A 72089-nucleotide genomic window follows, 5' to 3' on the forward strand; every position below is an offset into this window, starting at 1 on the left:
AATTGATTTTAATACCTTAGAATAGTCGGAGCAACAAGTGTTGGGCCTCACGCATTAAAAAAATGGCTTATTTTGCGCCTATCGTAAATGATCAACTAATTAGTACATCGGCCCCCATCCGAGTACAACCGAGCCAAGCGCTGCTTAACTTCAGTGATCGAACAAAAAGCCTCAAACAATTCCATCTATACAAGCGGAAAATTGTAGAGCACCTGAATGAAAATCCAATTAGAATTCGAAACTTATAAAAACTTATGATCAATAATTAATATAATCGATATTAAATAAAAGATAATTCATTCTTTCAAATAATAAAAAATATATTAAAGTTGTTTACTGAATAGATTGGAAATCAATCATTTTTTACTCGACGATTCGTACGAATTGAGAGAGTATTAGTTTCCTCTTTAATCCACCCCAATTTAAAGTATTTTTACCTCCTGAAAGAGCTGACAGTCTTTAGCACCAGCACTGTGTAATAAATATCAAATAAAGGATGTATTTAGATAAAGGAAATAATTTCTATTCCCTGAGGATCTTTAGCTTTAGCTGACAGAGGTTGTGTTTATATCTTCGCGTGTATCGAAATGTTGCCTCTTCTTGAAAAGGGATCCGCTATTTTATTAGGCGTACCTCCCACTGATTGTGATTTGTGAGCTGAACAGGCGAGTAACTAAGCACTCGGGAAATCTAACTCCAGGCTATTTCAGATTCTGTATCTCTTCTATTGAGATCTTAAACTCAGGGGAAGAGGCTAAGTCTGGACTCTGGATGGTACAGTAAAAGTGAGCATTTAAGCTAAACATATCATTTTTAAAGCTCTAGTTCTTTTCCTATAATTTTTACCCAGTACTAAGAGCAATAATGATAATCATTTAGAGGCAAAAATAATTTAGGTTTGATTTATCTCAGTGATAAATTGATCTGAAATAAATCGATGTAGGTGTTATATATTTCGAAAGGATAACAGATGAACGAATATAACATTCTTTAAAAAAGGGTGAAGTTTACAAAAACATCTATTCAGAACAACTTTTTTCTAAAAAATTTTATAGACGGAATGACCCTTTTAAACCTAGGCGTTTCATGACTGATAAGCAATGATAAGATATCAGTGATATCTATCCGTCCAGTTTTCAAGTGCATTTCCATGGACGTTGACACTTTAGTTTAAAAAAATGACAATTCAGATTATTTACCATTGATGATCTTCTATTGTTTGTAATTACATATTCTGATAGTATATAGAAAACAGGTCAATTCCGTAATAAATAATGAAGGAACGAAAAATGATTACATTTTTGTGGATTTAAGTGTAAGAAGACGTTCTGGCAGAGATGCTGGAATGTCTGCTTGAGGTAACATTCCAGTCCGATGTTTCAGCGTATCTCAAGCCACTAGCCTTTTAGTTACTGAATTTTCGTTCATGAATGAAGAAACTATCCTTTCTTTTATTATTTCTTCCTAGGACACAATTTGGGTACGAAAGTCAATAGAAACCCAAAAAAGTAAAAATAAAAATATTATGTACTTAATAAAGAAGTTTTTACTACTTGGAAAAAGCGAAAGGATTATTTATTTTAAGGCAGTGTCCAGTCGTCCCGAAAAAATTGGCTGAGTTGGAAATGGGGATGGACTACTCATGTTGGAATTTCGGGACAAATTTATGTCATCCCGAATTTAAGATTTCAATTATTAAAGATTTTATTGTGATATTTTATATCAAATTTAAGACTTGAATTTTATATAGAAAAAAGCGATAAAAGGGAAGTTATCGCAGAAAGAAGCAAGGCGAAGCGTATAAGGAAGCAAATTTTTGTACAATGGTATTAATAAAGAAAAATTCTCATAACTTAAAAATTTATAAACATCTCATATCGCTATAAACAATTTATTATCAGAAAACTTAATAATGTTTAGATGAGAAAAAATCAATGAAAAGAATTTTTCGATTGCTAATTGTTTATTTATACTACATAAGAAATAAAATTTTGTCAAAGAAAACTGATCTTTTAATCAAATAGTTTCATCCCAACATAAACTTATAGTATATCAAATGGTATGCCCATGAAACTTAATAGGCGAAGAAATTGTTTGGAACTTTACGAGTTGTTCATAAATTTGTAAGTTCCGACAATTTTTCGTTATTAAGATCATTCTAAAAGTAAATTACAAAAATTTGGGATGAAATAACTTTTTTCTAGAACAAACTGATACAGTGTAGAATATGTTTAAAAATTCGTTTATAATAATTAAATACAATTTATAATAGAACTTTTGTGATTTCTAAGCCTGTTTTGATTATTGCTGACTAACAATTACATAAAACGTGAAACTTTAATGTCTTATATATTTTTTTATGCAAAAACCAAGAAATACCTAATTTAATTTAGGCGCATTTATGAAAATAATCTTTGGCCACTTTTCACCCCGTCCTATAAATTATTTCTTTTTGTGATATCGTATCTGGTACTTTTTCTCCCTGGAACTTTTAACCCCATTCTACCTATTTATGAAAAACGAAACCTTACATTGTTTAAGAAATGTATCCTTAAGACGAATTTGTTCCCAAATATCCATTTCTGGACCACTGTGCGGCGGGTGTGAGTGAAACCGGATTACCCACAACTTAATTTTTTTAAGACCTATGATTATACCTTTCGCTGAATAATAAAATTTAAAGGTTATTTTCTTTTTCACAAATAATAAACTTCATTTTAAATCTGTTTGGTGCCGTGCAAGATTCTCAGTTTCGGAAATTTGGTTAGCTTCTTTAAAAAACCCGTGAAAAAACTTGACTTACAAAAGTTTGTGGTGGCAATTGGTTTAATAGGTCATATTTTCTAGCCCTCGAACAAGATTAAAGAAATCTTTCACACGAATACAATATATTTTTTGTCGTGCAGAATAATTTTGGTCAGAATTTCCATTTTTGTTGGGGAAAGGGTCCCGTAGTATTTTATTATAAACCAAACGAAAACTTGTTTGATTAGTTTTAGTAACTTCACTTACTTTATAAAAGTTGAAAAACTTATAAATAATTATCATTTCTATAACGTTTTCCGTCCAAGCATTTTATTTATTTATTTTTTTATGAGCGAGGGACTGCCCCACATTGCAAGGTGGGCAGAGCCCTCAAAATGTGACCAAAGGCCCCAAACTAAATCGTAACGAAAAGGTAGTTATAATCTATGCTGCTCAGGTCGTTGATTCCGAAATCCGTATAAAAACAATTAAAATGCAAAATTCAAAGTGGCGGATAGGTTTATTTTACAAATAAGGGATTAGCATGAAAATTTACTACCGGCGATTTTTGATATGAAAGGTCTAAGATAAATTTGTTATCAAAAAATTGTCGGCCACTGATTACAAATTTTGTAATAAAAATACCAAATTCAAAATATCGGAACCCGAAAAATCGGATAATTTTACCACAAAAAAATCGTAGAATCATCATAAAAGCCTGGTATGAGAAGTTTTCTCTAATACGCTGCAAATATTCATGATCAGCACTGATCAAATACTATTTATAATTGATAATAAATAAAATTCTAAATTTAACGGCAGTAGGCTAAACCTTAAATAAAGCCGTATGATTCATTGCATTATTCTTTACATTAATTAAGTATTTAGGATACTTAAAAATACCCTGGTGGAAAAATTTCCACAAAAATTACCAAAAACTAAAACTATTCTTACAGGAACCTAAAAAAAATGTAATACATTAAAACAATACAGGAAAGTACAATTTTTGTCTATTATTCTGATGAGATTTGTACTTTTTTCGTTCATTGCTGTGTTTTATTGCAACTTAACTTCCTACAAGAATTTAGAAAAAACGTAAGTTCATGAATCCTCAGGAATCTACATGTTTCGTAGCCAAACAGTTAAAAGTTGTTCTTTTTCGAACTAGGATGAAAAATATTTAGAATATTGCAATAAGATAACTTTATACTAGGAAGTGTAAATGATCATTACTACACAAAAGCGTCTATCTTTAAACTTTACAAGAAACTGTAAAATAGTCAAAGATAATAATCATTATTAAACAATAACTTAAATATATATTTTTCTCGAAAGCTACAGACGTAAGATTTTTAATTACTTAATAATGATTATTGACTTTTAATATTCTACAATTCCTTTAAATTATAAACATAGAAGCTTTTTTTATAATAGGGATAATTTCCACATCTTAATTTAGAATGATCTACTTGCAATATTCTAAAAATTTGTCATCCTAGGTCGAAAAAGAACAACTTTTTGGCTGCAAAACCTGTAGATTCTGTTAGGTGTTAATTCTTGTAATTTTACATTTTGTAGGAAATAAAAACCACAGTAAAATTCAGCACCATATAAATTGTACAAAAATGCTTAATTTTTTTTGTTATTGATTATATTTATTTTTCTCTTTGCTTTAAAATGCCGTTTGATTGATAGTAGATATCAAGGCAACATGTTCATGTAAAAAATGTTACATAACTACGTTTTCTGCTTTATCTGTAATTTATTACAATAGCAAAATTTATTGGCAAACATGTAATATTTTGTTTTAATGCATAAATTTCATCAATAAAGTACAAAAAATTATTTGTCACGGTAATTTACGTAAAATTCTATAGTAGTCTTTTGAAAATATTCTTATTTCACTAATTCTGCATGTAAGTTTAGAAAGTTGAATTTATCTTACAGATATATTTCGGATTTTACTAAGCCTGCAAGATTTATTCAATTTCTTCATGTTAATATTGAGTGGGAAGCTGCTAGAGCTGGAAATAGAAAATCGGAAAATACAAAACTATATTATAGGGTCCTCTTTCTTTAGCTAAAAAAAAAAGTGTTAAAATTTGACGCTAATTGCAAATATTGTACTACTGATGGACTGCTAATATTAGAACTTCATTTTAAAAGTTTTAACTTTATTATGGTAAACTTAAGAAATAGGACTTCCTTCTCCCCACTTCATGGGATGATAAATAGTTATTTATGGATTAAATGTATGGTTGTGCTTTATAGTACAAGAAGAGCAGGATAAAGATTATATACTTGAAGCATCAATACCTAATTTACATTCCTTCTTGGACTTAATTGTAAAAAAACGAAAAAATGGGCCGTATTTGTATTAGCAATAAATGTGTTAAGTAAACTGAAAGGGGGGGAAATGAATCAAATTGACACAAAACTCTTTCAAAGCAATTGTACATCCAATCATGAATGTAAAAAAAAACACCAACAATGTAAACAACTGAAAAAGGCAAAAAAGTTGCTCTAAAATTTCAAAAATCAGGAAAACGAAACAAAACTACACCACCTAAAGTGCAAAAAGAGCAGTCTAAACCTAACCTAGAAAACGTCAAAATTGCAACTTGCAGCCTTTCGTACTAAAAATAAATAATAAATTCCAGGCTACCACGCGAGTAGTCACCACGTGCCTAGGTTTCCGGCCCCCAGGCTATAATTTCTGCTTGACCGCGACTCGATTTCGCGTAACCGAGCGGCAGAGAGTGACAAAGAGCTACAAACTATATGTATACATCGAATACAAATGAAAATAATGATGCATTCTACTCACCAAAGAAGTCTTCCCAACTGACACTTCCATCCGAATCTGCACCATTCGCCGAGGCTGCTTCGACGTCTCCTTCGTTTTCCATTTAGATTTTCGATAATAAAAAATCCCAAACAAAATCCTCTTCCTCTTAACAACAAATATCCGATTGGCACTCTAGGAGGGGTTCGCTATACACAACACACATCACGATTGTCACAATTTGATTTTAATTCGCAATGATCGCGGACACTTGGCGAATTTTCATATTTGGAGCGATAATTGACGCGTTCTCCGAAGAGATGATGCGCGATCGGGTAAAGAACCGAGATCCCATACGTCAGACGGACTGAGTGGGACTGAACTCTAAAGAACAGAACAGAAGAACCGATGCGGGGAACTCGGTTTGGCACAGGAGAGCAGGGAGTATATTCGAACACTGGTGCACACATCGCTGCGTCTCGCGCAATGCACCAACTGTTCCGCTTCGATCTTTGCAACGTGGATCATTTCTTGTTTACACTTCAATATTTACTAGTTTACTCATTGTGTACACTTTTCTGACAATTGGTAGATTAATTTTTACCCTTCCGATATTTTGTTTGTTCAGTTGATTATTCTTATTGAAAAACGGATAATAAATAGAAATGCAAAACCGATAATGTCAAAAGAGACAACAATCAACAACAATGGCGGGTGTATTTTTCTTCAGAGGCAGAAGATTCTTTGCGGGGTATCAGCAAAGGAAAATGAATGGTGGAAACATGTCAAACATAGTTACATTTGACTTTTACAGTTTTACTGAGTGGCTGTAACATGTTTGTAAAATTCTTTGACTTTTCCCGAATTTTTTCCAGGCTAATTTCTCATTTCTCCTCAAAATTCTGATCTTGCAACGTTTTCAATAAAAAACATGTTTGTAAATACAATGAAACAATTTGAAATTTGTTAGGCATTTTCACTTCATCGCCAGCCAACGTCACATCGTCGTGTGCTGAGGGGAAAACAATATGGTACCAGATGAATGGAATAGTGATCTGATTTTTTTCATATATTACATTTCGTTCTGTAACTTTTTCCTATGATTGTTATGGAAAAATTACATGTTTCTGGTAAATTGGCAGTGATTATTAAAGGAATTTTACCAAAAATGAATAAAATTCACAATGAACTTGTAATTTTCCCTCAACAATCATAGGACATAAAAATACCAGTGATTTTTGTAGGAATTTTACACTAAAGTGTAACTGAAATAAAAATGTAATTTCACAACGTTTATGTAAGCTTCCAATGATTAGTGTAACTTCACACGAGGGGTGTAATACGTTTACAGCAGCGATGTAAAATTCCATAATCCTTGTAATTCCGCTGTTGAACACTTGATGGCTTTTGATAACCTGCGAGTCCTGCGAGTAAATTCAGTGCAAGATTGTGCAGAATTTTAGCGGCATTCGGATATATTTTAAAAATGAAATCGTCGATTGTGCTGGGTTGAGCGCATCGCAAAGGCAAAGCGCAATGTGTTTTACTTAAATAAATTTGTTCGCATGTTTAGCATGCTTGCGAAAAAAAATAATTTTGAAGGTTACGGCTGTTTAGACAGCAGTTGATATAAATTAGGATGCGCCTATTTCGCCCACTGATCATAACCTTGTTTGATACGTATTTGCTTTATAACAGCAAACCAAACAAAAACTTTAATTTGTTCTGCCTAATAAAAACATGACTCCTTTTATTTATATATCTTATTATTCTTCCGATTCGATTTAATTAAAACATACATTAAGCGATTTAAAATACCCGGGTTGATCATTGCGCATGCGCAACATTTTGCATGCGGCGTTTTACAGCGTCACTGTAATTTCACAAGGCGAAAGTAAAATTCCATTCTTTCAAAACTGCTTTTTACCACCTGTGAGCGCTTTTACACTATCGTGTTATTTCTACCTAATTTTGGTAAATTTCCCACAGTAATCACTGGTATTTTTATGTCCTATGATCTTTGTGGTAAAATTACATGAAACTTTGTACAATGCATTTAGTATTTTCACTTCAATCGCCAGCTAAATTCACTTCGTTGATTGCTTAGGGGGAAACAATAGACCAAATGCATGAAATTCGGTCCATTTTGCTAGTACTCTTTGTAAAAACTAATTTTTTTCCATATAAGTGTACTAGAAAAATAGTTTTTATTTGTTAAGAACTATTTAATGACATAATAAAATGGTGGTAATTATTATTAATTACAAAGATGTTACAGAAAAAAAGTTTTGTGCCATGCATTTGGTCCATTTTTCCCCCTCAGCTTTCACCAAAGTAAAGTTAGCTGATGATTTAATCCGTAAACACCGAGAATGCCCCTTTGGGGACACCACTCTTTCTGCAATTATAACTCATGCAATTCAAGGTATAAAAAATTGAAAGACACACCGTTTTGAAGCTTAAGATCTCTTCTTTCCGATGGTGGGTATGAAAATGTAATAAAATGTTGTTAAATATACAAAAATATCGTTTCAAGAAAAAAACACGATTTTTTCTAATTTTTTTTTTATAAAATCGAGTTTTCCAAAGGGTTCTCAATGTCCAATCTACTTGGAACCTTAATAACCGGTGGAATAAATGCCTAAGCTTTTAGAATACATGGTTCCGAGATTAATTTTTATCTTAGTGTGTTCAAAATGGCTGGTTAATGACAAAACTTTTGCGAAGACATTCATGAATTTTTTTCTCAAAAAGTATGATCTTTTCGAGAAAGTACAAAAGGAGAAAAAACTCTTAGAATCACTAAAAGAATGCGTAAGAATTTTTCCAAAAAGTTTTAAGTTATTATTTTAATTTTGCAATTTGTCAATTTCTGAAAATTTTAAAAATTGCTCCAAAAATTCTAAACAAAATTCAGGTCAATTCTTTGTTTAATTCTAACAACTTTTTATTCTTGATCATTTTTGCTATAAGCTCATGGTACCCAAGAAAAAAATTCACAAAAGTCATCCTTGATGATGTAAATTTTCAATGATGACATTTGAGACTTTTTTTCTTGAGAATCATCATCTTATAGCAAATTTATCAAGAATAAAAAGTTTTTAGAATCGAACAAAAAATTCACCTAAATTATTTTAGAATTTTTGGAGCAATTTGTTAATTTTTCCAAAATCAACAAATTGCAAAATCAAAAGAATAATGTAAAACTTTCTGGAAAAATTTTCACGTATTTTTTGAGTGATTCTAAGAACTTCTTCCTCTTTTGCACTTTCTCGAAAAGATCATACTTTTTGAGAAAAAAATTCATGAATGTCTTCGCAAAAAATTTGTCATTAACGAGCCATTTTGAACACACTAAGATAAAAAATTGATCTCGGGACCATGTATTCTGAAAGCTTAGGCATTTATTATTCCACCAGTTATTAAGGTTCCAAGTAAATTGTACATTGAGAACCCTTTGGAAAACTCGATTTTATAAAAAAAAATTAGAAAAAATCGTGTTTTTTTTTGTTTATACGATATTTTTCCATAATTAACAACATTTTATCATATTTTCATGCCCATCATCGGAAAGAAGAGATCTTAAGCTTCAAAAATATGTATCTTTCAATTTTTTATACCTTGAATTGCACGAGTTATAATTGCAGAAAGAGTGGTGTACCCAAAGGGACATTCTCGGCGTCAACGGGTTAAGTGCAAATACCTAATTAGAACCCTAATAAAAGGATTAATCATTCGAACTCAAGATTTGACGATTTTTAAATATTTTCTCATGAATTCTGATTTTTTCATGATTTCTGCCGAGAAACGTAACGAACGTGGTCAGAAGTCCTGAGCGTGTTCCTGGTCATTCCTGACTTTTTTTTAGTAGGGGGTTTGCTTAATAGAATCTAAGGCTAATAAAAATTCACATAATAACTGAAAATAGAATCATAGATATTTTTACAAAAAGTTATTTTGTCTTATTTTTCATTCATTAGTGAAAAATTGATAAACATACATAAAAATTCATTTTTAAAACAGGAATCCATTAATGGATGGCAATCAAGGGAAAATATCTCATTAGGTATTTTCACTTAACTTTATTTTTTACGTTAAATTTAACTTAACCACTAGCTAACTTCACTTTGCTGCGTGCTGAGGAGAAACCAATGGATCAAATGTATTGGATAAAACTTTATTTTTGTAATATCTTCGTAATAAACAGTTATTGTATTTTTATTAAATAGTTATTAAAAAATAAAATATAATTTTCAAATAGTTATATAGAAAAAATTATTAGGTTTTAAGACTACCTTAAAACCTTTTTAATTGTTTGTAAAACCTTATAAATACTGAAATCTGTTAAAAATTCCTTAGAATCTTCAAAAATATCTTAAAATATTTTAAATCCCTTGAAAACTTTTTTAAGCTCCAGATTAGAAAATTCATGAGAAGTTTAAAAAATACCCTAAAATATTTCAAATCGTTTGAATTACTCTATAATCAATTAAATTAATTTAACAATCCGTAGGACTGAATCCATTTCAAATCGGGCAGGGCTCAATTTTTTTCTTTAAACCTCTATAACTTTCGGCCTAATTGAGAGGTTTTCCCGAAATTATATTTTTTGTATGTTTTAGTATCATTATGCGGGCTAAACTATTTTTGAGGCCGGGAGAATTTTCTTTCTATCATTGTTTACAAGAAAAGGTAGAAAATTCGTTTGTAACAAAAAAGAATTCTGCTGGCTACAAAAGTTATTTAGCAGGCATCAAAGTTACAAGATATCTTTATTATCAAATTACAAGTTTAAAAAAATGGATAAAAAATTTAAACGTGGGTTTTCTTAGAAAATCAATTTTTAATTTTTTCATAAAAAGAGCCGTCATTTTGTTAATTTTGAACCCTTTTTCAATTTTCTGATGGATTTTGAAAGAAGACGAGGAACCTTATTAGAATCAAACAGAAAATAATAAATATCCCAATTAGGCCGAAAGTTATAGTGGGTTTTAAAAGATCGGATTTTTTGATAAACAATGCAGAAAATGCAAATACTTTAAGATGCCCTAAAATATTTCAAATCCCTTGAAATTTATTAAAGCTTTCGAAATATGGGAAAACAGAGATGGACAAACTTAATAACGAGATAATACTGAAAGAATGTGGTGAAGAGGAGACACTAGTTAACACATGTGCAAGAAATATCCTAAAATCTTTTAAATTCCTTTAAATTACTGAAGCCTATTAACAATGTCTTGGAATCTTTAGAAATATATATTTATATTATTAATTTATTTCATAATTTTTATTATTTTTTATTGAATCAAAAGTGAAGTCATATTTTCATTTTAAAAGGCAACAAAGCAGATTCGATTATTTTTGACAGTTACTGAAATTGCTTCTTAAAAGAATTCTCTGACTTTTGCATTTTTTATTGTTAATTCCTGAATTAATAAGTTAATTAGTTTTGATGAAATATAGCTTTTTTAGAGTTCTTAACGGTAGGAATTTCGGAATATAGTTGGTAAATTAGGAATATATTGAAGTGGCAAAATTAAACGATAGAAGATGATTTACTTTATTCCTTTTTTGTGTCACTTGACAATCGTCGCTTTACGGGTTTTTTCAAATATTAAAACTAGATATTATTACAAAATATACCTAATCAAACATTAAAAATTTAAGAATTTAAATACAATTGAAAATCTTAATAATAAACAATTTAAAGTAAAAAACGTTAAAAGATAAATCCTTTGAAATTGCACACTACAAATACAATTTATAATTTGGCAATCCTTAAAAATAGACTGTGCCTAGGTTTACCGGAATTCGGCGAGGGCCGCACAAATGTTTTCTGTGAGCCTAGACACTTTGTTAAAAATAACTACAGGATAAAAGAAATTACTGGAAAACTCTGGATGAATAAAAAACATTGTGCATTAAGTATGACGTATTTATATTTGTCTAATCTAGAATATTTGAATCTAAAATAAACAATAATGTACAAAAAAACGTATATTGATAAGTATCTCATTTGTTCTCTTCGTGACATCGCACAAAAATCGAAATTTGGGCTATTTTTAAATTTTGCACGATATACAAAACTTCAAAGATTAAAGTCTTACATGGCGCAGGTACGCATAACTTAAGATAATACACAATTACACATAAATTCATAAATTATCACAAGCAGCATCCGACCAGAGTTGAAATTCATTCAATAATTCAATTGCATAATATCTACACCTACATTCGACGCTTAAAAATCTAGTGGAACAGTTCCAAAGAGTTATATAAAATATAAACGATTAATTACCGTATCCTGATTTAAGAAAAAGGGGAGGAAGAACGAATTCCTTCTCTGATCGGAAGATTTCTAATAAGCGAGTTAATTCGTCTCACAAGAATATTTACATTCTCGATAATATTTAGACATGATAAAATGTATGTTACTTTAGTTTCGCTTAAGTAGGCATAACTACCTTTACAAAAAATATGTTAGCGCGAACTGATAACGAAGAAAAGCAAAATGTACTTCACTCATATTGGTCCTTTAAACTTTTCAGAAATTAAAAAGCTCTGTTCTCGATTCGAGATTGACATATTGTATTATAAATTCACCGAAAGATGGAAGCCTATCATCAAATACCAATAGAAAATACGGAAGTTATTACCCGTGACTTATAAACTCTATACAAAAAAAAAACTTGAGACTTATCTAATTGAATTGGAGAATTCGGACCTAAATTCTCCACCGTAATTATAAGTCTAATCGAGATAAATAAAAGAGACCATTTATTAATCCAACTTGGCCTTATATATAATAGTAGTTGATAAATCGACTCTTCTCTATTTTCGGAGTTGGATATGATTGTACGGTTTATAAAGACTTGTAAAAACGCAAGTCTTTAGTTGTCAGATTTCTTGATTACAGAAAATGTGTAAAAGTCACTTATTAATTAATTTAATCACTCGAGATTTAACGCACGCATTTAATTAGGTGCAGAAGAAACAGAACCTGGTTTTCTGAAGCAAAAAAAAAATTATAATTCTTTCTATAATCTAATGATTAGCAATTATTTATATTTTACGGCACAATATCGATGTGAAAAAACCGTGATTACGAAGCAGTCTTAGAAATTGGCGAGATACAGGTCTCAGGCTTCGCTTATGCAAAGGAAGAAATGTTCATCCTTTGTTGAGGAACGTCAAATTGATTTATCCTAAGAATAAATTCCCTAATAACGTATAATACTTGATCGATATTTTCTTTATGAAACCGGATAGTATTATTGGAATACGAACCAAATTTATGCAAAGGTCTTCCTCTTTTTCGCATCCAACTTCGCCAAGGAATTGGACTCCAGTCCTGTAAAATAATCAGACGGTCAATATTTATTTATTTAGAGAAATATTGGAATAGTCGCTTATACAAATATTTGAAGCATTTTAATTTGATTGTAATTTTTTTACCAAGTCCACAAATTATGTATATTTATTTATCATAAAGTTTCTTAGTAAAGTCCCTTTTAAAATAAAATGTTCTAATCGGAATCGTTTCCCAACTTTTATAGAATTATAAAATCTTTAAAAAACCTATTTTCTTAGTATTAAAAAATGTAAATATAACAAAGAAAATAGGGTTAAGTTGGTAGGGATAAGCACGAGTAAAACTGTTTGAAAGAAATCTATTTACTTTGAATCATATAAAAAAATGTTATTCATTATTAGATCAATATTTAAACATTTTAAAAACAATGATTAGTAATTAATATATTTGAATAAGGAGCGTCCGAAATTAAAAAATATATATAAAACGATTTTGAACAATTGAATTTAACAAATTAGTTGCATTTCATAATTTACAAGGAGATGCGCTAAAAATTAAATAATTTTATCATGGATTAAAGAATCATAAAATTCAATGATTTCAGATTAGGATTTTGAAAATAGGACAATGTCAAAACGGTAAAAATGGAATATTTTAATTTTCAAAATTAAAAAATTGTATCATTCAAATTCCGAGGAATTGGGATTGTATTATTTATATTTAAACGCGTTTAAAATTAAATAATGAAAAACTTTTAAATTTGAATAATTTTAAATTCAAATCGATTAAAAGTGGACAATTTGAATTTGAAAAATAAATTGAATTTCTGAGAATTTAAAGTTGTTATTACATTACAATATTATAATTTAACATTAAAGCTGACTAAACCACCTTTTCTAATGTAAAAAATAAATGAAGTTATTCTAAAAAATTTTTTAAAGTAAATAGTAATTTAAAGTGGGAAATATTAAAAATGAAAAAGTTTCTACTCCGGAACATTGAAATTTAAACGAACGAGAACTTAATTTACAAACAACTGAAAACAATTTTAATCGCCAAAATGTGTGACATTACAACTTTGTCCTTTCTACTTCTTCCACATATCTTCTTATTATTGCAATAAATACAAATTTTCATGTTTCATACAAATAAATAATAATTTTCTCTTATCCAAGACGCGGGCACAAAATAAAATTTTTTCAAATAAATGTATCATATTAGTACCAATTCTGATTTAAAAAAAACTTTTAAAAAAACTAAGACCTTTTTAAGTAAATTCACTTTAAAGAGTTTCAGAAAAACCGCCACTATTTAGTCAGTTTTCATTTTTGTTCTGAGGGTTCTTGAAACTAAACGAAGTAATCTATCAGAAACAAGTAAGAAAAGTCAAATGTCAATATTAGGTCGGATATTCTAACATTTTAAAATAAATTTAACACACTTTTTATAAACTGTGTCACCATCTTTAAGAGTTCTGAGATGGATAAAGTAGCAAGAAACAAATTTTCCGTCAAATCGTTGAAATACCGGTAGTCTGAAATCTCTTGAAAATCAATTTATTTGGTCCCAGAATGATGCTGTGACTTCAGCATGCAAAGCCTGTTCGATTTGAAATAAATTCGGTTTAAAAAACTTCTTAATTTGATTTAATTACAATAAAAATTTTCCATTTTATTCAAATTTAAGATTATTTAAAAACAGAATTGCTTCAGCATTCAAACTTCGATATTAAACTTTGTTTTAATAAGAAAATAAGTTGCTTGTTTAAGCTTGATGTTCTCTAAATTCACAATTTAAAGTTATAAATCGTACTTAATTTTGAAAAGCCTTTAATTCGAAGTTGTCCAATATTGAGTCCTTCGCGTTTTTAATTTAAAATCGTCTAATTCAAAACGTTTTCAAATTGAAGTTATTCACATTTGAACGATTTTAATTTTAATTTATATCTATGGATTTTAAATCACATTTAGATAATTTTTTGACATTTTACTACCAATGTGTACATTTTTCAAAAGGTTTTAACCTAAATAATTATATATTTACAATTAGTAATATTAGGGAGAAAAATTACGATAAATAATTTCGTAGATGATTATAAATTTTTTACCTGAGTTTCAGGAGTTAATTAAACATGAGATTAATGTTGAAGAGTAAAAAAAATAAAAATAACGATTTCAACTGGAAATTTTCCAGTCAAAAGGTTTTTTCTAAATCATCGTTTAAAAAACAATTAAAAATTTTATTTTAAAGTCAAAGAGAATTTAACTAGTTAAGGATTACATTTTTTAAAAAGAACTTTATCCTAGGTTAGGAAGGACAAACAAAAATTGATAGGTTAAAAATACATGAAGACAGTTGACGTAATGAAAGTTGTTCAAACCCGTGAGACATAAAGAAAAAATCTATGATGTAAAATTCATAATTTAACATTAATTAATTTATTTTCAAATAATAGACGCAACAAATTATTAAAAAATCATTTTATCTAAAAAAAAAACTTTCATCTAGTAGAATCACATCATTTTTTTTAATTTGGTAAGAAGCAATAAGAAAAAATATCTTCATGAAAAATAATACTTTCGCACTTCAACAATACGATTCACGAAGTATAGCAATTCTTAAAAGTATAATTAAATACATTTTCCAGAGGCCGGCTTTCCTGTACCACTACCATAAAATTGAAAAAGTTAACAATAACGACGGAAAATGAGAACTTTTTTCATTCTTTTTTTGTTTTAAATAAAATACTGGAGAAAGGGAAAAATAGTCTAAGCAGGGAATAGATTGCAAGGTCTAATATTTAGCAAATGAATAAATATAATTACTTTTTAATGTTGCCGATCTGGATCTGGTGAGTCTTCTTGAGTTATCAGAGCCAGATTTTCTTGATTGGGCGATCAATTCGAGAGACCTTTTCCTTAGTTGAGCAATTTCTTCCATTGCTGGTGTCATCCATTTTGGCTTTAGCTCATTGCTAGTAAAAAACAAACGATTGAATTAGTTAAGAAGTAAACTTTCAATCAGAATTAAAGGAGAAGTTTGTATTAAAATTGTTCTTACTCGGATGACTTGGAAGTTGTTTTGTGTCTGCAAATTCCAGTCTGTCTTTCTTTCATCTTCTGCAGAACATTCAACATGGCGTAGGTTGGCAAAGAAGGAGTCTTTTGAATTGGAGGAGGAGACGGGGGTGGCGTAAGAGGAGAAGGCGGAGGATGAACACTAATCTTGGCAAGTTTATCGGGGTGTCGAGCGAGAACTTCTTCCCAGCTAAATTCTAAAACTTTCTTCGGGATAATCGGCTGAGCATTTCTGGTTATGCGTACCTGAAAGAAGACAATTTAATTTTTATTATTTCCAACTCAGTCAAGAACTTTAAATAAAAATTATTTACAGAAATGCTTTCAGACTTCCCAGCTACCGAATAAAAAACGATTTGTCCCTTGAAAAAAATACACTCGTTTAAAATCTATAGCACATTATAAATATAATAGTTTTACACGCATTACAGTCGTGCTCCTGAAATCCAAAACTGCCGGTTTCCATGGATGACGCCTGAAGTTTCGGTCCGACGCCTCAACAGTATTAAGTAACGCTGAAAACTTTATTTGAAACTAAAATCGCGAACCGTGAAATCAGAGTGTCTACCCTCCGTATCATTTTCAATTCCTGGTCTTGGCGTTATACTTCTCGAAAATTTTCAGTTCAAAGTCAGAACTACAATTTTCATATTCTTAAGTGACAAGAATTCTTTTAGAAACCGGAAGAAATGTACAAAAACATGATAATAGTTATAATTCAGAAATTTATTATTAAAGTGATAATAACTTACATCGCCATTTACAGGCCTGCATGGCTTCCTTTCTCGGAGATACGGACGATTGTCCAACTTGATGCAGAAAAAGTTCTCATTGGATATTCCTCCGTTGACATAAGCAAGAATATTTTCTTCAAGTTGAGACCCTTTCCAGAACAGACTCCTCAAATATGAGTAGTTTGGTTTTGACTCAAATCCTAAACGGGAGATGTACTGAAAGTACTCCGTGAGGTTATCTGTAATACAAATAAAAACTTTAAAACTAGAATCTATCAAAATGAAAGTATTTTTTTTACACTATAGTTATAGAAGCTAAACAAGATTTTAATTCTTACCAGGAGCTTTGTTTTTTCCAGAAAAACATTGTTGCATCGACAATAAAACGTCTGAAAAGAAGATTTCTTTTTGCACATGAATATCCTCCGGGTTGACTGTAGGAGACAAACCCCCCTCCTCATTTTCCCAAGGAAGTTTTCCGCACAACCATTGTAACAAATTGTAACCCAAAGTCTCCAAATCCCCTCGTCTTGAGTGAGCTGGAAACAAAAAATGAAATATTAATCTCGAATTGTACAAACGAAAAATAAGATGGAAATTTAAACTTTATACTTACTTCCGTGATGAGCATCTCGAGAAGTAAATTCCATAGTTCCTTCGTGAGCTCTTCTCTCGTCATGAAGAAAGGGTTTGTGCGCGCCAGTCCCCGTTCGGAAACGATAAGCTAATCCGTAATCAACTAAGAATGCTTTTGTTTTTTCTATCTCCAACCCTAGACTGTTATTTGCGAGCAGAATGTTGGAGCCCTTAACATCCGCGTGGGCATATCCCTGACTGTGAACGTACTCCAGTGAATCCAACTGGAATCGAAAACACATTTTCAAAGTTAAATTTATGAAGGGGTAAATCTAGGATGTAGATTAATTTGCTTAGATTTAACGATGTGATTTAGAGAAGAAAATTAAGCACCATTTGAACTGCGAGACTGTTGACTATCTTCGTCGATAGTTTCCGACCATGGGCAATAAACAATTTTCCTACATCGCCAGCGTAACGCGGTATCACTAAAAATCTGTATCGCTCGCCTTGGTATACGTGCGAACCTGAACCTTCGTAAGTTGGAACACCTACTCGTCGTTTTCCTTGAGACTTACACCAACTTTCGACTGTAAAAGAGTTTCGATTTAAAAACATTCAAATATAGAAATTTATTAACAAATTAGTTTGAAAAGTAATTTATAAATTGGAAAATTGAAGTCAGTTTTTCAGAATAGAAAATATTCTTACTCATGGGTTTGCGGAGTGCCCTTATGTAAACATTCATTTCTACGAATAACGGCCCGTTATTGTGGGGCTCGATTTTAATAACATATTTTGAGTTATATCCCACCGGTTTTGTGAGGTCATCGGAAGCTGGAATATAAAGTTGAGCATTGAAAGCAATGTTTGTAAAATAAAAATATTTTTAAACAAAATGTAAATAAAAAAACAACTTCGTTGGATATGTTTGCATTCAGCTTTGAAACATTAATCAGAAATTAAAAATCTTTTTATAAACTTATTATTCTTTTCTAGACTGAATAAAAATAGTTTGGCTAAGAAGGTATCTTACCCAGGTAAATATCGCCAAAGCCTCCACAGCCAATTGCGTCTCCAAGTCTCCACTTATTTTGCGTAATATCAGTCAATATTTCTCCTCTTGGTAGACGTGATGCTAAACGACAACCCAAAGCTGGCATTCTTTTCACAGGAATCTCTTCCATTCGTCGCGGTGCCATTGTTGTATCTTTGAATCATTCACGCTAAAATAAATGACGAATTCTATTAAAAATTAGGTTTGCGCTAACATTATTTTAGCAACTATTTTCATAATTTTACATAGGACTAGGAGCCATTAAATACATAATATATTTTCTTACAGCAAAATAGGGTGGGTTCAAAAATAATACATTCTGGAATTCTAAATCGCTAACGCGAAATAGTAGTATATTGCGATCCTATAGAAGTATAGTTAGTTCCGAATTTATAGATATGCAGCATGGATATCCATGCACGAAAAAAAGTTTAGACAAATATTTTGCTTTCACAGTTTTTAAATCTTCTTGAGTTTCAATTTTGTTTATATTCCTGGAGGTTAAAAAAGGCTTCCCATTTTTTTCGGATTTTAAGCAATAATTTTCCAAGTGATAATACATATTTAATTCATCTTTTGTCGAAAAACTTCTTAACGCCTATGTAAAAAAAGAATTTTTGCGGGTACTTGAAAACTTTTCAGTGACACAAATGCAATAGGAAAAACTAAATTGGCCATACAGCGAATTTTTTAAATTCTGATTTTTAACTTACTTGAAATTATCATAATAAATTATAGTTGAAAACATTTTCTGATCAAATGTGGGTTTTCTTTTAGAATGAAAATATACTAGAAACAAAATTCTATTCAGTACCAAATTGTAACACCAATTTCCACTCCTGGGTCTTATCGAAATTTTTTCTAGTGTATTTCTATGCTAAAAAAGCTCATACTAGCTCAAAAATTTGTTTGAAGTACAAGTTTTAAAGATAATTTCATTAAATACCAAAATCCGATTTGAAAAAATTCGCTGCATTAGGAATTACGATTTTCTGTCACTGGACAGTTTTTAAATACCTGAAAAAATACTTTTCTTATGTACATAGGTGTTAAGATTTTTTTCTGAAAACAGAAGTTAATGAAATAGCAATTATCTCTTGGCAAATTACTGATTAAAATATGAAAACAATTAGGAAGCCTTTTTTTACAACCAGAAATGTGAAACAAAAAAATGAAACTCAAGATTTAAAAACTCTGCAAGCAAAATATTTAAAAAAAATTTCAAACCTTGTAAATCAAGCTGCATATCTATCGATTTCAAATAATCTATACTTTTATATGATTACAACACACAAATTTTTATTAAAGTTTAGAATTTAAAATTAACTTACAAAATTATATTAAAAATTGTCCAAAATGTAAAGATGTGCTTTAAACGAACTACCTGCTATTATTGAATTTTCCGTAAGACTAACCACTTCTACAGCTCGTTTGGGGCTATTGTAACGGAAAATTCCGTAATACTAGCCAGTGCCCATTTGAGAAGTATGTCGCAGGAAAATTAAGTATTGAATATAAAAGAATTACATCTCCTCATTCAAATTTCCCAATTTAAAAAGAAAATCGGTTAAAAAAATAGAAATTTCGTTTTTGTAATTAAATTTGCAATAAGCATCTTTTCTGAAGTTAGAATTTACACTAAGATAAGGCAGCTTAAATTGATACATTTTTTTATCAAGATTCTTTGAGAACTATTTTTTTAAATTATCACTACATATTTTTAATAATAATGAAATTATCATTATATGTATAATGAAAATTGAATTTTAGAAGTAAAAAGGATAATTAATAATTGTATTTAAGAATCAAATGCTTTCTTAGAATGTTTATTGTTCAAATCTTCATAAAAAATGTGAAAAACTGAAAATGCCTTTAGAGAAACGTAATTTCAACGAAATATACAAATGATAAATTTTCTGAAATTATAATTCAAATTTTGTCAAAAGTAATAACTATTGCATCATTCGAGAAAAACTGTATTCTCCACTTATTATAAATTTTGTAATTCAGTGACTAATATTAATATAAGCTACTTTAACACTTTACATTACCAAATAAATTTTATTTTATTAAATTTAATATAGAAAATGCTATATATTTATTTCGTTCTTTCGAAATTATTCAGCCATGGAAAAGTAAAAAAGTACTGTACACTACATAAAATATTTCAAGCGATTTATTAGAAATATAAAAAAAAAGTGCATTTTTTACAGACTCATTTAAAAACGTTCAAGAGCCCCCACAAAGCATACCTACCTTTAAAAAAGTATAATAAATGCAAAGAAAACTTTACAACAGCTTATGTTTATTGACAAGTAGAGACAATAATAAACATGAAAAAAATGCGTTTTGACCTTACTTCTTGACATGAATCATTTTTAAGTTCTGCAAATACAGTAAACAAGCCTAGCTACGGATATTGTTGGAAATAATTCGTTTAGACGCCGAGAAATGTTGAAATCTTGAGTCAACAATAAAAAAATAAACACTACTTTCCGATCTTATTTAGGTCATTAATGACTGGTTTTATTCGCATTTCTCAAACCTGTATAATCCCCTCAGAAGCTAAGAAAAATTCCGAACGTTCAGAATTCTGGTTGAAGAAACGCTTGCAAGGGTTCTTTAAATTTCGTCTAGAGAGTGACATAATGGCTACTTCAAAATGGAGCGAGAAATGTCAACTTTCTTACATTTTAGACAGTTCCCACTTTGCAAAAGCAGAGAAATAAAAGAACAATTTATTTTTAATGCGCATTCATTATTCTAAAACCTTTTTCATCAGAAATGCAAAGCACACAGAGAAAAAAAATTGGCTTTGTTGTACCTTTATGACTGAGGTTAATTGACATTTAATTCACAAGAGAAGAGGAAGTACGGTTCTTTTAAGAGGCACTCCGAAAACTACATGTTTATAAATATCTTCAAAAACTCTTCGCGACAACACATTTTTGACATATCGTCGATGGAGGGATGCAAAATCAAAACAGTGCTGAGTTATGTTTTCAAACATCGACAAGTCGGAGAAATCACGGCAACTATTTTGAGATAAAAGAGGGTCTAGGGAATGTGAAGAAAAACCATACCTTTGTATAAATATTCAGAAAACACTCGGTATTTAAAATATTCACTTTTTTAAAGCCACACGCACGAAAAAACATAACATTAACGTCAAAGTCCAATCACAATTCACAAATTCAGCTAACAAAACTCGGCCATCCTGCCATTTTATGAAAAATGTCGTTAAGCGCCGACCGTGGCGCCGATCAGCTGAATGCAGCGGGTTCGTAAATACATGTTTTCCGGAAGCGATCTTGTTGGGCAAGCTGTCAAAATGATCAATTCTGATTGGATGAGACAGGTGATCACATGACTCGCTGAGATTCAAATGCACCGCGTAATTCAAATTGAAGAACAAAGTAGAGTCACAGAACCATTGACATATTAGACACATTGTGAAGAGTACATATTATTTTAACAATGAAATGTTTAAGATTCTACGGCATATATATATTTTTTACGAATTTTATAACTTCCCTATGTATTTTCACAATTTTTGTATAAAATTGCTATAAACTCCCGGAAGTGCTCTATTTATTCGCGCTTGCGCAATATAATGGGGTTAGGTTAGTTTGCCTACAGACGCTCAACGTTGATTGGGCAAGAAGAACTCGCTCCAGCAGAATGCGATGTAGTCTATTGGCTCGTCTTGTGTGACTTTCAACGAATGCCTTTTGCCAAATTGTTGCAAATGGCCGATTGGCCGCAAGAAGGATTAATTTCCTGAATAGCAGCAGTGAGATTAGATATTTCATTAATTCGGTTTATTAACGTAAAATATTGGTAGTTTTATTACAATGACGTAGAATCTTTATTCGCGATGACTTGTGGAGTGATTAATTCATGTTAAATTTATTTTATAAGTCGATTATACACCGTCGTTACGATTCGGGTGAGTTATTTAATGGTTAGGTTTCCTGGCCTCCATTTGGATTCGCCTGGCATCACCTTTCCTCCATCTAAAATGTAAATTTTTTCGTATCTTGTAGATAATTTCCAACAAATCAAGTGTTTTTTTTTTGATACTGAGAAATTGAGCTTTGAAGTTTGTATAGTGGTGTGAAGAGTTCGTGAGAATTTTGTTTCACAGTGCGTTAATTGCGAAAGCCGTTTTCACGGAGAATAATTCTGTAGCGTGTGTTAGTATTCGGTGCTAAAGTGTAATTATTACTCATAAATTAGAGCTTTTGTGCCGCTCAGGCATGTAAAATATGTGCCTTTAATGTTTATTGTTATTAAATTCTGAGTCGGTTCCATTCACTTCCTTCTTTCGCGTAGAATCTTGAAAAGCTGCTTTTTTTATATGGATTTATTTTTGGTAATTATTAATTTCTGTAAAATGGATAATAATGATATTTTTATTTACATTATAACTTCAGTTGGCGATACACAAGTTCATAGGAAAATAATTTTGAATTGAAAATTATATGTGCTGCGATTCCTTCGATTTTCAAAGCTCAATTTATTGATTTTTATTTATTTAGTTGAAAAAATTAACATTTCTTAAAATTAAAATTAATTAGCGCCAAGATTTTTATAAATAATTTAACTTCTGGTTTTTTTAAACACGACATCTCGCTCCTATTTTATTTTAAAATTGTAAAAGAAAGTGTAATTTAATTTTTCTAGGAAAATTGTCACCATGTTGACGGATGATTGTTGATCTTTAATTTTTTTCATTTCAATTTATTTCCATTTAAAGAAATTGAATTGAAGTTAAATTCTCTGATCTTAGAAATATTTATTATTAATGATTGCTTATAATCGAAAATTTTATTTTTCAGTAAATGTTGTGACTTATAGAGAAATCCATAGAAAAAACACAAAATGTCATATCCAGGACAACCCCCCATGGGAATTCCCGGGATGCCCCCCATGCCTTATATGGTGGGTGGCCCCCCACCTATAATGCCTATAATGCCTCATGTAAGTGTTTTTAAAGAAAATTTAACGTTTTTTTGACTGAGTATTAATTTGAGTTTGTAGTAGATTCTGAATTAAGAAGCATATGTATAATTTTCGCTTAACAAAGAGTTCTCATGTAAATAATGATACTTTTAACGGAAGGATTCTTATATATAACCAGGATGTCTACCCTGCGTAAAAAACCTGAAATTGCCAGGGAATTTTTATCCATCTGGAAAAAGCTGGAAATCCCAGGGAATTTTTTATAAGTCAGGCAATTTTTTCGAGAGTGCTTTTTTTAAATTGCAATATAAAATTGAATAAAAGTGATTCTTTATTTGTAAAAGTAGCTGTATGTTTCGTATTCAACTGTTTTGTTAAATATTCGTTTGTTATTTGTTTTGAAATTTTTTTTTTACTTCAAATTTACCTTTTTTATTTTTGGCTGACATTTGGTCGTTTTTAGTTCAAAATTCAGGATCTGGTTGAAAACTACTACATTTGTGTATAAGAATTCGTCCCTTTTCAGAGTAAAAATGGAATTACTTGGCTAACAGCTAAACTAGTTTGTTAAAAATTCCTTTTTTTTTGGTTGAAGATTCATAATTTTAATTGAAAACTTCTTTCTTGATTGAAAAATGAGCTAATTTTTTGAAAATTAATGTTTTCTTCTGCTGAAAATTAATTTTTTTACTCAAAATGTACCTATTCGAAGTGAAACTTTAACTATTTTATTAAAATATTATTGTTTCTTATACGGAAAATGTAACTATTCCAATTGTATATTCCATTATTTTATTTAAAAATTTGTTGAACATTAATAAAATAAAAAAATTAACTATTTAATTTTTCATTAAAAAATTATCTTTTTTGATTTAAATTAATCTTTCTAGTTGAAAATTCAATTATTTAATTTGGAGATTCATTGTTTTAGTTAAAAATTCATCATTTTGTTTGAAAATGTAATTATTTTTTTGAAAGATTTTTTTATATGGGTTGAAAATCATTATTTTTAGCTAAAAATTGTGCTATTACATTTTTTGTTGACTATTTATTGCCTTTTTAGTTGACAATCCATGTATTTTGTTGAAAAATTTATTTTTTGGTGAAATTAATTTTTTTGCTTGAAAATTCATTATTTTTGTTAAGAATTCAAGTATTCCAGTTAGATTTTCCAATTCAGTCATTTTTGGTTGAAAATGTATCTTTTTTTAGTTGAAAATTCAACTATTTTTTTTGAAAATCTGTTTCTAGTCGAAAATTGATGTATTTGTTAAAAAACGGTTTGTTTTTTGTAGATAATTAATATTTTTCTATCAAGAATATTAATAAAGAAAAAAATTAATTATCTACAAAAAAAGTATGCTGCTTAAATATTTATCATTTTAGTTGAAACTACGTCAGTTTCGTTGAAAATTAATTTTTTTAAAGAAAATTTAACTATATATTATACTTTTGGTAGAGAATTGATCTTTTTGGACAATTCATAGTTATTGATGAAAATTTAAGTATTCTACTTGAATATTTATCATTTAAGTGAAAAATTTATATTTTTTGGAGAATTAATTTTTTAAACTAAAAATCTAACTACCTTTTTGGTTGCCAACTGATGTTTTTTTTTTGTTGCAAATTCAACTATTTGTTTGAGAATTCATATATTTTGTTGAAAAATAGATTTTTTTGGTAGAAAATTAATATTCTGAATTAAAAAATCAACTATTTGGATATAAATTCATCTATCTTATTGAAAATTTAATGAATTTTAAGTAAAAGAAGATAAAATTATTATTTAATTAATCAATGGTGATAATGTATTTAAGAACATCTTGTAACATAATTTTTCAAAGCTTTCTAAATTAAACATATTCATTGAATTTATTATAAATTAACAAGAACATTATTTTTGTTAACTTCCTTTTCGCAGGCATCACAGTCTGTCCTCTATAACCCTATATATTCCCCCTTTTTTTGTTTCTCCCTTTTTCCCATATTTTTGAAAAATATGCCCTTTTTCTCTTTAAATATATGATATTTGAAGATACAATAAAAAATTAACATTCTTAAAAAAAATAACTGTTTAAAAAAACAGTTGTAACTAAAACATTTTGAAACATGTTGAAAATGTGCAAATCAGAAACATATGTTTTTATTCAATATAAAATTGGAACAGTTGAAAAATTTAGTAGTAATTTCGAACAGAAATATTGGAAAGTAAACAATTTTAATTGAAATCTGCCAAGTTAAGTAATAATAAAAATAAAATATTTCAAGTTAATGAATTGCAAATTCCAGCGTTCTAACTTAAGGACTTTAAAGTCAAGTGTTCAAACTTTATCCACATGCATTTTAAATCTTTATCGGGATGTTGGGCAGCCTCAAATTTTATTCTTAAATCTTGTCAATACAAAATGTGCAAATGAGGGTCTGAATTATTTCAAACTAAACTATTTATGATTTGAATAACACTTTAACGCTAAAATATTTTTTCGCTGAATCAATAGGTACAAATTCCTACTAATTAAATATTGTTGTAATTTGCAATATTTTAGGTACTCACGATTTTATTATTAATGGAGATATTCTTTAAAATCGAAAATATCATTGATCAGTGAGAACGATTTTAAACATATGAAAATTTTTATTTAACCAATTTTTCTTTTCGGACTTTTTTATTTCCCAGTAAAAATATTTCCAATCTAAGCATATCCATTTTTTTAAACTGATTCTTTCTAAATGGATAGAAATTGTTATCAAATTATTAAAAAATATAAATATTCTTATAAAAAGATTGTGTCTTTTTTTATGCATTTAAAAGTTGATGTTTAATCTTTCGGTCGGACTTTTTAAATCTCCGCGTATGAATTTCCATCGACCTGAGTATATCCAATTTTAAGAAATAAATATATAACTACTTACAAAAATATTGTTTTCTTTTTTTTACATGTAAAAATGATTGTTTACTGTTTATCATATTTTTAACTTTTTTAGTAAAAAATGACACTATTTCCTCTTCTTTGAGCTCGTTTTTCACTGTGTTCCCTGAGTATATTCTGAACTTACAAACGTATTTGAAATTTTAATTCATCTAATTTAAATCTTAATCATTTTAATAGAAAGATTCTTATACGTTCTTTTATTTATTTTCTTCTTGAATAATTTAGAAAGAAAATGTTTAGGAAATAATTGTAGCCACATAGTTAGAAATGTTTCTGGCAGGCTTGGATTAAATTTTCTATGTGTAAATTTTCTGTTATGAACTGGTATTGAATATTTCATTTATTTATTTCACTCAGTTTTTCTGTATTGTTCGCATATCGGTTTGAAAATCATGAAAATCATTTTACTCCAATGTGATCTAAAATCTAGAATAACTCCTAATATTTTACGAATGTTCCTTATTTAAAAACATAACAGAATTATAAATCTTCTTAATTTGAAGAACCTATGATAGGAGTGTTAAATAAAAGTCAGAATCTCAGCTTGTCTTTTCAATTTTTTGTTGATTTTGGATTAAAAGTGCAACACGAGAAAGGAGAAATAAATCAGATCATATTTAGAGGTGCCTTATGTAGAATTTGTCTTTTTACAGACAAAAAAGCAACCTCTCTCGAAAACGGCATATCATAAAGCAAATAAAACAAAAATAGATTAATGCTCCATTATAACCATTTTTTGTGTGCATATCACCTCACATATGCATAACAAAATTTAAAAAATACTCATTTGAACGAGCCGTATCTTTTATATTCCGTACAAGTTTGCGCTTTGGTCTGCCATATTTGAGAACAATTGACTTTTCTGTGACAATAGACAAATTCGCGATGAGCGACTCCCAAATATTATTGGATTAAATGCACCTTCCGCTTGTTTCATTTTTATTTCAACAAGAACATAAAAATCGAAAATGCAAATTGAGATTCGTGCTTCTCTCTTTGTTTCAACATCCCTTCTCTATAATCTACCTTTCATTGTATTCACGCTTTTCTACGTTTGCATGTAATTTTATCCACAAAATAATTGCAAATTCCATAATAACGTTAACTAAAAAAGGAAATCCATAATTAGAAGATTTAAAAAATTCGGGGTTGGGTGAATGGAGGGAAAGCATGCGTAAATATGTGCATTATTAAGAAAGCAACAATTTACAAAATCTAGATGATCCCAACGCCTGTATCTGCGATGCAGACTTCTGCACCAGCTGTGCGTTATCCACGAAATAATAATAATAATACTACTAATCAACAACCGCCACCACCACCACCACGTCATGAGGCTCCTCCTCGACGACGAGAGAGGGAAACTGGTCCTCCTGTGACTGTTTTCGTTGGGAATATTATGGATCGTGCTCCTGATGTGATGATTCGCCACATCCTGGGTGCCTGTGGTCATGTCCTCTCGTGGAAAAGAGTCCAGGCGTTTGGATTTTGCGAGTATGCCGGACCAGACGCGGGCCTCAGGGCTGTCAGACTTCTACATGATATGGAAATTGGGAACAAGAAGCTTGTAGTCAAGGTCGATGCTAAGACCAAAGTCGTCTTGGACCAATTCAAAGGTATTATCAGATAATTACGTTCTTATTTTGATTAAGGAGGAACGTACGCAACTTATAGATCACAATGATATCTGGTACAAAAGTTGTAAATACTTAAAATAAAATACAAAAAATAATTCATTTAGATTTATTTAAAAGCATATATTTTCTACACAATGTGCTAAAAAAATTCTTATATTTTTTAAAATAACTCGGAATTAATAAAAGTTTAAGATAATTCCAGGGCATTACAAAATCTTGGATTTTACTCATCGCATGTTCCTCATTAAATTGCTGATATCGATTTCAATCTATTAGAGGCAAATACACCAATATTTAGTCAATAGTTCGCAGATGGCGCTCAGATCGGGAGTCAATAATTGCGTAAAAGTATAAAGAATTGATCAAAAGTAATATAATTTCGAACATCGCGTTTACTCATATTTTATCAAGATTTGCAAGTGGCGCTACTTACCAATGCAATTCGGTTTTACCGATTGTAACAGTATTAATTTTCAGTAACTCAGTGTTGACGATTTTGGACATGTTTAATTCAATACATATTCAATCATTACATATAATGATCATTATTATATTGCTCACTATTGGTGTCATAACAGGGTTGCTGCAGGTGAGGGAATTTTTTATAAACTGAAGTTGAAGTTTAGGCGTCATGAAATGAAATTACGTTAATAGCAATTCTTAGAAACGTATAATATAACAAATATATATATTTTTTTTTTGGCTTAGAATTAATCTTGTTGTTGCAAATTTTATTATTTTGTGAAAATGTGGTCTTTTTGGACTGATAATTCAATTATTTTAGTACGAAAATTCAACTATTTGGTTGAAAATTAATTTTTTTAAATTGAAAATTCATGTTTTCGGATTGAAAATTCAACAGCTTTGCAAATAAATCATACTTTTGGGTTAAAAATTGTTCTTATAGAGGATTCAATTAGTTTGTTGAAAATTTGTATTTTTTTATTGAATTCAACAATATTTGAATGAAAATTAAAATATTTTTAGTGGCAATATCAACTATTACAGTATTTGTTGAGAATTCTTTTTTGTTGTTGAAAATTAATAAATTAAATTATTTTTGTGAAATTTTTTTTTTTTTAAATATATATTACTTTTGTCGCAAGTTTATTTCTTTGATTGTAAATTCAACTATTTTGTGAAAATTGTTGTTTTTTCATAAAGATTAATTTTTTAACTTAAACTGTAAGTATTCCATTTTTGCTTGATAATTGTTCTTTTAGGTTAAAAATAGTCTATTTTGTTTGAAACTGTTTTTTTGAGTTGAAAATTGAATTATTTTGGCAGAAATTTCATATCTTTGGGTTGAAAATTCAAGTTTGTTGTAGAGCAGTCCTATATTTGGCTTGAAAATTTAACATTTTGAATAAAAGTATATTTTTTTTTCGACTGAAAAATATTTGGTGGTTGGAAATTCAACTCCTTTGTTAAAAATGCCTCTTTTTGGTTCGAAAATTAAACTGATTTGGTTGAGGACTCAACTAGTTTCTTGAAAATTTGTATTTTTTGGTTGAATTCAACTGGTTTTCTTTAAAAATTACAATATCTTTTAGTGGAAATTACTATTACAATTTTTGTTGAAAATTCAAATTTTGGTTAACAATTCATCTCCTTGGCTGAAAATATAACTACGCAATTTTTTGAAAATTCCTTTTTTTATTGAAAATTTATGCTTTTAGCTGAAAGTTTAATGATTTCATTTTTTGTTCAACTCAACTATTTGGTTCAAAATTCATGTAGTTTGTTGAAAATTTGTCTTTGTTGGTATAAAATGATTCTGCTTCGTTGCAAATTTATCTCTGGTTGAAAACTCAACTGTTTTGTTGAAAAATGTCTTTTTTTTAAATTGATCTTTTTTTAGTAGTATTTTTGTGTACTTTGTTGAAAATTCGCCTATCTTGGTAGAAAATTATTCATCTTGGTTAAAAAATTAACTATTTGGGTTGAACAAAATTCTTGAGAAAGTCGCTAACACTCTTTAAAAGAAATTTAGAATCAAACATTTTGTTTTGCATCAACATTATTAATCTCGTAGGTGTAAGGTTGTTTTTTACATGAAAGAAACATGTATAGCGTTTAGGATTTTCGAAATTGAGATTTCGTAGCAACCCTGCATTATCCTGAGCTTTAAAAATCAAATAAAGAAGTTTTAACTGTTGAAAGTGCTCTTATATTTAACTTACATTCGAATTTCCGTTTTTGAATTTAGCCGAAAGGCGGAAGAAACTTCGTGGTGGCCAGTCACCACTGCAGGACGAGTCAACGGGTGAAAATGCTGACGGCGACGACGGAGATGACTATATGGATGAAGGAATGAGAGTAGTGGATTCTGATGCTCTTACTCGAATTAATCAGATTATTCAAGAACACACTAGTGATATTGAAATGGCACAATCTGCTCCAGGTAATTTAAATATTAACAAACATATTGATCTGTTTTCGACATCTTTCTTAAGTATTCGCTGTAAGAAAGTGTTAGGAGATATTTTAATTGAATAGCACTATTTAAATTTAATTTTTTTCAGAAGAACATCAAGCAAAGGTATCGACAAAACAGTTGAACCTGGACGACGCCGAAATCGAAGAAAGTAAGCGCGACTTGATCACCCGAGAGATTGGCAAGTTCAGGGAAGTCATGAAGGTAGGTTTTCAAGAATTCTTTGCCCTACTCTTCGTTCATCCCCGTTACTTTACTTCTCCCAAAAATTCAACCTTTAAATTATTTAAGAAGCGTTTAGATACTCCGAAAATAAAAAAAATTAAATGGTACTTTTTTTAAATAACAATTACAAATTTTATTTAACTTTATATCCAGTCTAGTGTCTTGGCGAAAAGGAATACAACAATTTCTTACGAGATACATATAATCAATATGGTTAATTTTAAAAGAAAATCTGAAATCGAACCAGAAAAAAATGTTCTTTCTTCTTCTATCTTCTTATCTTTCGTAGAAAAATATTGACACAGGGCTGCCACATAGTCACTTTTAGTTACTTCTTTTTAAAGTAACTTTTTAGTCACGTTTTAAAGAAAAAGTCACTAGGGTCACTTTTAAAGGACTAATGTCACTTTAGTCATTTTGGTCGATATAATTTTAGATTTTATGTTAAGAAAAAAGAAAAGCATATTCAATCAATCTATAAGTAATCTATGGTGCAAATTCAACTATTTTGTTAAAAAGTGATATTTTTGGTCGAAAATCCAACTGTTTTATTTAAAATTCATTTTTTGGAGGGAAAATTAATCTTTTTATGGAAATCATTTTTCTTCATTAAAAATTAACTTTTTGTTGCAGTTCAACATTTTTTTTCGGACTTCTTTTGTTGAAAATGTAACTATTTCTTCAAAAGTTGACCTGTCTTGGTTGAAGATGTTGTTTTGAAGGTATTGTTTCTATGTGAATACTGATTTTCCCGGATTTTTTTATTCTCCACGTTTCGAGACCCCCTGAATCTGAAAAAAACGGTTCATAGCCATACAAGACTATCATAACAACTTTTTGAATTTTCTTGAAAAATCGAAAATTAAATGTTTTATTTCACAAAAATCAGTGAAAAAATGAATATATCATCGAGCGCGAATATATATTATATTAATATATTATATAATATATATAATATATTCATCGAATTTTGGCACGAATTGGAAATTCATTTCCTTGGTTGAAAATTGAACAATTATGTTAAAAATTAATTTTTTAAATGAAAATTTAACTATTCCATTTTTATTTGAAAATACATTTTTTTTTCTAGTAGAAGCTTCAACTGTTTAGTTGAATATTTTGTGTTTTTAGGTTGAGATATTAACGATTACGTTGTTCGTCAAGAATTCATTTTGTTAAGAACCATTTTATTGGTGTAATATTCATCATTTTGGGACAAAAATTTTGTAGTTAAAAATGAATGATTTTAATTAAAAATTCAACTTCCATTTTTGGTGGAAAAGTTATCTTTTTTTTTAGTAAAAAATGCATCTATTTTGTAGAAATTGCAACATTTTTACTTGAAAGCTAAGGAATGTAAATCCTTTCACATATAATTCAATATGGTATCTTCACCAATACTCCTTAAAAGAATTTATTCTACCATTAGTCTCCCATTTTAGTAAAAACTCATCCTGTTTATACTGTTTTGAGAGCAGTTTAGACTACGAAGTCTGCAATATTAAAACTTAAATTATTTTAATTTAAAATTTTCTTGTTTTCCAATCTCTGTTGCAATACGGCAATTAAGCGTCGAATGTTGATTTAGCTTGTAACAAAATGAATTACTATTTGTCTGAATATTGCTTAAAAATTAATTCCAGTAATTGCGAACTTTTTTTTCACTCCCGAATTCAGCAATAAAATTTTGTCCGATAAATTAAATGTATAATGAAATTGAAATTTTTTAGTAGATATGTGTTTCTGTTGACATTACAGGCCTCTTTTTGTGTGAACAGTAGTCACTTTTTCCACTTTTGTCTGTGGCAGCCTTGCTATTTGATCATAATTTGGAATTATAATGAGTATCGAGAATCGTTTTCGAAAGTTTTCTCTTCCTATTGTCTATTATTTTCTTTCGAAAGCACTTTTCTATCCCACACTCGATGTAATTCGCAGTGAATTTTGTTTAAATAACGTAGTGGTATGCTTCTAAATCTAAAGTAAAGGAATGTGTTGGGTGTACGAGGAGGGACAATATTAGCGATAAACCTTAGAATTAAGTTTACTTATGATAGTGGGGTGCGTGTCTGCTAAGTTAGTCTTAAATATGTGGAGCCGTGACTCGTTGCTGTAATTATAATGACAGGCAGCGTGCGTCGCACACAGCAAAAGCACACGCCTAGGAATGCTGTGTGCGGGGACCACTCTTTCTCTCACTCATTGGCTCTGAAGGAGTCAATCACAGCACATCCCTCGTATTTTCGAAAGGCAGCTGCAGCCTAGCTGGTAAGTCAGTGCATATCAACATGACAAGAATGTGCAAAACTAACTCGAAAAAATCTAATTGTCGTCCTCACTTATGTCAAGGCGAGGGTTTCGTCATTTTTTAATCTACTCAAATATTTCTTCGACTCTATTCTGGGGCTCATTTTCTCATTTTCCATAATCAGTAAATCTCAATGGCTAGTTTTATATTGGCTTGCAAGATTGCAATTATTTCGCTTCTTGAAATGTTTTCTTTATATTTTAATTAATTTCCTTTTTCACTGCTTCCACATGTTTTGCAAGAGCAATTAATTTCCTATTTTTAAATTTCAATGTTAGCCTTAGAATTTGCTTGAATCTAGGGCGCCTTCCCGACCTGGAATTTCATTCAGTAACCGGGATTTTTCACTCTATTGAGCTAAAATAAATATTAACAGTATTTTTAAAATTATTTTAGAAGAGATATCTGTAATTTGACAATGGAATTTCAGGGTGGCCGCTGGACCAAGCATTTTTTGAAACCGATAACTGACAGTATATTTATTTTTTGACTGGGAATTAATTAGTTTCACAAGAATCTGTTCAAAATCAAACAATTTACATATTTTAACGTTAAAACCCGAACTGTTTCTGTTCGAAAGCTTTAGTAAGCAAAGAAATGTAAACTTCTGATTGAAAATTCATGAACTATTTTCATTTTTAAAATAATTTCAACCTAATAGATTCATAATTCAACGTTTTTGCTCAATTTCAAATATGAAAATATTCCTTCAGTCTATAATACTTAATTCTGGACCCATTCAATTTGAAATTTGAATATTAAAAAATAATAATTTTTTAATATTTGTCTCTTCATTACAAAAAATCAATTTTTAATATAATATATGAAATTAAACAATTTAAAAATGCATTGCTTGTAAATAGAAATCTGTTATTAGTTCAAATTTGAGAGTTTTAAAAATTGAATTTTGAACGTTACTTAAAATGAAAATAATTTAGCTTCTAACTGAAAAAGGGGTCAGTTTAAAAAATAATTTTAGTAGTTCAATTGGGTAATGTTTGAAATTTGAAATTGCTTAAAATGATATAATTTCCAAAGCGCTATACACCTGTTAAATTTATAAAAGATAAAAAAAATTATTTATCAGTCGAACAGCATTTAATTTAAAGTTGATCAATTTCAAAATGTTAATATAGTTCTTATATTGTATGTGTAAATTATTCAGCGTTTAAATTAAAAAAAATCGTATTAACAATCTTTTAAGCTTCAATTTTAAAAGTCTAAATTCCAAAAGGGTTCCACTTTCAATGCTTTCATTTTCAGTTCAGTTTTTATTGTTTCAAAAAGAAAAATTTTTAGCTTTAGCAGCTATATTTTAATTTCAATGACCATAAGAACTGTTCGAAAGCAGAGAGAAGGGCGGAAAATGATCGGGAATTTTTTCCGTGATTAAAACGGCCACCTTGGAATTTTCTAAAATAATTGTCATTATTCTTAATTTCAATAATAAATTTTTGCGAGAATAAAATTAAAGTTTTGAGTTGGTTCAGATAATTTTCCAAAAGAATTATAATTCCTAGTTTTACCCGAATTTAAAAAATAAGTTTAATGAAATATACTTCTGACTTGGAACAGTGTATTTTCGAAAAAAATTCTAATTTTGAGTTGGAACAAGACATTTTTGAAGCAACATTACATGTAATTTTGAATTGGATCATAAAATTAAAAAAAAAGTAATTCAGATCAGGAACAAAAAATCTTTCAAAAGCATTATAATTCTGACTTGGAACTGAGAATTTACTAAAAGCACTATCATTCTTACACGGAACAGGGAATTTTTCAAAGGAAATAAAATTCTAATTTAGGACATGGAAATTTTAAAAAAGAATTCTAATTCCCAGAATAGGTAGATGAAAAATGTTCCGAGAGAAAACTGGGAAATGGCCGAGAATTTAAAATTATCCATCGGGCAGACACTTTAGAATCATTCAAAATACGAAAGTATCATGTTTGAAGGGTTTCAAATATAATAATTGGGAATTTAAAGAACCTGATATTCAGAAATATTAAACAATCAGTAATGCCCTGCTTTAAAATTAAAATTACTAAAAATTATAAAATAAAACCCCTCATGCTATCAGTTAACAAATTTGGTATCATAAATGATCAAAATTGAATTATTTTTCAAATTTCTAGTTTCTTTAGATCTTTTCACCTTTGATTTGGAGTGGGTGTAATATTTTTCGCAGCGAAGAACCATTTGAACTATTTAAAAAATGACTAATCCCTCGAATTGAATAAGAATTTGTTCAATACTCTCTTACCTCGTTTTCGCGTTCTTTTTATTCAGCTCATTATATTCATTTTCTGAATTACTCCATCAAACGGGTGACATTATATTTCAATCGTGCACACAAATCACCCAGTAAAACATTAACTTTAATTCAGATTGTTTCTCAATTTTCAAAAGCAGTGGAGCTTGAAAACCTTTTAAAAGTCTAATTTAAAAAGATTCAATAGAAATTCCAAAATAATTTAGCAAGAAAATTGAAATTCTTCAGTAATAAGTTGAACATTGAATTATTTGAGTTCCCAAACCTTATATCAATCAGCACTCGACTGTAATTGAATAGTGCAATACAAATTAATATACGATAAGTTTGCACATTGCTTGTATTAAGCAATTTCGAGGTCCACAGAAAAAAATAAATCAAAGGCTTGAAGCTGGGATACTTTTAAAAAAATTATTTTTTTTTCAAAGATTGTAAATGTGTAACAGATCGAGACTTTTATTGTTCAAAAACTGAAATTATTATTTCACCACGATGGAGACTGTTCAGTTGTTGTCTTTATTTTGTGTAAACAGCTTCTGTCAGCGTCTCGATCAGACATGTTCGTAGTACCTAGGTGCGCGCTTCTCCAGATCCGCCACTCTGACTGACCAAGTCGTCTTCACACTGTGAGTAAATTCCACAACCATGAACCAACACAACTTCACTCGGTTATTCTAGTTCTGTTAGCCAATTGTCCACTCAAATCCCTTCGGTTATTATTGATATTTCATATTTTAAAGTTCCATTATCTCTTCACATGCATCTAAATTCCAGCACTTTTATTTTGTTCTTTGTATTTTTTTTTTCTGTTCCATCAGTTATTACTAAGGATTATTGTCCAAAGAGTCAATTTAAAAAGAGTGTGTTTAAAAAAAATTAATTTCAAATTTTGAATAGGTATTCTGTTTTTATTATTGAGTTTCAAGTCTTATTGTAGTACATTGTTCACAATTTGAATTTTCAGAAGGAAGAAATTTTCCTATTGAGTTATTTTAATCCTAATTCGTCGATGAATTGTTGATTGTAAACTAAAATGTATAGGGCGTTTACTGAAATGGAATGTTGAACTGTTTTTTTTTTTTTTTTTTTTTTTTTTTTTTAAATTTATTCTTACTTTTGAACTAATGCTTGTTTTCGAAGCTTCCAGATAAACAAAGTTCATTTAATTACATTTTTTCAAGAAATGGACATTTAGCTTGAATTTTTGTTGTTAAATTTACAATAATTATAAATTGTGTAAATCTTCTGATGCACATGTTCATTTTAAGGTTTTCCACTTTGGACTCCTGAAATTAAAGCTTTCAAAATTTCATATTTGATTCTTAATTACTTATCAATAACATTTTAATTTTAAGATTTCCTACATTTGAACGGTTATGATATTGAAGTTTAAATATATAAATGTTAGATTTAAAAATAAATTTTATAATTGGAATTTTATTTTATTTTAAATTGAAAGAAGTTTGACATTTAGTTACTTTTAGAGTTTGTACACCTATCATACATTTATAGGCTGAATATCACTTTTTGCTTCTGAATTCAAAATTTTAAAATATAATTGAATTGAAATATAATTTCTGCATTTATAATTTCAATATGCAGCTGCAGATGATTTCAAATTTTAGTGTTTTCAAGGTTCAATTTTTTATATTTTGAATTTTGGAAGATTTTATTTTTTCCAATTTGAAACCTTTTTCCTATTTACTAACTTGTGAATTAAGAAAATTTTTAATCAAATCCCTTCAGTTTGTAAGCTTTTCACTTTTTATCACATTTGAAATTTGAACTTTTAATCAGACATTTAAATTGAAAGTATGTACTTTAGAGTTCATATCTATGTTTTAAACTGAGTTTTATTTCAAAAATAAAAGTTTTAATATTTAATTGTTCCCAGATTGAAACTCTTTCATATATAAAATTCTCTAACTGTATCCGTCTTTGATTGTATCATTTGAATTAAATGATTTTTCCATTTGATTTATTTAAAGAAATTGGTTTCAAAAGAATCTACTGCTCGGAAATTAAAATTTCATCTTGCTTTAAAATCGAAGCTTATGCATTGAACAAATTAGTTGAAAAAAATGTAGAAGTGATGCTCGGAAATAGTAGAAAATTTCTTGAAGCTTTAGAGGTCCTTACCATTTCAGTAGAGGTCCAGAATAAAAATTTGGAACAATAATCCCTAGTTTTCCTTGTAGTTAAAAACAGGTGGAAAAAAAAGTTATTTTAGATTTAAGGCGCTACTTGGGTAAGAGATGCTATTGTACATGCAAAGGGCGGGCGAACTATTGTGCATTTAATATTCAACAGTTTGGTGCATCAGCTGCCGCGTATAGCCATAACCAGAAGGAACAATGTTGACAGACATTCGACAGTTTCTCAGCAAATGCGAATGATGTATTGGTGGATACCCTTCTTCGTGATGACTCCGCTTCTGATCGGTATATTAATACTTTCTCATAATTATTGGATATTCTCTCTCAATGGCCCTATTTTCCATTTACGTTTTTAGTATTTAGACACTATCGAAACACAGGCACATTTGCAATGTTGTAAGTACATTGGGTGGCCTTCTACGATGCGTCTATGGTTAAAGTAATGGTACTTAGTGATAAGCTAGTTTCTAAGGGAGCTCTTACGTTTGTCTCCAAACTTTGTACGTGCACTTAGGTACTTGATATATTAACAAGATATCGTAAGATGCTGCTGCTCAAGCACGTTTCAACGGAGTGAGTATACATCATCGATAAGAACACACATTATACTTATGTATGAAAATTCAATTTATCCTTCGTCTAGTTAACGATCAATTTGCGCCTGTGAGTAAATCGATTTTTAATTTTTTATTAACTCAGTCGAGACAATGTGTCAAATTTGAATCCAGATGTAAGTAAACACTTTTTTACATTCTCACACATTGTCTCAGTTTTAGGATCTTTTGAAGACTCTTTTTATTAAATGCTGTGCATTTTTCTTTTAATTTAAAGTTAACTAGATCCTTTAGTTTAAAAGATTTTTGTAAAGATTTTTTTCTTCTTCTCAGTAATCTGATTTTACAATTAAAATTGTATTGCAATAGTTTTTGGTATTAATGAAAGTAAATTATTATGATTTATATATTATGTTGATTTAAATCTGGAAATTTTAATTTTGAATTTTTCTTTCACAAGAGTTTGATTTTCACGGTTGTCATGAAAGCATTTTGCTCATATCGTGTGTTTTCTTGTGTTTTATAGAAGCAGGAGGAGGAAAAGGCCCAAGTTAAGAAGAAGAAAGAAGCCGAGGAGAAAGAAGGTAGAGAAAGGCGAGAGAGAGATAGAAAAGATAGAAGAGATGAAGATGGAAGTAGAGATGATAATGACGGAGAAGCTGGCAGTCCTACTCATAAAACTCGAGGGGATAGTAACAGCAGAAGAGATAAAAGGCGTTCTAGATCTAGGTATTTAAAATTACAGTGTTTCCTTTCGTATATTTCAATCCTGAGCCAAGTTTTGCATTAATAGTGCGCCACGGAAAATACTGATTTTGGGGTTGATCTCTTGAGGTGTGGTGTACACAAGCCTCCGTGAAATCTTTTGAAATATTTGAAAACATTTGAAATCTTTTGCAGGCCTCACAGATCGGTCCCAATGTCCCCTATTGTAACATTTTTTCAATATTTGGTCCCTATTGTACCTTATCTACAGCCCATAATGGAAATTTAAACAAATTTATAAAAAGATCAAAGCTTCGAAGAGCCTGGAAATTTGAAAAAAAGTAGCAAGTCAGTGAATTTCTGTAAGAAGTAACTTTCAAAAATAATCAGGGCTGCCACACCGTCACTATTAATCACTTTTTTCTTCAAATCACTTTTTAGTCACCTTTTAAAATAAAAAGTTCGAACTGGTCACTTTTATTTCAATAAATTATCTCATGGGTTAATACTATTAACACTATTCAATTCAGGTCTATAGTTATTTCTGAATTGCCTTGAATTTGTTTGAAATATTTCAGGGTGTTTTTAGATTCCGAGAATTTTTTTAATGGATTTCAATCATTTGAACAGATTTTTTAGATTTTAGGGTATTTTTAAAACTTCTAAAGCATCTGTAAGAGATTTTAATTTGAAATATTTTAGTGAAATTTAAAAGATTCCAAGGAATTATTAATTAATTTCATTAATTTAAAGGGATTTCGAAACGTTCTAAATATTTTAAGAGCATTTTCTAGAATTTCAGGAGATATTGAGCGATTATACATGACCTTTAGGGTTTGAAAATATTTTTAATGATTCACGGGATTTTATAATGTTTGCGAGGATTTTAAAGATTGTAAGGGATTTTAAAGCTTTTAATGTATTTTAATACATTTTCCAGGATTTCTAGAAATATCATCGTAGCATTTCACGGGATCTTGTAATATTTTAGTGGTTTTCAAAGAATTTATGCATGAGGAGTTATTTTGTATGGTTTCAAAGATTAGAAGAGATTTACAATTAGTTATTAGAATTCATCCTAAATTCTTCTAAATTAACTCAATTCATTGGCGTTTTCAAGACTTAACAAAAATTCCAAGGGATTTAACAATATTTTAGGGGGTTTGAAATATGTCAGGTTATTTTAAGAGATTACAAGTACTTCTTCATCGATTTAAGGAATTTAGTGGGATGTCAAAGTATGCAAAATATATGAGGGCATTGTAAATTATTCCCAAGCGTTTTTAAGGTGTTAAAAAGTTTGAAGGGATTTCTAGAGATATCAAACGATTTGAATTATTTGAGGAAATTTTAGACGATTTCCAGAAACTTTTTTGTATTTATTTCAATAGTTTGAAGCAATATCAAAGACTTCGAAATATTTAAGGGAATTTTAAAAGGTTATAAGGCATTTTCAAGAGTTTTAAACAATTTTTAGGGATTTCCGAGGGTTTCAGTAATTTTAAGGGATTTCAATATTGTCAAGGATTTCAAAAAACTTACAAGAAGTTAGGGATTTCATAGGGTTTCAATGATTTGAAGAGGTTTTCAAATATTTTTTGCAATTTGTTTTAAATTCTCCCGGAAATGTTAATAATTTATCCTAAATTCTTGTAAATTCGCTCAATTGTACTAAATTCAATGGATCTTTTAAAAAGTTTTCATTTAATTCATTTTGAAGTCTTTTAAACTCACTTTCAATTTATAGGCATTTCATCAAATTCTTTTGAGTGTCCTTTTAATTTTTTTAAATTCATTAGAAATTTACTTAATGCAATGATTTTTTCCATGTTTTTTAAATGTTATCAATGCACTTGGTAGCTTTTTAAATTCCTCAACATTCATTCAAATTTCAATAAAAATAATGGATTTTTTCGATTAAAAAAAATCCAATTCATTTCAATTAATTTGAATTGTTTTTTTTTAAGTCATTAATCACTTTTTTATTAGAAATGAGCAGGGTTTAAAAGATTTGAACATTATTTTTTGGAATTAACCCTGAATATTTAAATAGTTTGGAATTCTATTGCATTTTTTTGAACTTATAAATGGCTTCATTTCATTGATACTGAAGCCTTTTAACCTCATCTTGAATTATTGGACATTTCGCAAAATTCTTTTGAATTCCCTTGAATTCGTGTAAGGTTATTTCAACGTTACTGAATTCAATCAATTTTTTTCATATTTTAAAATTGTTTTCAATTTATTTGAATTTTTTCAATTCACTTTGAATTTTTATGAATTTCTTCGAATTTTTCTCGTTTTCCTTAAATTCCTCTGAATTCATTCCAATTTTTACGGTAATCAATCTTTTTAATTTAACTTGAATCGTTTTGAAGTCGTATGAATGTATCCTGAATTTGTTATCCTTTTAGCACGAAAAGGTATCCTACAAGCCTTTGGGTTCCAATATTTTATCCCATAGGGACTTGTGAGGCTTGCTTTTGGAATCTTTTGAAATTTTGTGTCATGTACAATCGCGTAACATCTGGTATAAAAATAGTCAATAATAATATGGTGAATATCTGATCTTTAGGGAATACTTGTAAATTTGTTCAAAATGAAATGTTGAAATATTTTGAAATCGTTGAAATCTCCTGACATGTGAAATCTTTGTGAAATTTTCTTAAATCTTTATAAAACATTGAAATATTTGTGAAATCTTTCGCATCTTTTTAATCCTTCTGAAATCTTTCAAATCTTGTGAAATGTTTGGAAAATTAAATTTTTTTGGAATTTGATAATAAGTAAGCTAATCTAAAAATCTTTGTGCAATCTTTGAAATATTTCAGAAGTGAATGAAATCTCTTTGAAATCTCTAAAATCTTTATCATGCGTATAATCGTGTAAAATCTAATTTAAAATTGGTAAATGTTAAGTATTTGTTATGGAATCTGAAATCCTTATAAAATCTTTTGAGATCTTCTGAAATATTTGAAAATATTTCAAACATTCAACATGGTGTCATCCTTTCAAATATTTCTGAACTCATTAAAATCATTTTAAATCTGCGAAATCTTTTTAAATTCCTCTAAAATATTGAATTGTTTGTGAAATATTTTGAAACGTGAAATCTTTCTGAGATCTTGAAATTTGGTGTATGCAGAAAAATCAACTGATCAACACCTCGTTTATAATCCAAGTAAAATTGGTTTCAACCTATAATAATATTCTTTATTCATTGTGTTGTTTCAAATATTCAAATGAACTAGCTGTAAATTTGATCTCTGGGTTTAAAACTTTGTTTGTATTTACAAATGTGTGATATAAAGCCGGGAATTTTACACGGCCTGATCGCTAGACACCCTGACAATACAAATACATTAACTTTGATTTATTACAATATAAAAAATTGTACTGCAAAACCGATTTAAGAAATATTATAATTAACAACAACTTCCTTAAGTTTTGAGTAAAAAATATTAATATTGCAGCTGAACGGATTCATCTTAAGTCAAGGAATCTTTAATATTTTTCCATCAACTTTGAATTATGTTAATGACAAAAGTTTTACTATAAAAAGCACACTTTTAAAACATTATGAAGTGATTAGAAAATAATATGCCCGCCGCGCGGGCACATCCTCAAAGCACCTACGGCTTTGACAATTACATTCTCATCACGAAACTCACGCTTCACGCTCGATAATTTGTGTCCAATTGGAAAACTTCATGAAGATAATTTGTAAATTCTGTTAAAATCGACTTTAAAAAAACGCTTTAAACTTATGGATCTCTTAAAAACCAAAATTGCATATTTTTGAAAATGATCCAACTTTTGGAACTTTGGTCTAACAAGAAATTTCACAATAATAGTTTCGAAAAACATATATTTTATATCTTTATATTTGGATTGATATTTCTTAATCTATTAAAAAAAAATGTCCTTTTTTTTGTTGAAAATTTTCAAAATGTTGAAAAGCATATAACTTTTTGGATTTTTATCGAATTTAAAAATGTTATAAAGATCATTTGCAAGTCTTTTTGACGTGTACCAGAAAATTTGATAAAAATTTGTAAAACTCATACAAAATTTTTATTCAAGTTTTGAAAAAGCTCGTAACTTTTTGAATTTTTATTGAATCGAAAAATTTAACTGACATAGTTTCTAAATATATTTTATATCTAGTGACAAATTTAAATGAAATTTCCTAGTCTTTGACAAATATTTTTTTCTGTTTTTCTAAACATTTTTAAATTTTTGAAAAGTATGTAACTTTTCTAATTTTCATCTAAATTGAAAATTTTATTTGGAAATTTTGCAAGTTTTTTGCCCGTCTATAAGAAGCTTTGACAAAAATTTCCAAAATATGAAAAGAACAAATTTTTTAATTTTGAAAATGCTCCAAGTTTTTTGAAATTTTGGTTGGAAATATCTGCTGAACGAACTTAACCTTCATTTTGCGAACCTTAAGAAGTGTATCAAAGGCTGACTCGAGTGGTCAAATCCTTCAAAAGTTAGCATGGCTACAATATTCAGGTAACCATACATACAGCCATACAGGCAGACACCGATAAAATTTTATAATTTTCGGATTCTGTGAGTGCCGAAACGTAAAGATCCGTTAAAAACCAGAGATCGAAAATTTGGACGATTACATTACACTCTCATGAATGAGAATGTAAAAACATATATATGTTTATAAATTCTTGCATCAGCTTTGAGAAATTAGTGCAATTCCTTAGAACGTTGTATTAGTCATTTATAGACTGAGAAACTAATAATTAAGTCGATTAAAAAAACATTTGAAATTGTTACAACTACAAAGCTTCCTCTGCCAAGAAGCTTTACATTATAAATTTATAATTTTTACAAATTGTTGTAAATTTCAGATCCAAAGAACGAGATCGAGATCGTGATCGCACACGCAATGACAGAGAAGGGCATCGAGAAAGGGATCGTGATCGTGACCGGGATCGCGACAGGGAACGTGAAAGAGAGCAACGGGAACGAGAGAGAGAAAACAGAGAGCGGGATCGGGAAAGAGAACGAGAGCGGGAGCAACGTGAGCGGGAGCGAGAGAGGGACCGGGACCGGGAACGCGAGAGGGATGAAGCCAGGAAGACGGAAAGGGAGATTCTGAGAGAGCGCGAAGAGGAGGAAGAGGCCAAGGAGAGAAAAAAGAATGAAAGGCGAGCGAGAGAAAAGGACGCAGCTTATCAGGAGCGTTTAAGAACTTGGGAAGGTCGAGAGCGTCGTAAACTAAAAGAGTATGAGAAAGAGGCGGAAAAGAAGAGGGCGAAGAGAGATGCCCGGGAAAGGGAAGCCAAGAGACTCAAAGAATTCCTCGAGGACTACGATGATGACAGAGACGATGCGAAATATTATAAGGGCAAAGAGCTGTCACGGCGACTGGAAGAACGAGCCGTAGAAGCCGAAACTGACTCGCGAGATCGTTGTGCTGAGAGGCAGGAACTTCAGCGTCTTCGTGATAAATTATACGCGGATGCTTCACACCCGGATCCTGCGGCTGAGTTTGAAAGGGTAAGCATCGATTTGTTTCCTTTGGATTAGTTTCAGGGTGGCCATGAAGTGAGGATCTGCCCCTGGTCGTTTGATTTTAATGCAAGTTGGTAAAATTATAACGATTTATGAAAGAAATGTTCGGGTCAAAGGATTTTTCGAAAATTTTCAAAATTGCGGGAGTTAGGTCATGTTGATTTTCGGGTGCATATTTTTTTGAATTATCAATATATCTGAAAAGATAATTGAATTTTTATATAAATTGGACACATTAGAGGTGAAATGGCATATTTTAAAAATATAATAGAATCAAAATTTTGTTTTTTTTATTTTGTCCGAAAAAAAGTCTAGAACTTATTTTGATTCCATTTTTCGTGAATTCCTCCCCTTTTAATATTTCTTAAATAAGGATAATATGATTCGTTGGGAAATCACCTTTAATAAACAAAAAAAAATCCTGGAGATTATAGGGTCCCAAGATATCGTAATTTTAGTGAGACCGCTTGTTGCCCCCCTCCCTGCGTTTTTCAGTGTCTCAGTCCGCGAGAAGTGGACGCTAGTTTGTTTTCAATATTATTCACTCTCAATCGTCTCAATAATACCTGCGCGTCTTAATAAAATTACGATATCTTGGGACCCAGAAGAGTCTCCATGATTTTTTTTTATTTAAGAAAGGTGATTTTCCATGAAGTCATTTCATCTGTATTAAAAAAATTAAAAATGGAGAATTCATGAAAAATGAAATCAAAATTTATTTGGGAATTTTTCGGGCAAAATTATTATTTTTTTAAATTTTATTATATTCTTAAGATATATCATTTTACATCTAATGTGTCAAATTTTGATCAAAATCCAATTATCGTTTCCAGTAATATTGAGAATTTAAAAAAAATGTGACGAGGAAATTCAACATGGCGTGACTTCCGCAATTTTGAAAATTTTCAAAAATGCTTTGGGCCCCAAATTTCTTTCATATAGAATGGCATAACGCAATTTAAGGTAAGTAACCTTTTTTTTTTAAATATTAATTCAATTCAATTTTGAAATTCAAATTAATAGATTTATAATTTAAAGTTTCTATTCAATTTAAAATTCTATCGAAATATTGTTGCAGTCTAAAATACTTCATTTTCAATCGATTCATTTTTTTATTTTTCAATTGAAAAAGAAGAATTTTTAAAAATATTTTGCAATATTTTGCCTTTTATCTAAATAAGCTATTGCAAATCGAATATTCAAAACTACACAATTAGAAACTGAATTGTTTCAAAAAGAAAGCCTTGACTCGTTAAAAATTTCAGCTCAATCTTGATGTATAAACACAAACTTAACCATTAATAATTTTAAGCAAATTGAAATTAAATAATTCGACCTTAATGGAATAATATTTAAAACAAATATTGGATTTCGAAATTTTAATATTAAATGAAAAAGAAGCAATTTTAGTATTTAGTTGTTTTTATTCGTAATTGGGAAAGGAACTTCTTTGTTTTTTAAATTTTTATTAAGTTTATAACGACAACATTTGTCACTGGAAAAAAATGTATTGAATTTTACATCTCTGGTGGATGTAAATAAAAGGACCCTCGTGTATCGGAGTAACTTTACGAATCTGTTGTGATATTCCAATTCGGCCGATAATTTTACATGCGAAAATGTAAAATTCATTATGTGAAAGCATAAAATAAAATTTATCAGGGTGACAGGTTTCGAACACTCGAAAGCTCAAACTTCTTACAATTTCATGGAGATTGAAAAAACACAAGCCGGAGACGTTAACACTTACACTTTAGTTCTCTTTAGTTCTCTTTTAGTAATTTTCAATCACAGGAAAGTCATTTTACCGACGCATGGTATTTTTACACGCTGTGACTGAATTTTCCCTTCTGAATGTAAAGTTCGTACGAGGGAATGTGTAATTTTATTTTTATCGAGTGTGTCATATTACACTGCTGTTCGAGGGTCCTTTTATTTACATTGCTAGAGGAAGTAATTTCACATACTTGTGTAAAATTACACAGCGAATTGTGCGATATTTACAATGATACAATATTGAATTTTCCGAAACTTTGTAATTTTACACAAATCTTTTTTTACAGTGTAACTTTCGTTTCCTTGGCAGAGAGAAATTTTATATTTTGAAGATTTTGATCGAGTTGGACATTAGTCAATTTTCTTCTGAATTTGGAGAGGGAAATGTTGTTATTTTAAATATTTTTATAGAGTTGGAAGAAACGAAACTTTGGTTATTTGTCGTTTGTGAATTGAAAAAGGTCATTTTTTGATTTTAACATTTTTATTGAGTATAACAGAAGCATTTTTTATTTCCAATTGTTTCCGAATTGGAGGGGAATTTTATTAAACATTTGTATTCAGTTGGACGGGAGGAAATGAAAGTTTTGAGATATTTTCTGGTTTGGAAATGGATTTTTTTTTGCTTCTAAGATTTTTATTGAATTGGAAGGGTCGCCATTTTTGTTTTTCAAGTTTTTCTAGACACTTGTTTTTTTAAGCTTTCTTATTTGTAAAATTTATATTAATGTGAGTTGAAAGGTAGGATTAGTTTTAATTTAGAGTATTGCAAATGATAGCGTAGCATTATATTTTTTACCACCAATCTTTGAACTGTTCAGTTTATAAAAGTTAAACAAAATTGATTTTTCAGTTTAATGGCATTTAATTTAAAATTGTTCAATAGGGTTCAATAGGTTCAATAGCATACAGAAACGAATTGTTGTGAAGTCTCAATATTGTTGTATCTCATTCTAAAATCTTTACATTTGTCAATACACAAATCCAGTTACGCCTGGACAGGTAGAAGCGCCGTGCGAAGACATTTTTTGATTTGAGATTCGGTATTTAGACAATAAGGCCATTAAAATAAACCGTCGCTTTCCTGTTCTGATTGGTAGAAGCTATTCAATAACTTAAATGCTTCAATTTGCAGTTCAGTTTTTAATACTACAAATGAAAGAAGTTCGAGCTTCAAAAGTTTGAATTTTATTGATATAATTACCCTGAAACTGGTTAAAAACCGGGGGAAAACCGTGAATTTTTTCCTTGAATTAATCGGCCACCATGAGTTTATTCAAAGGCTTTCTAACTATAAATAATTAACTCTAAATCTTGTTCGATTTTTTACCTTTTCAGTTAAAGGCTGAAAGAGAAGAGCAGTATAAACCAAAGCCAGTAATTACAATACTGGATGACGAGGATGAAAAGTTACTGAAGAAGCCCGAACCCGAAATTTTGCCCCCCATCGAAACTGAACCGATTGATAGCGACAGTGACGATGGAGTTCATTTCGATGAAATTTCTCAGCCCGAACCATCGCGGACACCGCCGAGACAGCATCACCATCATCGTAGACATCACAGACATCATCAAAATCATCACCGCGATGATGATATTGAGGAGTTAGTTGATCTAGATAGAGAGAGTTCGAAAGATAAGAGATCGTCACCTGCTCACACAGCTATGCCTGCTACGCCTGCTCAATCGTTGCCCCCGCCACTTGACGAAGATTCTAGAATGTCCCTCGTCAGTGAACCAGAAAAAACTAGTGGAAGTGAGTATCGTAATTTTAAGCAGGGATGCTACACGACCCAAAAGACCTGGAAAAGGCATGGAATTAAAAAAAGAAAAAAATACTAGAATCTTTTTAGTCGCGCTTATTTAAAAGTTTTTATAATTATTTTAGTATTTTACGGCGAATCTTGAATTTTAGCACTGGTACAGGGTATTGTGCGTTTGGGAAAAGCGGAAATTTTTCAGTAAATGTGCGGGATTTTATTTTTAAAGTGGAAATTATTTATATTTCATACACGGAGCTGGATGGAAACTTTTTTATTTTTTGAATCACTGTATTTTCATCAAAGTTTCTACCATAAAGTTCAAAATGGCTTGAAAACATTCAAATGAGACAAATTAGGGTTGCTGCAAGTCAAGAAAATGTGCAAATTTCGGTAATTTAAAAATGGTCAGTGAAAGTCCAGGAATATCAGGGAAAACCTGAAAAATTCGAGTATTTTCGACAAACTAATCTAAAATTTTATAAAATTCTGTATGACTGTTGTCACTCGAAGTTTTTATGATATGTTATAATTTTTTTTGTGAATTAACGTTACTGATCTCCTAGGCGCAAGGTTTTTTTTCTTTACCGAAAATGTTAATTGTAACTGTCAGGTAAATAAAATATTGGGTAGCGAAAAAACAGGGAATTTAGAAATTCGAATTTGTTAGCAACCCCGATAAAATATAAGATTGATAATAAAAAGGGAATTTGTGCGGTAACAGAAATCGAAACTAAAAAGAAAAATCTTGAAAAAAGATTAAATTTATTCACTTTTTAGTTTTCATAAATGTTAATATTTTTTTATACACTGTACCATAAGAGAAGTTTTTGTTATATTGATGACTTTTTGTTGATAAAAGTTCGCTAAACAGAATTTGACATGTCTAGAGAATATAAAATATAAATACAGAAAAATTTTATAATATAGATGTGTGCATTTGAAAATATACATATCTAGCTGAGATTACAAAGATATTTTGGACCTCTTAATGATTTCTAATTATCAAAAAACACTAGAATAAATGGACAATTTTAAGGAAACGTGTTTTCATCATAGACATTTTCAGGGGTTTTATATCATTTTTTTCTGGCTGGCTTTAAAAATTGTTTTAAATACTAAAATAAAAATAAAATGATACATCATATTGTTAAAATAAAAATATTAGAGAAAAGGTGGGTAATTGAACAAAGGAAAAGAAAATACCGAATTTAGCATTTCTTGTTTAAAATATTATCTTTGTAGCTCTCCTTAAACAAAATTTTGAACAACTTGGGGCTTTTTACTGATAAAAGATAACCATAAACAAAACAGACAAGTCCAAGGCTTGATAAGTGCAAAGAAAGCAAGTGTTGCATATGTTATTCTGAGTTTTTATGTTTTTTATTTATTTTTTTTTACTTATTAACTTTTTTTCTGGTGTTTTTTTTTGTCGTTTAGAAGTTCGGAGGCGTTTGAAACAGTTTTGAAAGCTCAATTAAAAAAATATGTTATAATATTTATTTTCTAAGGATATATAAAACTTTTTTTAGCCAATTTTTCATTTTCAGTATGTTCTCTAATATATTAGAAAAATATTTTTCGCGGAACAAAATAATAATATTATCATGAATTTGGCTAATTAATACTTTTATGTCATGTAGTTTAAAAAAATGCATTTTTGTGTAGGTAACTTTGTTCCATTTGCGATGGCAGCTGCTGGAGCGCGTCCAAATGAGCACCCTGTAGGAAATAAAACACCAGCCAGTCCGACGCCAGTCGTCAATACACATCCTCAGCCGACAAATCAAGCCAAGAAAAAGGGACGCATTGACGTCAAAGACGTTTTTAATAATGATGACGATGAAGATGGTTCTAATAATTCTAAGAAACGAAAACTGGTTCCTCTCGGTAAGTGTTATTATTCTATTAACCTAAACCAAATTAAATACATTCTCTAGTGAAATTGAAAGTGTGGAAAAACAGATTGCCTTTCTTATATTAATTTAGACGTAATATTTACTGAAATTTAAGATAGTACAAGGCAAGCACGTGAGCTCGCGCTTTGATTTTTTTTTGTCTCGCGCGATTTTTAAATTAAAATATAGAATTAATATTAATACACAATTTTTGTATTTCATAGTATTTAATATCTAAAATAATAGAAAAACGAAAACAATATTATCGATAATTGATGATATTTAAAATGATGAATAATTAACCAAAAAAAATGAATTTTTAACAAAATAATTCAACTTTCAACTGAGTAGACAAATTTTCAACAAAATAGTTGAATATTCAATAAAAAAGATTCATTTCAACCAAAAAGTTGAGTTTTCAGCCAAAAAAGATGAATTTTCAATCAAGACGATTACTTTTCTAATTAAAATGACGAATTCTCAACAAAATGCATAAATTTTGAACCAAATACTTCAATTTTCAACAAAGAAGTTTCTTTTACGATTAAGGACGAATTTGTAACAAAATACATAAATGTATAATCTAATTGTTAAATCTTCCATGAAGAAGATTAATTTCCTACCCAAAAAAACGAATTTTTTAGAAATTACATACATTTTCAACCAAATAGTTGAATTCTTTTACTAAAAAAATTAAAATTTCACCAATTAGTCGAATTGTTCCCTAAGAAAATTCATCTTTTGGCAAAAAAGACGAGGTTTAAACTCATTACATAGATTTTCATTCAAATAATTGATTCTTTAAACTAAAAAATCTCAATTTTGACAAAAAAATGGAAGTTTAATTTTCTACCAAATTATTAATAATGAAAACAATGAGTGAGATGTTGAAAATGACATATTTCAGACCATCCTATGATCTGAAGTATCTCATTTTTAACATCTCACTCATTGTTTTAATTCTTAATTATTACAACACTCAGACAAATAATATCGCTTTCCAACATCTTTTTAATCTTGACCAAATTATTCAAATTTAGGCCAACAAGGCGAATTATCTATTAAACAAAAGAATTTTCAAACCAGTAAATATGAATTTTCAACAAAAAAGTTAATTTTCAGACAAGTCGTCGAATTTCAAACTAAAAACGACCAATTCACAACCAAAAATGAAATAATTAAATGTGTAGTCTAAAAAATTGATTATAAAACGGAGAAAAGCGAATTTTATATAAAAGAGTTAAATTTTCAACTAAAGTGATGTATTTCCAACCAAAAAAATTAATTTTTTATCAAAGGAGTCCAACTTTCAATCAATTATTTGAAATTTCACAAAAAAAAGATGAATTATGAAGGAAAAATGTAATAGCTGTAGTAAATTTTAATTTTACATTTATATCTGAACTTCAGAATTAATATATATTTTTTACAATATTTAGTCCATCTAAGCGTTGCATTTTAAACCTTCAAACCTAATATTTTTGTTTGAAATAATCGCATTCTGGTGTAAACTTTGAACATAGCCTAAAATTGTTTAAAATTTCTGAATATTCATCATAATCTTTATTTTTCTCTTCAATTTTTGTTTAAAATTACCGATTTTTGTGAAAAACGTGAATGTAAGCTTACTGTTCAAAAATTGAAAATCTTGTTCGAACCGTTCGAACTGTAATGATATTTTACATACTAATTTTCGGTGTAAAACGCGAATGTAACCTAAAATAGTTTAAAAATTAAGCAGTTTTGAAATCTAATGATTTATATTTTAAAATTTCGATTTCCAGTAGAAACGGTAGCAAAACATGTTGAAATTTGGGAGTCTTGATGATGTTTTTTGTTTAAAAATTATAATTTCAGGTTAAAAAAACTAACAATCTAAAAAGTTTAGAAATTTTAAGTCTTCTTTGAACCTTTATGTCTGCATAATAAAATGGTTTAAAAAAATAATAATTTCCAGTGAAAAGCACTAACATAAAACTAATATAAAATTTGAGTTTGTAGATTTACTTTTAAAAATTCTTGTTGTAGATATAAAACAACTTCAAGTAATAAAAAGGCAATGAGGCAATCAACCAATGATTGTGAGATTTTCGAGATCTATCGTAAAACTCTTTTTTTTTTTTTTTTAGATCGAATTTAAATTTAGAAACTTTTTGAGCAGACACTATTTTCTCACAATTGTCGGCTGCTGTCACTACTTAATTTATTTTTCCTTGGATAATTTTTCTGAACTTCTTCGCTAATTTAAAAAAATAATATGTCCGATATTTCAACGAATCACAAAATAGCGGAAAATTCAGTGAAATTTCAGTATTGAACCAAAAAAGGACGAATGTCCAATAAAATAGTTGAATCCTGAACCTGAATACATTAATTATCAACCAAACACTTGCATGTTTCACCAAAAAGATAATCTTTCGACAAAGCAGTTAAATTTTAAACCAAAAAGATTAATTTTCTTTACAAAAAAATACGAATTTTCAACAAATTAGATAAATTTCTAACTAAATAGTTTGAACAATGGATGTGATGTTACTCCAAATTTTATTTGATAAATTTTTAGTTTATATTTTTTATTTCCTAACATTTTTTAACTAAAAAAGATAAATTTTAACAAAAAATTGAGTTGCTATGTTTTAAGATAAGCGAATCAATTTTCAATTAAAAAAAAAATTCCACAAAATAATTTATTTGTGTAACAAATATTTAAATCTTCTACAAAATAGTTAAATTTTCAAACCCAGGATATGAATTTGCAACAAAAAAGTTAAATAAAAAAAAGAATTTTTAAGAAAGTAAGTAAATTTGTAACCAAGCAATGGAATTTTTAACCTAGAAAGATAAATTTTTAAAGAAACAGTCAATAGATGATATTTAAACAAAATTTATTTTTAAAAAATTTAGATTTTCAAACAAGCATAAATTTGTTAGAAAAGGAAAAAATGTAATCAAATTATTTGATTTTTAAGTCAAAAAGACAAATTGTCAACAAAATAGTTACATTTTGAACCAAATAAGTATGCCTTTTTAAAAAACTTGTTAAATTTTCAAAAAAGTAATTCAATTTTTAACGTGAATAATTAAACTTCTAAATAAAACAAAATGAACTTTTAACAAAAAATTTAATAGTAGTACTTTTCAGTCGAAAATAATGAACTTTCAACGGAAAACTAGAAGCTCTTACCCGCGCGACCCACTAATTTACTTGTAATTATTCTATTTGGAAATTAAGTTCAAGAAAATACCACGATAATCATTTTTACTTTAATAACTTCTATTTATACACGACTTCGCATGGGTACCATATACGACGAAAGACAGGGTTGTGTGCTCGAATTTTGAAAACCCGACTAAACTCGGGAGGTGGTTTTCTGCAGTTTTCGTCTCATCTGACCAAATATCTAGGAAAATGGGAGTACTTCGAGCAAACTCGTATGTAGCTGAATTATAACTAAACCTTAGTAAAAAAACTGACCCTATTCGTCGAAAAATATCCAAATTCTAAAGTTATTATGAAACTTCTTTCAATAATTAATAATTAATAATTCTGGTAAATTTAACAAATAACTTAGAAAAGAGTAATCACAAAGGCATTCTTAGTTAACTTCGTAAACAAATTTGTATAATACCCCAACTCTCAATATGTTTATGAAATTTTATTGAAAGATTTATAATTATTATAAATTTACAAAGTAACATGGAAAATGATCATCGAGAAACATTCTTACTTCATTCCGTAAACAAATTAGGCCTCTTACTTGAAAAATAGCCAAGCTATAAATATGTTGATAAACATTTTTTAAATAATTAAAAGTTGTAGATTTTCAAAGCGTCAGAGAACAAAAATCATCGGAAAGATATTCTAAGTTAATTATGTTAAAAAACGAAGCCTACTCGTCGAAAGAAAAGCAAACTTTTAATTTTTCAATTGAAATTCTTTCAATAATGAATAGTCCTTGTAAATTTACAAAGCAACATAGAAAGGGGCATCCAATGGACATTCTTAGTTGATTTAGAAAACAAATTAACTCGTAGAATAACCGTCAAACGCTTAATTTTTTAATTAAAATTGTTTAAATAACTAATATATCGTGTAAATTTACAAAGCAAAATAGAAAACAGTCACCGGATAGACATTCTCAGTTGACTTCGTAAACAGATATATTTGTAAAAAAAGGACAAACACTTAATTTTTTAATTAAAATTGTTTAAATAATTAATAGTTCTTGTGAATTTACAAAGAAAACTAGAAAAAAGTTATCGGATAGACATTCTTAGCTGATTTCGGAAACAAATTAACACGTAGAATAAACGTCAAACTCTTAATTTTTAAATTAAAATTGTTTAAGTAACTAATATATCGTGTAAATTTACAAAGCAAAATATAAAACAGTCACCGGATAGACATTCTTAGTTGACTTCGTAAACAAATTGATTCGTTGGATAAAGGCCAAGAACAAATTAGGACTAAAAATAGGTTTAATACTTGAATAATTTTGACACTATGTTGACACTGTTTTTTCAAGTTTCTGACATCACTTATACACTTTCTGATCTCTGAAATGAGTCCGCGGCCTGTATTGTTAATTATATTTTATTTAGTCATAACGTTTAAACATTTTTTCATATTATTAAAATGTCTATTTGATTTTCAAGTTCGAATTTTGTAGCATCGGCGGCATCGCAAAATCTGAAAATTTTGAGATGTTGACCGTGAAAAGCAATTTTTGATAAGTTTAAAGATTAACAAAGTAAAATTGTCAAGCAAATTTTCATTTTATAAGGTAACGGTTCATGTAAATACATAAGGAATGAAACATTTATTCATTGGATCCCAAATTACGAAAGATCAGTCGAATCGTAGAATAAGAGTTCATGATAATTTTGATCGATGTCAAAAAAGAAAAAAGATTTCGACACACTGTGGCTGGCTGGGGCCGGTTGATCACCGACTTCAGCCTTTTGGGGCAAAATACACTTTTCTTCGTGGTGGTCACGTGGTCCATCGTGTTGACTGGAATGGAATCGCAGATCCTCTTGATCGAGGACCGAGACGTAGGTGGATAAAAAAATTCCCTGATCCTCTTTGCAAAGGACCGAGAAAGTAATAAAGAAAGATAGGATCCCAGATCCTCTCTACAGAGGACCGAGAACTATGACGACAGAATTCCCAGATCCTCTTAGCAGAGGACCGAGACTTAGGATACAGGTCCCCGATCGTCTATACAGAGGACCGAGAATAACAAATTAATAAAAAAAAAGGATCCCAGATCCTCTCTGCAGAGGATCGAGAAATAAGAGTGAGAGGAGCGTAATAGAAGACATAAGATAGAAGCAAAAGGAAGTAGTAAAAAAGAGCAAGACGAAGTAAGAAAAGAAAAGGCTAATATAAAAGGGGAAAATTCCCAGATCCTCTAGACAGAGGACCGAGAGGATGAAGAACAGCGAGCTTGCAAAAGCTTGAAGAGCACTTACTGTTGTAGGGTATAGGAGGTTATCCCTAATTCGAGGTTAGGATTAGACGAAATTATTAAGTCGAGATTTCAGGTTAAATCGGGGTTTATTAACCGGGCTTTACCCAGCAACAATTTATTTCTCGATGCACAACAGGAAATTCGGTAAGAGCTCGCGAGTCGGAAGACCACCTTCACCGGATGGTGACTGGTTTGGTTACCAAACCAGTCCTAGTCAGTACCAAACTTTGGTACTGACTAGGAGCTGCAGCTGGAGCTCACCGCGAGCGAAGGGGTCAACCGTCTGCGAGCAAAGCTGTGGCATTATTTGCACCCAATCGATTGATCGATCTATCGACGTATCGATTCATCAAAGATCGCGGCTGGCGTGCGAAAATTCAAACTAACTAAACTTATTGGATTGTAAATTGGGCATTAAGTCGTAGTTAATATAGCGGGCTGTTACAGTCCACGCATTTTTTGTTTTGGTTAGTTGGGAGCTGTTGTTTTGAGAAGCGTAATAGAATATAATTTCAGAGAAATTTAATTGTATGACAACCACTTTACTTTAAAAGATATCAAAGGATTTAAAATTTTATTAAAATTGCACAGATTTAAATGTTTCAAAATTAAAATATTAAAAATAAAACCATGTAAAATTCAACAATTATGTACCAAATTATGAAAAAAATGTTATTCAATGTTTTCCTGGGGGCTGATCACTCAACTTTGGATTGCATGCCAGATTTCAAAATTTCAACAAATTTCAAAGGTTTTTAAAAAATTTGAATTGACTGCAAAATAAAGGTTTTTTAAACATAATTAAGATCGTTCATAACTTGTAAAAATTTCCCTGAACTTGTTTAAATAACGAATTTTTGCCAATTTTATAGCTTTGGGATCTAAAAGCTTTGAAATAAACTCTGCAAGTTAATTTAATTCTGTTTTCCTTTAATTATTTCCAGATTATGGCGAAGATAAAAAGAAGAAAGAGGAAGCAAATGCGAAAGCTGGAAAGGAGGAGAATTCAAAATCGCAAGAAGAGAAGAGAAAACACATTAAATCTCTTATCGATAAAATACCGACAGACAAAAATGCATTGTTTGGTTATCAACTCGACTGGGCCATTATCGATAACGTAAGTTGATAGATTAGATTATCATTAAACTACACGGTGAACTGTTTTTAATCATTTTTTCGGATAAGTAGACTCTCAAAGAAACTTCATTTTTCTTTATATTCAGTGCAATACAGCATGCATTAATTTGTAAAGCAATATTTGCTTTCCAAGTTTTTAAAATAGTTTGTAAACTTCCAAAGTGTTTGCATATTTAGAAAGTTTAGTGAGGTGTGTTAATACTTTTAGATTCTTCATTTTAGATTTATGTTGTTTTTTCAGACTTTAATGGAAAAGAGGATACGGCCGTGGATCAACAAAAAGATAATCGAATACATTGGGGAACCAGAACCCACACTAGTTGATTTTATTTGCAGTAAAGTAATGGCCGGAAGTTCCCCACAGGGTATTCTCGATGATGTACAAATGGTAAGATCCATAATATTTGTTTAGTTTGATACCTTGACGTTCATTTATTCTATTAAAATTTAAATGATTGATTTAGGGTGTCTACCTTACCTGGAAAAATCTGGAGTTTTTGTTTTGTTTGAAAACAATTTTCCTGACTGAAAATTTAACTGTTCTACTTTTGGTTAAAAATGGAACGGTTTTAGTTGATAATTCAAGTATCTGGATGAAAAATCACTTATTTTGTTAAAAATTTGGTCTTTATGGTTGAATTATATTATTTTCTATAAAAAATGTTAATCTTCTTTGGTTGAAATATCAACTGGTACATTTTTTCTTCCGAACTCGTCTTTTTTTATGAAGATATGATTACTTGGTTGAAAGTTACTTTTTTGTTAAAAAATAATTTTTTGTTAAGATGCATAATTTTAATTGAAAATTCATCTTCTTGGTTGAAAAATGAGCTGTTTTGTTGAAAACCCGTTTTTTCGTTTGCTGAAAATTAATTTTTTCATTGAAAATTTAACTATTCCAGTTGCAACTTATAACTGTTTTTTAAAACTTGACTTTTTTGGTAGAAACTAATCTTCTGGGTAAAAAATTAATTTTTTTGTTGAAAATTAGATTATTTTAGTTGAAGACTCATCATTTTAGTTAAAAATTCATGTTTTTAGTTTCAAATTCAACTGTTCCAGTTGAAAATTCATTATTTTAGTTTCAAATTCATGAGTTTGTTTAAACATTCGACTATTTAAAAAGAACGTGGATTCGTTTTTGTTGCAAATTTTTTTTACCGGAAAATGCAACTATTCCAATTGACAATTACATCCATTTAGTTGAAAATTCATCTTTTTGGTTAAACATTTTTTGACTGGAAAAACTATTCAATTGCTTGGTTGCCAATTTATATTTTTAACTAAAAATTCATCCAATTTCTATAAAATTCGCGTTCTTTGATAATCATTAATCTTTTTTGTTGAAAATTCATCTCTTTGGTTAAAAATCAATTATTCCAGTTAATGATAGATAATTCCAGGTGAAAATTCATATTTTTCTTATTTAAAAACAACTACTCTATTTTTTTTATGTTATGGGTTTGACTAGATAAAATGTATAAAATAATTTATTTGAAAATTAATTTTTTCTCTTCTCAAAATTGGAATTCATAATTCAAAATTAGAAAAATTAATTCGTCTTTTTGGTAGTTCAGTTGAAAATTCAACTGTTTGATGTAGAGTTAATGTATTATTTTGAAAAATCGTCTTTTTGATAGAAAATTAATCTTTTTGGTTGAAAATTCATCTACCTTTTTGAAAATCCAAATTTCTACTTGAAAAGTTAGAAATTTGAAGCGGTTTGAGTTTAATTAATACAGTAACCACTTTATTTAAACTAAATGTACACTGCATTTTAAGTATAAGTAAATAAAATAAATTTTTTTTTGTATTGTTTAAATTCTTGGATTTAGAGACAAAGTCAAGAAATGATTAATTATCTTTTTAGCATTATTTAAATAATCTATCCTGCTAAAATATTTAAGAACATGTTTTAATATTAATTGAATTATTAGAAATTTAAAAAATACATCATTTATAATAAATTCGCCAAAAAGTATATCTGAAAAAATCTTGAATTGTCAGGGAAGTTTCTTCCAGGATTTGAGTAGACACCCTGGATTTATTTCAATTCAAGTCAAAAGCACTTAAAACTTATACAAACTCTCAAGTTCACTTGAAATAAATGAAAAAATGTAATTATAGGTATTGGACGAGGAGGCGGAAGTATTCGTAGTAAAGATGTGGAGGTTACTGATATACGAAGTGGAAGCAAAGAAAATGGGATTAGTGAAATAAAATAAAAAAGAATAAAAACCGCAGTGCTAAAGCTAAACGATTCAACTGACTACAATTTTTACTATACGTGAAACTCCTACAGCTAAGGCGTAATAAGTAAATAATAAACACACTTTTATTATGTATTATTAATAGAAAAAACGTTAATTAAGTTGTAACGTGGTTGACCGAGCAATGAGTGAACAATATGCATGATGTTTAAACTGTTTAGTGTAACAATAATTTGTAATTTCAATTTACAAATACCCCTATTAATTTCCGAATGTATGTCGTTGATTGCCCGGAAGGAGAGTGTGTGCCAGTAAAAAGGAGTTAGAAATGGAGAATCGCAATATCTTTTACGCCTTGTACAAATTTTCAAAATGCAATAGCTCAAGAGACATTGATATCGTCCATTTTTCACATCCAAGTTTCCTAATTCTCTTGGCGAAACAAATTAATTAAAACAAGCGAATGGTGCTTTGTATTAACTCCTTTCTATCTGATTCTTTTCGTTATAATTTTCAGTATTAAGTGAGTGCAATTTTGTACCGAACTGTTCTCCGAAATTTTGTAAACCTTACCATTTAGAAAGGGGTTAATAAGAAATATTTAAAAAGACCATCGTGTTCTTTTTTTGCGTGCTTCGTTGGTATTAAGCAAAAACTAAACTTGATTAATCGTTGATTCTACAATTTTATATTACGTCAAAGGATTAAAGTTGAATTTCAAAGGACTAAAATTTTTGGAAGTCAAGTTTACGGAATTAATTGTAGAAGGATATAATTTTTTAAATGACTTATGACGTTCTCATATGCACTTTGAAAGTATGGGTTTTAGGTTTTGAATTCACAGAAGGCTTAGAAAGGATGCCTGTTTGAATTTTAAAGGGCGCGAGACTACATCAGCGAACTACAAAGACCGAAAGACTCCATAAAAGTTTAGAGGAGTGTTCAGTGCGGCGTCGAAGCGGACTCTTGAGCACCCTCATTGAGACAATAACGCCCTGCTATTAACGCCCGCTTGTTTTAAACCCTTGAAAAGCTTTTATGTACTTAGCGACAAATAATGTGTGAAGTGGTACTACGGTCATCCACTTCGCAGGTTACACCAGACACGTGTCTCTTGAAGAAATCCAACGTTTTTTCACTTCTAGTCTTGAAGGTTTTGAATTTTCATCGGCGATGGTGAAAAATTGAGAGCCTATAATTTATTTTTTACTTTTAAAAATTTACTTTCTTTTTTGAGAATATCTATCGAAAGACCTATAGAAGTTGTATTTATTTATTTAAATATTTATTACAGGGGGGGGGGGGGCAGTCTCGAGTTTGAATCGTAAAATTATAACTTGCATTTGCTTGAAATTCATTAAAGTGAACTAGCTCAGCTTTTATTTTTAAATCTTACCAATAAAAAAGTGGCAAATGTTTCTTTACCGATTTCAGACTAAACAATTTAGTATTTCAATCAAATTTTAATCTTGAAATAATGTTTTGGGCAAAAAAGTATTACGATTTAATTATTGATGATTGTCTTTTTTTGAATAAAAAATATTTTCAATTATGAATAAGATTTGAACCGTACAGAAATGTTTATTTAACCAGTTTTATTGTATTTCGGACTTTTTTATATCGCCATGAATAGATTTCCAACAACCTGATAAATAGATAATCAGGGTTGACTTTTTTTAACCATATAAATTCCCAACTGAAAATCTATTGGATGACTATCGATTTTTTCAAGTAGTATTTGCAAATGCCGAGCGTTTTTTGAAAAACAGTTTTTTTAACATTTGAAAATTAAAATGTTTAATATTGAAGAAAAGTCAAATTTCAACTTTTCTAACTTAAAGAATATTGATAATTGAATTTTCAAGAAAGCACAATCAGTTGAAAATTTAATTTTCAACCGTTAAAAATTCTATATTTAATAATGATGGAAAATCTAAATGTCAACTGTTGAAAACTAGATACAATTGAAACTTAAAGAAAATTGAGCATTGTCTTTTCAAAAGTTGAATTTATAGTAGCTCAATTTCCTTAAATTTTCAATTTCTTAATTCAACATTTGAATTAAATAAATAAACACAAAACAAAATTGTCTTAAAAAGTCCATTTTTGTTTAAAATGGGTCACTACTAGTATTTTTTGTGGAAAAATTACTACTGCAAAATTTTTACATCCTCAACGTAGGTCTCCACTTGAAATGCTTAATATTGTTTTTTTTAAAATTGATGTACTTATTATTTTATATTATTGTTATTTAGTTTGAATTTGATTATTGAATTTAGTTGGCATTCACGTTTTTCCCACTTGACGTATTTGGGATTAAAATATTTTCAAAACAAAATTTAATTTAAATTGTAATATTTATATTTCTTACATGCAAACTTCTATAGACACAATAATTTCTTATTAAAAGAAAAAATTGTTTGATTTATTACGATTATTATATTAATTCGAAAACTAAAACCACGTTGGGAAATAATTCGTATTTCCGATTTGGAAACCCATTAAAAATATTTGTTGCAAATTAACATATTGTTCATTGAAATTTTATCGAAAATTGATTGCATTCGTAATAAAAGAGAATACAAAATCCTATTTAATTTTTCAGAATCTCTTGCAGGCTTTAATTAACCCAATTTTATATCGATTTATCAATTTAATCTGTTTATAATCAACGGCTTATAAAAAATAATTAAAAACCCTTCGATCGTACTTTAATAACATTTTGAAATAACACAAAATCTGTAAAATTATTTGTTTTTATTTAAAAAAAATCGATTCTATGTATTTTTTTGATATACACTATATACGCTCACAAGTTTGAGCGCGCCTAGGGCGCGCGATGGTTGAATCTCGCGCTTCGCGCTATAACATAATTACACCTCGCGCTTCGCGCTCGGATATTTATTCTTTGCATTTGGAATGCTTGAAAAAAAACTTTATCAAAAAGATCTCTTTCAGATGGCAGTATTTATATGCGTCTTCATATTCTGAATTGTCTACTTAATTAAGTATAGTATTAAGTTTCTCAAAGCTCTGTAGGCGTTGAGGTACACATTCTCATCGTAACACTCGCGCTGCGCGCTCGATTTCCGACAGACATTTGTAAACAGGTTTTGTTGGATTTTTTTCTCCTAACTTTCGTCGTTTTTCCACACATTGTTTGTTATTTTATTTTTTTCAACGTTATACTTCACGAATAAAACAAAAAGTACGCGTCCTATCAAGAGGTGATTCTTAATGAAGTTGTAGATATTTTTTGGGATAACCAGTTTTGTTAATTTATCTTTTTTCGTATCCTACACAGTTTGTCCACAAAGTGGAATTTTTTATTTTCCTTTATTTTTTGTGCAATCAAAATTTGAATTTCGATTTTTGAAGAAAATCCAAAAATTTGTTATGATAATCTTTTAGAGCCTTCAAAAATAAAAGTTTTTCTTCTCTTGACTTTTGTTTTGTATCGTGCGTTTTTGGGCTTCAAATTTTGATTTTCGGTTGATAAAAAAAATTTTGAAAGCGCTATAACTCTGAGAATTTTCTTTTTATCGAAAAAAGTCATAGGGATAAATTGTTTGTTCTTTTTAATACTATAAATATCCATACATAGAATTTTCAAATTCAGAAAAAAGTGGTCTCAAAAATTTTCAAAATGCGCTCACTTTTTGAATTTTTATCAAAAATGGCTGTTTCACGAACTCGTCCTTTCTTTTAGGACCTAAAAAAGTGTGCCAAAGATGAATTTGATTCGTTAATTTTTTCGAGAGTTATTGTGTTTACGGACAGACGCCATCGTGAAAACCTGATTTTCGGATTCAGGGGGTCTCGAAACGTGGAGATCCGTTGAAAAAGTGTAATGTCAAATTTCCGACAATTCTAATACTTTCTCAATCATAAATGATGAGAATGTAAAAATGCTCGAAAATTAGAGGATGAAGGCATCGATAAATAACGAAAACGAGAGACGCTTTCGTATTCACATATTATTTGATTCATTATTCTAAATTTTCAATTAATTATAAATAAAAATCTTACAGTTTCCGTCAGGGTAAAATTAAAGATCTTTGGTAAAATTTTTAATCTCGATGTAATTTTCAATCGCAGGAAAGTGATTTTACTGACGCATGTAATTTTGTAAAATCACACAGTGAATTATACAGTGTTTTGTACAAATATTTTTTTACAGTGTACATATAATTATTTATTATTATATTATTTGAAAAATACTGAAATACAAGGCACCTTCAAGGACTTTACATGAAATAAAAAACGTTTTTCGAAATTATTAAATTGCCTCTGATTTTTTTTATTCAGCAAATTAATTTTTTAAGCTCATAATTTTGGCAAAAATATAATTATTGATCATTACGGGAAAACTGTTATTACTCCTAACTATATTCAGAATAAAATTTCGATAATCTTTTATCTAATTATTTATATCAACGTAAACTTTTATCGTCGGCAATACAAATAAAAAAATAGGTACGATCCATAATCCTTTATTTGAAATTCTAAAACAAAAATCTGAAATTCGTATTAAAAAGTAATAGAATAAAAAATGGTGGAACCTAACATAAAGAGGAAAAGCGATTCTTTTGGGTTGCATCCTGTATTCAATTTTGTTTATGACGCTATAACAATTATCATTATCGTAATTTTTATTTATAGGTTTCCAAATAGTCGCGGGTTTAAGAGTGAATTTAAAAAAGTAGTTCATCGATTCAGAAGTAAAAAAAAGGAATTGTGAGTTGTACAATCGTTGCACGTTTTTCGCCTTGACAGCTTGAAATGACGAGAAGTATGGTCTTGTAACTAAATGTCCGTAACATCTCGAAAAGGAAATACGAAAAGAATTTTACTCACACCCTTCGGTGATGCGCCTCTGTAATTTATTCTAACGTGCCCTGTCGTAATTTATTGCGTATAGCGAAGAAGTAAAGTAACGAGAATTGCTTTTGAATACACTATCCTCTAAGATATATGCCAATGTTCCTGGAAAAATGGATTGATGCTGTCTTAACATGAGCTCCATAAAACGGCCAGGTATGAACTTTTAATAATCCTCCTATTATTAAAACAGAAAATTTGAATTTGGTTGGTAAAGTACTTGATTCTCTATGTAAAAGAATTCACTCTCTTCAAGAATCCCGTGACAAGCTTGAGAAAATAAAAAAATGGCAAAGATTTGTTAAAAAATTAGCTGCTTTTTCTTAAACAAACCAGAAGTGTTATAGTTTCTTGTCTACATCTTTTAAAATGTTAAAAATAATATTTTAGTACTTTTGGAAATTCTAAGTGTATTTCTGTTCTTGAGTTTCGCAATGTCTAAGAAATCATTTTGAATTTAAAAATATACTTTGGAATGATTTGGAAACTTTCGAATTAAAATCGAACAAGTCTGACTTAATTTAAAATTAAAGCCTTCGTTATTAGACAACTTCAAACTTATGCATATAAAATATTGAACATTTTTTAATATTTCAATTTAAAATATAGATTATTCAACGTTAAATAATTTTTAACTTAATAAGCAGTTTTTAGGGAATTAACCATAATGTTTCAGTTTTGTAGGTTTCATATTTTAAATTGCACAGCAAAACATTTTTCTTGTTCTTGATACTTCGAATACTAATTTATCTAACCTGGAAGCCCTTAGAGATAGCCGTATTCAGTGGCCTCCTGAAACCTAGAATTAAGTAGAAGTAATTATTTTTAAAATAGCAAAGTTTATTTTACTGCCGCTTGATGTTTCTTTCTTCTAAAATCATTTACAATTTATATTGATTATTGTTTTTAATTATTGGCGTAGGAGATTGTCATTATGGTGTCCTTTTTTTCAGAATTCGAACATCTTTTGCTCTCAGGGGTGTTTCATTCCAATGGCAAAAAAAAATGATGTGCTTCAAATCTAAGCACAGGATTTTAAGTTTTCCACATGATTAAACTAAGGGAAAATGTAAAATTAAAAAAAAAAAATGAATCCACATTACTTTCTCAGCTTTCGACGATTTTTTATATAGTCCGAGGGCTGCACGTTTTTCAAAGAAAATGCGGACATCCAATAAACATTTTTGAAAACATCCATAAGGGTGGCTGTACAGAATTGCAAAATGAAACTAATTTCCCTATTTGTCAATGAAAGCAACTTATCATTTATAAGATGAGCAAGCTTATTTGCAGAAACTAAAAAAAAATAATAATTTAATAGCCAGTGATAGCCGAAATTTAAAAAAAATCGATGGTGGCTGCTGATTTAGTAAAAAAAAAATTTTTAATTTCTCCATTTTTAACGGAAGCCTCTCAAACTTGGCAAAATAAACAAATTAATTTTTAAAAACTGTGACTAGTGCAACAGTCGAATATGTCTGCAATATACATTCTTTGAAAAATTAGTAAATATATTTTTAGCCGATAGCCATTTTTGATTTATTCAAAATATCCGTTTTCACAGACTGCTGCAGAGTTTCGGAAAATATTTTTTTTCTAATCTTGGAATCTACTTGGAAAACGTCAAGGAGAGTGCTAGGTGTAAATATTAACCATTTGGGTGGAAATTTAGAGCACATCATTTTTACTCCATTGGAACGTTACTCACCCCTGGGCGCAATCGAATTTAAAAAAAAATTAATCACGTGTTGAAGACTATCACTGAGGGGTCCTCTATAAAATACGCTACCAATTTGAGGTGAATGGAGGGGAGGGTTAGTGAACGTAACGTTGCGAACTTAGATAACGTGTAGTATGTTTATTGATAATAATTTTAAACCAAATTTTTGAATTTTGCCAAAGATGGCCATAATAACTTAATGTAAATTTTTATTTTCAATCTCTGATTTAAAATTTTACTATTTCGCCGAAAATTTGTTTCTTTTTTGGTTAAAAAGAATTTTTTAACTGAAAATTTAACTATTCTATTTTTAGTTGAAAAGTTATCTTTTGTAGTTAACAACTCAAATTTTTTGTTGAAAATTAGTCTTTTTTGGTAGAAACTTAATCTTCTTGGTTTCACATTTATTTTTTTCGTTGAAAATTCAACTACTATTTAATGGAAAGTTAAACTCTTCTGTAGAAATTAATTTCTTTTTTTTAAATGATTCATCATTTTAGTAGAAAATTCATCGCTTTGGTAGAAAGTTGAACTACTTGGTTTAAATATGTATTTTGTTGAAAATCTATATTTTTACATTCTCATCAGAGAAGGTATTAGATTTGTGTAAAATTTGACCCCCCCCCCCTATTTTTTGTCAAATGTCTACGTTTCGAGACCCCCTGAGTCCGAAAAACAGGTTTTTACGAATATGTCTGTATGTATGTATGTCTGTCTGTGAACACGGTAACTTTTGAAAAAATTAATCTATTAGATTGACCTTCATTACACTCGTTTAGTGTCCTAAACTAAAGGTCAAGTTCGTTAGCCAGCCATTTTGGATGAAAATTCAAAAAGTGGGCATATTTGAATATTTTTGAGACCCCTTTTTCAAAAATTCAAAAGTTCTCTGTACGGTTATTTATAGAATTCAAAAAATCTAACAATTTATCCTAATGACATTTTTGAAAAATCAAAAATTACTAGAGTTATATCATTTTTAAAATCCAGAAAAACAAACTAAAATGAACACTTTAAGCTAAACAACGCATGATACGAAAAAAAGTCTGGAGAAGAAAAACGTTACTTTTTGAAATCCCTACAAGATTATGATAACAACTTTTTCAATTTGGTCAAAAAGTTTAAAATTCAAAATTTCATCGTAGAAAAAAATTTTGAAACCATATTTTTTCAAGATGTAAAAATTCTATGCAAGGTTTTTCATAGTTCTTCAAAACTTAAACAATTTATCCTAATGACTTTTTTTGAAAAATAAAAAATGACTAGAGTTATAGCATTTTCAAAATAAAAAAAAAACTAAAATGAACATTTTAAGCCAAACAACGCATTATATGAAAAAAGTCAGGAAAAGAAAAACTTTGCTTTTGAAAGCCCTACAAGATTATGATAACAACTTTTTTAATTTAACCGAAAAATTGAAAATTACAAATTTGATCGTACCAAAAATGTTTGAAACCACATTTTTTCATGATTTAAAAATTCTATGTACTGTTGTTCATAGTACTCAGAAATTAATGAATCACTTTTCGATATAAGCTACGAGAAAAAATGAGACAAAACTTGTTCATCCAAAAAAGAGCTATAATTTTTGATAGGACAGTTAGTTTTGACTTTAGTCGTAAAAAATAACATTCTAAATAAAGATATTAAATTTGTTTGAAAAAAGACACAAGGTCTGAACATATATTACAAGACAAAAGTTGTTCGCCTAAAAAGATCGATAAATTTATTATTAATTATTTTTCGATAGTACGAGTAGATTTTCTTTTAATCGTAAAACATAGGATTAAAAATTAAAAAATTAACTTTTTGGAAAAAGCACAGAAAACACGGAAGAGGACATAGGCTCCTATATGGGACCCTATATATGTTCCCGTATTAGACCCTATAAAGATGCGCAGTAGTTTTTATTTAATCGTAAAAAACAACGTTAAAAATAAAAAAATATGATAAAAATAAGGAAATAAGCACTAGTATGATTCAATTTTTATGCATAATATGATTTGTAATGATATACATTTATTGAAATGATACATTTTTCAGAGCAGCTTAGAATACAATTTAAAGCAAAATAAGAAACAAATACAAAAATAATCATGATAAATACAATTTACTTTTTATTTTTCAATTTTTTAATGAGTAATCCCTGGCAGAGTTACATAAAAAATGTATTATAACTGATATAAAAGTATTTTGTATTATGTAGAAAAGTTGATAGGTTGCACAAAATCGAGAATGTATTCGTTAAAGCCAAAAGAGCTATAACAAAAGATAGTTTAAAATCACAAAATTACAGTTGTCGTCCGTGTTCGCCTTTGATTTTAAAAGGTCTGTGCCCGAATGCGGCAGAAATGCAAAGAGCAAGTGCGGAGAGCAATTGCCCTCAGTCGCGTGCCGTAGCTTTTTTAACGAAAGAGAATTCACAATCACAAAATTACAGTGGTGGATGTTTTGAGTCTTAATTTTAAGATGTTTGCGCAAGAATGTGCGAAAATATAAAGACCGAGCGCGTAGCGCGAGGTAAATACATAATCGAGCGCGAAGCGCGAGAACCAACAGTCGCGCAGATTTTGTTTTGATGATTCGCCATTTTAGTTAAAATTAAATTTTATTGGTTGAAATTATTTTTTTTAATCTGAAAATGTAACTTCCATTTTTGGTGTAAAATTAATACTTTGAATTGAAAATTTATCTTCATTAGTGGAAAAATCAACTATTTTGTTAAAAACAAATGTATTTTGTTGAAAATTCGTTTTTTCCCGTAGAGAATTAATCTCCTTGGGTGAAAATTAATCTGTTTTGGTTAAGGGCTCGACTATTTTGTTGAAAATTAGACTTTTTCAGTTGTAACATAACTTCTTTTTGGCTTGAAAATCAACTTATTTGTTAAAAATTTATATTTGATAATTGGAAATTCAATTGTTAACAAATTGTTGAATTTTGTTGACATTTCGTCTTTTTTTGTATAAATACTAGAAAAGTTATATTTTTGGTTGAAATTTTATATTTTTTGTTAAATATTCAAATATTTTTCTAAAGATTGTATGTTGTATTCTTTTTTGGTTGAAAATTTAATTATTTTGCCGAAATTTCGTTTGTTTATTATTTCGAATTAAGTTTTTGACTGAAAATTGAACTTTCATTTATAGTCGAAAATCGATATTTTTTAGTTAATTACTCAAATAATTGGTTGAAAAGTTATATTTTTCATTTAAAAAGTTAACTGTTAGATTTAAAATACATGAATTTTGTTGAAAAGTTGTCTGTTTTGGTAGAAATATGATCTTCCTTGTTAAAAATCCATCTTTTTTCGTTGAAAATTCAACTATTTAGTGGAAAGTTCAATTCCTCCGTTCAAAATTAATTTTTTTAGAATTCATGATTTTAGTTGAAAATTCATCTCTTTGATATAAAATTTAACTACTTGGTTGCAAGTTAAGCTATTTTGTTAACAATCTATTTATTTGTTGAAGGTGGGTCGTTTTAGTCGGAAATTCATCTCTCTGGTTAAAAATGTTAGCATTTTGTTGAAAATTCTATTTTAACAGTTGAAACTTAATTCTTTTAACTGAAAATGTGAGTATTCCGTTTTGCATTTTAAATTTTGTTGATTTTTGAGTTGGTTAGGATTTAGCTCTTTTGCTCAAAATTCTTTTCTTGTTTTTTGTACACTTCAACGATTTGTCATAAAATTCAACTATGTGATAGGAAATTAACTTTCTGTTAAAAATTCATATTTTAGGACTGGTAAATTTGATTGGTTTTTGCAGAAAGTACGTCTTTTTTCTTTGAAAATTCATCTATTTTGGTCAAACATACAACTTTTTTTCATGAAAACTCTGGTATTTTGTTGAAGTTTCATCTTTGTTGGTAGAAAGGTAGTTTTCTCGTTGAAATTTCACCTTTTTGGTTTAAAATTCAACTATTCTGTTAAAAATTAAAATATGAATTAAAATTTAATGATTTGATAGAAAATTGGTGGGGAGGGGGGGGGGGGTAATTCGGGGGTAAAATATAGCCCAAAATTGGTATCAGTAGTTTATAGATGGCCCTTAGACGCGATACATATGGAAATGAATTCCGAGCTAAAATCCTCTGATAATTAATTACCATTCCGTTAGTAAGGGTTGAGAATGGAATTACGGAGAGGGTTTTTCAAATGTTGGGTGAGGTTCGGGAAGAATGAATTCGCTTAAATGCATACACAGAAGTTCATACGGGTACTGACAATACAAAAGGTATAGCAAGCAGCCTGTTAAGCGCGAAGATGAAGAAGCAATTATTCTAATGGAAGCTTTGGGAGGATTGTGGGCGAGACAAGTGAGGTAATCCATGAATAATACCTGTACTCTCCTCCTTTTACCCGAGTCGCGTGTTGCCCCCCCCCCACGGCCTGCTAATATTATGCTAAACTTCGTAATCCTTAAATGCTACCTCAGTATCGCACCGGCGTAGATACCGTTTGAATATCTTGAATAACGGAAATGGCTCTTCTCGCCTTCGGAATTGTCCTTGTCCGGCTTTCGAGTAATGTTAATTGAGAATCGCGCAATTAGAAACCAACCCCTGACGAAAAAATGCTTAAATATCTCTCCAAATTAAAAGAAAATATGATTATGATTTTTCATATTTTTATTGATCAATATCTTTATTGTAAAATGGTTCTATAAATTTGGTTTCTTTTTGGAAATAGAGAAATAATTGGAAAGATTGGCGCGGAATCGTTATTTAACCCTTGTGTGCACATTAGGGTGGACTTTATCTTTCACTTTTCGAATTTTGTTGGTCTCCCCCAAAAAAAAGTTTTGTTCGAATGCAAAAAAAAAAAAAATCTCAAAATTTGACAGAAATCTGTTAATATTTAGGGGTCGTGGAAAAACCATGAAGTTTCTCATTGATATAACATGGGAAAATGTCAGCTTTTTGTAAATCAATATTTAAAGGAAATTGTATGTTGCAAGTAATTTCCTATTTAAGTATATTGTTTGGAATTCGTCAGAGAATAAGAATCAGTAATGAATTTTGATGACGAATGACTTTCATTCACTCTTATGGTCCCCAAAAGAAACCCCATAAGTGCTAAATTTGAATTTTACGTGATATTGCGATTTATTCTTTCTGAAAATGTTTAAATAAATAAACGTTAATCGGTCCTTTAATAATACTGAGCACTATCTTAACTAATTTTAAATTGTTTTAACAATTTTAATCTTTTTAAACAATTTCTTTCTTTAGTTAAGTCACGAAATAAACATAGTTTGTAGACGTTGTGTTATCTAGATGTTTTGTTTTCTGATTTGCAATCTTCAGTAATTTCAGTACTAAGCATTCAACCTGAAAATTAATTAATTTAATTATTAAATTTGGAAAATTACAAAATCAAAAGCGTTAAAAATAAAAATTTGGAATTGGAGATTCATGAGATTTTGCAAGATTAAATTCTAATTCCTTAATATATACATTTTAGCACTAAATCATAATGTTGGAATGCTTTATTCAAATTACAAAATTTCACATTTATATTTTACAAAATAGAAGCGTTTCAGTGAACATTTTTAATTTGAATAAAAAATTCCAAGTCAATAATTTAACACTAAAATGTATTCATAATTTAGCTGTTAACTTCAAATTGCAAATCGGAAAAATTGAACAATTCTGAAAAAGCATTAAGAACTCGATGTTTTGAAATGTTTATAGAAATTGAATTTCGACGTCTAATTAAAAATAACCTCACAATATTTTTAATTGTGCTAAAAATTGAATTTCTCAGAAAATAGTTTTTTTATGATTTAAAGAATTCAAATAATTTTACTGATAATTTTATTTCCAACAAAAAAATATTGGTTTTAGTGAAAAAATGTAAAAATTCATAAAAACCATTCATTTTAAAAATTACAAAAAAATCTTATTAATTTTTACCATCGCTCCTTCCGGTGTTTTTAAAAATATATCGAATTTTATAGGTACCTTCTCTCTGGCTGAAATCGTTGACAAAATTTCTAAAAAGAAAACATTTTTTAAACATATAACTTTCTTTGAATGTTACTCACTTATTTTCGAATTTGAAAACAGTTGAGTTGCAGGGAACGCTTTCAACCAAAAAATAAGCTATGCTTTATTAAAATCCAACCATTTTTCAAAAATTATTAGCAAGCAGCAGTAACAAAAATTGAATTACCAAAAACTTTGTAAAATGATTATTTCTCGTAAGTTTCAAACTTTTTTCGTAAAAAAAAATTTTGTCTTTCATAATAAATGATAAAATATTATTACAATTTTTAAAATCATATAAAACTATTTTTTTTTATCTAATTCAGATATTCTTCTTTTCGTTTCAGATTATAATGAGTTTGAACGTCCTCTTTTGAAATTCATCGTAAAACTGTGAAAAATTCAAAATCAATATAGTGGTAATGAATTGTTTTAAAATATAAAAAATGAATTTTACGTCCATTTTTGTTAAATACTTCTTGTTAATCTGTGAAAAAATTAAATATTGATGGTTTCAAAAAAATTTGATTTACTTTTTCTTCAATTTTGAAAACAAAAAAAGAATATTTTCGAAAAAATCCAAAAAAATTTATTTTTCTCATATTTTTGAAAAGCTTTTTTCGTTGTTTTGAAGCTACTTTTTATATTTTGAAACATATTGTCATTTTGTTAGTTTTTAATTTTTCCAAATTTTTCGACGGACTTCGAAAGAGGACGATAACCCTCATCAGAATACAAGAAGAAAATTGAAATATATTGATTAAATCATAAATTAATATACGTTTAGAGGAAAGTTTTCCCGATTAAAAAATCGAAAATTGCAAACCACGCTTGATTTGAAATGAATTCGATTATTATAATTATTATTTATTATTATTATACCATTAAATCAAATCCATTTCGGGTTAAGCGTAATAATTTACTCGATTTTCGAATTCTAGAATACCCGTGTTGCTTATTAAAGCATCACGTTTATTCCGCAGCATCGTTCCGACACAGGTCGCTGATCAGTCTCTCTAGCAATCGCCCCAGGTGAAGAAATGCACAAAGTCATAGTATAGCAGAGATCAGACAAATATACGCAAACTGTCTGAGAATACCCGAGTAATTGAGATCCATATTTTTTGCAATTTCAAATTGGATTCATATCAAACTTTGTTTTGTATTTATATTATTAATATTCAATGCAACGTAGGGCCCTAATTCTAGTGTTATAATTAATTTC

General features: G+C 29.2%; 3 protein-coding genes across 8 annotated transcripts in view; 1 reads left to right on the forward strand and 2 right to left on the reverse strand.

Annotated features, from left to right (window-relative positions):
* Window positions 1-5877, reverse strand: part of LOC117168981 — a 247487-nt gene extending 241610 nt beyond the window's left edge. Inside the window, exon 1 of the mRNA XM_033354999.1 lies at window positions 5573-5877. Within this exon, the coding sequence (XP_033210890.1) occupies window positions 5573-5654 (82 nt within the window). The 5' untranslated portion in view covers window positions 5655-5877. The remainder of the gene's footprint in view (window positions 1-5572) is intronic.
* A 5574-nt stretch (window positions 5878-11451) lies between these two features.
* LOC117169308 (serine/threonine-protein kinase VRK1-like) lies at window positions 11452-21544 on the reverse strand. 3 transcript variants are annotated; one of them, XM_033355623.1, is made up of 11 exons: window positions 21370-21544; window positions 18266-18455; window positions 17941-18066; window positions 17623-17819; window positions 17270-17513; window positions 16992-17192; window positions 16672-16892; window positions 15903-16165; window positions 15668-15816; window positions 12818-12881; window positions 11452-12538 (listed from the first exon to the last, which is right to left on the reverse strand). In XM_033355623.1, the coding sequence occupies exons 2-10, from the start codon at window positions 18429-18431 to the stop codon at window positions 12823-12825; spliced, it is 1626 nt and encodes a 541-aa protein (XP_033211514.1). In that variant the 5' UTR covers window positions 18432-18455; window positions 21370-21544; the 3' UTR covers window positions 11452-12538; window positions 12818-12822. The 3 variants fall into 3 exon arrangements, with proteins under 3 accessions (XP_033211514.1, XP_033211513.1, XP_033211512.1); XM_033355622.1 differs by having other exon boundaries at window positions 11452-12735; XM_033355621.1 differs by having other exon boundaries at window positions 11452-12881.
* A 503-nt stretch (window positions 21545-22047) lies between these two features.
* On the forward strand, window positions 22048-58987 carry LOC117168783 (RNA-binding protein 25). 4 transcript variants are annotated; one of them, XM_033354585.1, is made up of 12 exons: window positions 22048-22235; window positions 23128-23269; window positions 27404-27800; window positions 30031-30225; window positions 30350-30462; window positions 38301-38503; window positions 43351-44002; window positions 47132-47549; window positions 49222-49443; window positions 55870-56042; window positions 56304-56450; window positions 58190-58987. In XM_033354585.1, the coding sequence occupies exons 2-12, from the start codon at window positions 23171-23173 to the stop codon at window positions 58280-58282; spliced, it is 2712 nt and encodes a 903-aa protein (XP_033210476.1). In that variant the 5' UTR covers window positions 22048-22235; window positions 23128-23170; the 3' UTR covers window positions 58283-58987. The 4 variants fall into 4 exon arrangements, with proteins under 4 accessions (XP_033210476.1, XP_033210474.1, XP_033210472.1 ...); XM_033354583.1 differs by having other exon boundaries at window positions 22048-22309; window positions 30347-30462; window positions 58190-58880; XM_033354581.1 differs by having other exon boundaries at window positions 30347-30462; window positions 58190-58880.
* The last annotated feature ends 13102 nt before the right edge of the window (window positions 58988-72089 follow it).

The sequence above is a fragment of the Belonocnema kinseyi genome, chromosome 3 (genome assembly GCF_010883055.1).
Source record: "Belonocnema kinseyi isolate 2016_QV_RU_SX_M_011 chromosome 3, B_treatae_v1, whole genome shotgun sequence".
Taxonomy (NCBI): Eukaryota; Metazoa; Arthropoda; class Insecta; order Hymenoptera; family Cynipidae; genus Belonocnema; species Belonocnema kinseyi.

Bases quoted from the DNA above. Each gene is read 5' to 3' on its own strand.
- LOC117169308 (XM_033355623.1), bottom strand. From the start codon at position 18,431: ATGGCACCGCGACGAATGGAAGAGATTCCTGTGAAAAGAATGCCAGCT. The intron at 17,820-17,940 runs GTAAGAATATTT...ACTCTTTTACAG, and splicing joins GGCACTCCGCAAACCCATGA to TCGAAAGTTGGTGTAAGTCT. The intron at 17,514-17,622 runs GTGCTTAATTTT...TTTCGATTCCAG, and splicing joins ACAGTCTCGCAGTTCAAATG to TTGGATTCACTGGAGTACGT.
- LOC117168783 (XM_033354583.1), top strand. From the start codon at position 23,171: ATGTCATATCCAGGACAACCCCCCATGGGAATTCCCGGGATGCCCCCC. The intron at 23,270-27,403 runs GTAAGTGTTTTT...TACAAAATCTAG, and splicing joins TAATGCCTATAATGCCTCAT to ATGATCCCAACGCCTGTATC. The intron at 44,003-47,131 runs GTAAGCATCGAT...TTACCTTTTCAG, and splicing joins CTGCGGCTGAGTTTGAAAGG to TTAAAGGCTGAAAGAGAAGA.